At 39.6% G+C, this 71,635-nt stretch overlaps 1 protein-coding gene across 2 annotated transcripts; it reads left to right on the top strand.

The window, feature by feature from the left end:
• Positions 1-11,251: 11,251 nt before the first annotated feature.
• Positions 11,252-41,336, top strand: LOC126412864 (E3 ubiquitin-protein ligase UBR2). Of its 2 annotated transcripts, none has more exons than XM_050082735.1 (2): positions 11,252-11,414; positions 31,323-41,336. In XM_050082735.1, exon 2 carries the CDS (start codon positions 31,325-31,327, stop codon positions 36,689-36,691), a length of 5,367 nt encoding a protein of 1,788 aa, XP_049938692.1. In that variant the 5' UTR covers positions 11,252-11,414; positions 31,323-31,324; the 3' UTR covers positions 36,692-41,336. The 2 variants fall into 2 exon arrangements, with proteins under 2 accessions (XP_049938692.1, XP_049938693.1); XM_050082736.1 differs by lacking the exon at positions 11,252-11,414 and adding an exon at positions 11,838-11,919.
• Positions 41,337-71,635: the final 30,299 nt, after the last annotated feature.

The following is a 71,635-nucleotide window of genomic DNA, read 5'->3' as shown; positions in this document are numbered from 1 at the left end:
CTAGTAGAAGCCAACCTCGGGGAAGATCAGTTTGGATTCCGTAGAAACACTGGAACACGTGAGGCAATACTGACCTTACGACTTATCTTAGAAGAAAGATTAAGGAAAGGCAAACCTACGTTTCTAGCATTTGTAGACTTAGACAAAGCTTTTGACAATGTTGACTGGAATACTCTCTTTCAAATTCTAAAGGTGGCAGGGGTAAAATACAGGGAGCGAAAGGCTATTTACAATTTGTACAGAAACCAGATGGCAGTTATAAGAGTCGAGGGACATGAAAGGGAAGCAGTGGTTGGGAAAGGAGTGAGACAGGGTTGTAGCCTCTCCCCGATGTTGTTCAATCTGTATATTGAGCAAGCAGTAAAGGAAACAAAAGAAAAATTCGGAGTAGGTATTAAAATTCATGGAGAAGAAATAAAAACTTTGAGGTTCGCCGATGACATTGTAATTCTGTCAGAGACAGCAAAGGACTTGGAAGAGCAGTTGAATGGAATGGACAGTGTCTTGAAAGGAGGATATAAGATGAACATCAACAAAAGCAAAACAAGGATAATGGAATGTAGTCTAATTAAGTCGGGTGATGCTGAGGGAATTAGATTAGGAAATGAGGCACTTAAAGTAGTAAAGGAGTTTTGCTATTTGGGGAGCAAAATAACTGATGATGGTCGAAGTAGAGAGGATATAAAATGTAGGCTGGCAATGGCAAGGAAAGCGTTTCTGAAGAAGAGGAATTTGTTAACATCCAGTATTGATTTAAGTGTCAGGAAGTCATTTCTGAAAGTATTCGTATGGAGTGTAGCCATGTATGGAAGTGAAACATGGACGATAAATAGTTTGGACAAGAAGAGAATAGGAGCTTTCGAAATGTGGTGCTACAGAAGAATGCTGAAGATTAGATGGGTAGATCACATAACTAATGAGGAAGTATTGAATAGGATTGGGGAGAAGAGAAGTTTGTGGCACAACTTGACCAGAAGAAGGGATCGGTTGGTAGGACATGTTCTGAGGCATCAAGGGATCACCAATTTAGTATTGGAGGGCAGCGTGGAGGGTAAAAATCGTAGAGGGAGACCAAGAGATGAATACACTAAGCAGATTCAGAAGGATGTAGGTTGCAGTAGGTACTGGGAGATGAAAAAGCTTGCACAGGATAGAGTAGCATGGAGAGCTGCATCAAACCAGTCTCAGGACTGAAGACCACAACGACAACAACAACATACCTAAAAATTAATCAAAATATTATGCAACAAAAAGTGGAACGAATAACTTTCTGTAGAAAAGAAAACCACGTGTTTTAACACAAATATCTGAATAGCACAATATATTCTAGAGAAAACGTTTATAACCCTGCCTTTACTCATTGAAAACAATCTGCTGCATTGCGACACGTCACACAGGTGTATTCAGCATTGCCTCAACATGGTCCACAAACATGTGTGCCACACTTTATACATAAATGCTTGCTTCTATTCTTACCTCTGCACCCTCCAATTTGATAAGTCTTGTGAATGTTGCAATATCATGATACTGTGAAGGAGGAGTATTCTTACCCTTACGGCCTTGTCTGCTGAAGCCAACTCTTCTGCCTATTTGTATATAAAGTGATGTCTGCTTAATTTTGCTCCTGTTACTTCCTTACAGAGTACCCAAGCATTTATAGCTGCGAAGTCCAGGACATTGAAAAAAAATGTGCATGGGCCATCTGTGGCATTCACACTTCACAGTCTAAAGCCAAACCATTTGATCGATTATGTGAATGCCATACTTGGTGTTATTGTAGTAGGCCACTCACTCTGGTAGCTTTTTAGGATGTCAGTCACCGATAGTTACTGTGTCATGCACTGAACTCAAAATAAGCCATTTTTGTTCTTTTTCGCCTGATAGCATGTTACAGTCATGTCACCTGATTTACAAAGAATAGTTGTGTGCAAAGGTGCTATAGCAGATTTTGCTGATCGAGGTATTTCCCTTCTAGATTTCTTCCCTGTGCCTACAGTGCTTGTACTCTTACATTTCAAATTTTCTGCAAGGCATTTCAGTGTGCAAAAACTGTCACAGGTTATGTTTCTTCCTGTGGAAACAAAAGGCTGAATAAGACACATTACAAAATGCTTTGCAAGGGGAACACTTGTGGGACACTGCTCATCTTTGCCTACGTAAGGAGACCTATTCACCAGATACTTAGAATTCATATCAACTGCAAACCAAAACTTTATTCCAAATTTGTCTGGTTTATTGCTCATGTATTGAATGAAAGAGCATCTAGCCTTGCATGGAAACAGTTGCTCATCCATAGTGATATTTTCTCCTGTAATATAACACAGCAAGGAATTGACAATGAAAGGATTCCACACAGGGGTAGCAGGTGCAAAATGATCTGTCTTCAGTCTACAAACCTGAATATACAGTATATAATAGAATAATTCAGTTACAACAAAAACAATGAATTTCAAATTATAATACAGCAAAATAGAAAACAATTATAAAGCTTGCTGAAATATCAGTTGCGATAAAATATAAAATAATAATACAATGGCTATACAAACGTGCCTGCTACAGGTAAAGCAACATTGGTTTGCAACTTCTCGGCTTGCTCTTGTCCAGTAGTTGCAACATTGCTGTCTGAAGAGTCACTGATTTCATTGATGCAAGGGATAAAATTCCTCAATATCAATAGCGCTTGCAGCAGCATCATCATCTTGTAATTCATCAGCTTCACAAATATCAAGAGGATCTTCTCCTTTGGATTCACCATCTGACACTGACATAAAATATTTTAAAATTTCTTCATCAGACAAACCGCGTCTTTGAATTAAGAACACACACCGCGCCACTTGAGCAACAAAGCTTTGTTGCTCGTCGATAGTGGGTCTGCAGAAGACAATAAGCAAATCAGGGTTGTAAACAACAATAGCTTTGGACACGTCTGAAAGCTATTGTTCACATTTGGGTACCCATCAAAATGACAGATTTTGGTCCTTGTAGCAGGAGTTGTTTGGGACAATATTCAGAACGGTCCTACTGGGTAAATTCTTTGCAGATGTCTACCTAACAAATATTTATGAAATGTCATAGAAAATAGGACCAGTAGAAGTATCCACTTAGGAGAAATAAGTCTACAGAAGTAGAATACCTGTCAAAATGACGGGTGCGGTCCTTCCAGTGTTAACATGGTAACTACTGGGTTCCAGCTGCTAGTGCACAGTTGAATAATATAAGTGCTGAACTGTCATTAAACTGAGTAACAGCATAAGTTCTGAACCGGCATTAAACTGAGTAACAGCAAACATTTATCAGAACACACTTAAAAATGATTTTATCCACAAGCAACAAAATTTTTCTTGTATCTGCCAAAGATTTTCTGGATAAAATTAAACTTTTGAAAACCACTGGAAAATTATGATAAAATCACTTGTAGCAACAGAATTTACACGAGTCAAAAACATTCGTAGGAATTTCTGAAGCACTAGTAATGCAAGTACTTTGGCACTTGTTACAAGAATAGAATTTTATTACCAGTAAATTTGTTCACGTGCCATCTACATACATACTCCACAAGCCACCACACTACACTGCGGAGAGTACCTTGTACCACTACTAATTATTCCTTCTCCTGTCCACTCTCAAACTGAGTGAGGGGGAAAAATGACTATCTATTGTATATACTTACATTTGAGCCTTAATTTGTCTTACCCAATTTTCATGGTTCTTGTGCAAAATGTACATTGTCGGTAATATAATCATTCTGTGGTCAGCTGCAAATGCAATTTCGCTAAATTTTCTCAATAGTGTTTTACAAAAAATACATCTTCCCTGCTGGGATTCCCATTTAAGTTCATCAAGCATTTGCAACATACTTACTTGTTGATTGAACCTTCTGTAAAGAATCTAGCAGCACCCACTGGAACCGCTTTGACGTCTTCCTTTAATATGACTTAGTGGGTAGTACTCAAGAATGAGTCGTATCAGTGTTCTGTATGTGATTTGCTCTCTAGATATTTAATTGACATGGCTCTGTCAAGCAGTATTGTATTTAAACATTTTCCTACTTCTCTGCATTGATTTCCATTTTCCCACACTTAGAGCAGCTGCCATGCATCACACCAAACAGAAATTCTAAGTTGTCATGTGTTGTCCTACATTCTCTTAACAACGACACTTTCTGGTACACATCAGTGTCATCAGCAAACAGTCACAGAATGCTGCTTGCTCTATTTGTCAGATTGTTCGTTTATATAGAGAACAAAAGTGGTCCTATCATACTTTCCCCGTGGCACCTAATGATATTCTTGTCTCTGATGAACACTTGCCTTCCAGTACAAGATACAGGGTTCTATTGCTTAAGAAGTCTTCAAGCCATTCATATAACTGAGAAACTATTACATATGCTCCGATCTTCAGTAATAGTTTGCTGTGGGGCCCCGTACCAAACACTTTCCACAAATCTAGGAATGTGGAGTCTGTTGTCCTTCATCTCCAGTTCACAGGATATTGTGTGAGAAAAGGGTGAGCTTAGTTTTACACAGATGAAGCTTTCTAAATCTGAGCTGATTTGTGGGCAGAAGTTTCACTGTCTCAAGAAAATTTATTATATTCAAACTAAGAATGTTCTCAGGAATTCTGCAACAGTCTGATGTTAAGGATATTGATAGTAATTTTGTGGGCCTTTTCATTTGCTCTACTTATATGCAGGAATCAACTGCATTCTTTTACAGTCACTTGGGACTTCACGCCGGGCAAGAGATTTGTGATAAATGTGAGCTAAGTGCAAGGCCAATGCCGTGGAGTATTCTTTGTAAAACTAAATTGTGGGTCACATCCGTACCTGGAAAATTACTTGTTTTCGACTCTTTCAGTTGCTTCTCAGTGTCAGGGATGCCTTTTTCTATGTCCTCCATAGGGGAGTCTGTGTGACGGTCAATCCTAAAGTGTAGATGATTTTTGAAACTTGAAATTTAAACTTCATCTTACCTGTAGCTGCCTTCTAAGGGGACACAAGACTGGTCAAAGAGTGACTCAATAGAAGTCTTTGACCCACTTAGTAGGACCTGAATTTTCTCATCAAGATCTTTCACTGACTTTTATGACAGTGGAAACTGTATGCTTTGGGCATCGATATTTTTATGCGTTTGTGAATTTTTACTAACATTTGCTCATCAACATTTCCATGTTCTTTTTGAACCAAGAGTACAACAACCTCTGTTTCCTCAGCATTTTCTGAACTTTATTATTAAACTATGGGGTCATGACTGTCATGTTGTAAAGGATTCATCCTAACTGATAACTTGGTGGTAGTCATGCCAATGTAAAACACCGTACAGTTTTACATAACAGTTGGTACATGACATGTCATTTTGCAAGTGGCTCTCCCTTTGATAGTATATGTTTTTCCAGTTACAGAGCTGGTATAGGTGGTGGTACGAGAATGCATAGGGCAAATCTTGCAGTAGAGACAGTCATAGAGTAGGGGGATGAGTATGGAATGAGGATAGGGTCTGACAAGGACATTATGGTGATTTGGAGAGAGGTGAAAAGCTATTCTAGGTGTGTTGGGAAAAATCTCAGAAAGAATGGATCTCAGTTCCCAAAATGCAGCTATTTACTGTAACTTAAGAGACAGTAGAATTTTAGAAAGTGACAGCTTTTTTCTAATTTACTTGATTAAATTTAAGTGATGCAAGCATGAATAACATTAAGCAATATAGTGGTGGCTTATTGTTAATATAGTAGACAGATTAAGCTTATATGATTTGCTTGTCTCTCATTAATGTCTACCTTGACTTGGTTCACATCCCTGAAGATTCCCTTCGTGATAAGGCCTAGGGAACATGCTGAATGAATGAATGAAATGCTGGACAAATTGGATTTATCTGGGGATTATGTATTTAAAACACTCAGGGTACCAGGTCAAGAGAGATATGGTATTACAAGATAAGAGGAATACTAGCAATACTAGATGTTTCAAATCAGATGTGACGAATGATGTTAACAGCTGTGAGACAAAAAAATTCAACTACCGATAAATCTTAATACATATAAAATAATTTAATTGGATAGATAAAAAATCTACTCACCAGCGGCAGCAGAACACACACATAAAAGAAGGTTATAATTAGGCAAGCTGTTGGAGCCAGTGGCTCCTTCTTCAGGCAGAAGGGCTGATGGGGAAAGCTGTGGGGAAAAGGCTAGTGAAAAACTAAATGCAATAAAGAAAATACGAGAAGTTTCAAATGATACAGGAAAGTTAGATGAAAATCTTGAATACAGACACTGGAAGAACACTACACAGTAAAAAATGGACAAAACAGAAATGAATGTGAAGCAGTGGGAACATAATGTTAGGAGAGATCTGAATAAGTCAAAGCCAAGAGGGTGCCAGCAGGAAAAATACAAATTACAACTTCAGTGAAGCACACAACAAGGTCCCAGCTATTATGAGTAGACCATGTTGTATGATAGTGTCTGGGTATTGCTAATGTAGCCACTACCTTTGACCTAAATTTTTATTTTTAGCTTTTCAATGGCCACAGTCTCTGGCAGCTGAAACCAGAGTCTGGCTTCAGCTACCAGAGACTATGGTCATGTGTGCTTGAGTTCCAGTTCTGTTTGTGTTTGCATTTTGTCTATTTTCAACAAAGGCATGTTGGTTGAAAGCTCACTTTCTGACAGTCTTTTGTTGTGCCTATCGGCGACTCAGTATCTCCTCTTTTCAGTATATTTCATGTCTACCTTTAACAGTCTCCAATTGAGTTTCTTCAGCATCTCTGTGACACTCTCCCATGGGTCAAACAAACCTGTTACCATTCATGCCACCCTTCTCTGTATACAATCAATATGCCCTGCTAGTCCTATTTGGTATGGGTCCCACACACTTGAGCAATATTCTAGGACTGGTCACACAAGTGATTTGTAAGTAACGGTCATCTTTGGCTGCACTACTACTTTCTTTAAGCATAATCTTTGAACCCACATTTTATTCCATGTAGAAGTAAATATAGGCCTAAGAGGTGCAATCACAAGACAACAATGCGCCTTTCTTGGTGCTCCCTAGGTAAGGTAGGGCCAAGGAATATCTGGGTTTAACATCTCAGTGATGACTAAGCCATTAAAGACAGAGTGCAAGTGTGGAATGGACAAGTATGGGAAGGGAACTGATCATTCTTTTTGCAAGGGAACCACACCAGTATTTACCTTAAGCAATTTAAGATAATTTCATTCACCATATTCAATGTTTCAGGAAGCCTGCAACTGTGTCATTCACAATTTAAATAAAGAAAACTGCACCAATTTTTTTTTTTTTTTTTTTTTTTTTTTTTTTTTTTTTTTTTTTTTTTTTTTTTGCATGCTTAACACAACACATTTTGAGAATTTATTCTCATTTTCATGTATATTTGTTTACATGAATATTTTTGGTGATTTTGTATATGTGACTTTCTGCCTCTATTGCATCTTTTTTAGGTTATATTACAATCAGAAAATTGGACAAAATGAATCTTTGAGTGCTTTTACATGGTAATGTTAGAAATCATTCTGTATAACGAAGGAGGCACAATACCTGTAAGTAGACAAGCAAAAATACCATTTCTAAAATTATCATTTAAAAACACTTGAAGATGCATTTTGCAGGATAATCTCAAAAAGATTCAAGAGAGGCAGAAAATCACACATGCAAGCATTACCAAAAATATTTATATGCACAAATGCACTTGAAAATGATAATAAATTCTTAAAACGTGTTGTGCTAACCCTGAAAACAATAAGAAACAAGTGCAGTTTTCATTATTTAAATCACATTAAGATAACCAAGGTAAACCTATATTTGGATGGCTAGGCAGGAATTTTAATCCTGCTCCTCCTGAATGCGAATCCAGTGTCTTAACCATTACGCCCCCTTGTTTCGTGTAGTATATTCCAAGTCCTGGAGCAAATGATCCTGGAAGCCAGATTGATGTAAAACAATAATCATTACATCCAAAGAAAATGCAATTCTATTAGGTACCAAGGTACTCTAGAGTAGGTGGAAATGTTTACAGTGAAGAAGCATTAAAGGGGGCTCCCAGAAGACATTGTTGCACAAAATTCCTCTTTGCAAATGATGCTACATCACTGTCAAATAGGCAGAAATATGTCACTGGTAGAATGACTGCATGACAAGTAAAGAAAACCACAATACTTGACTGAATTCATCTACATAGTCAGATAGTATAAGTTGAATTTTATTTCCACTGTCCACATAGTTTGGCTACTTGTTTTCATAACACGCCACATATTTTTATTTGAAATAAAACACTATAGTAATCCTTATATTTGTTTTATCATACATTTTAGGTAGCAGCAAAGAAATGTGGTTTGTTTTAAAGTTATGTGAAAATGGCAGGAAGGGAAGTATAGGGTCTTGTGTCCCATCAGTGATGAGAATGTGAGAGATAAAGTACAAGCTCACATTAGAATTGGATGAGGAAGGAAATCTCCTACATCCTTTTCAAAGGACTCACCATTTTACTGCCTAAATTATTTAAGGTAACCATCAAAATCTAAATCTATCCACCTGGATAGCTACATGTGTTAGCAGATCACTTCTGGGATTCAGGCAGGCCACCGGCCTCGAATTGAATCTGCCCGGCAGATTAACGATGAGGGCCGGGGTGCTGGCCAGCCTGAATGTGGTTTTTGACGGTTTTCTGCATCTGACTAGATGAATACTGATCTGATATCCTGCCAAGCTAAACAAGTTTGGACCCACTTGTCACAGCTGTGTTAAATGTAAGGCCCCACACATCTGTCAGTGACCATACGAACAGTGTAGCCCGTTCCTGAGTGTGCAAGGCTGTGTATTGAATTTAAAAAATGTCTCCAAAAAGCATGAGGCACAAACAGGTGAGGCTGATTTGTGGAGACATCACACTCCTATAAGTTCTTGAAGCCCTCTAAAGGAAGCTGTTTTAGTTCCGGTCCAGTACCTAGCCTGCTTATAAGTTCTCGTAAGTGGGCATCTGTGGCTTATCTCCCCACCAGTAGTTTATAGTTGAGGTCACTAGGTATTGCACTGACTCTAGAAAAATAACCTGCCACTAGACTGTCTGCACCTGTGATGTGGCAAAGCTCTATTGTGAACTGGATGATAAATTCCAGTAGCTAGAACTTCTTAGGTGAAAAGGATTTGTGTGGTGTGGTAAGTACAAATGAAATAGGTTTGTGGCCTGTAAACATGATGAAGTGTCTAAAGAGTTTAATAGCCTCATGAATGGGTAACAGTTTCCAGTCATACACACTCCAGTTTACCTGTGAGGATGTCAGCTTCCAAGAGAAAAATCAGAGTGGCTGGCACGAACCACGTATCTGTAGCCAGCTGGCTGATGTCCATTATGATAGTGATAGGGGCAGATTACTTTTATGCCACACTATGATTCTTTGGCGTTTAGATGGGGGTGTGAGGCCTTGAGCCACTGGAATCGGTGTCAGCCATTGTGGTATCCAGTGCAGCGATGCAGTGAGCATCACTAGGTTATACTGTGCTGAATGACAAAATATAATGGAAGGCATGAGTGATTCATTTTGCTCAGACATCCTTTAATAGTTTCAGAACAATACAGATGTGCGCCCAGTGCAAGGATACATAAGGATGCAAAAAATCATTGCCAAGGATAGGTTCCATGTCAGCTAGCAAGAAAGTCCCCTGCAAATATCTCTTGAAACATAGATCCACAATGACAATCCACTCCCCAAAAGTAGGAATTTTGGAACTATTAACACATGTAGGCCAAGTGGCCAAGTGTTGGCCAGAGATTGGTTGTCTTTTGTTTTCTGATTAATTGTGTTGCCACAAATCCCAACATGAAAAGGCTTCAGGGATGTGAATTAATCAGGCAAAAACAACCACTGCAAGCTACTTCTCTAAAGCATACCAAGAACAAATTACAGTCAGTGCTAATTTACTCAAACTGAAAATTATGGTAATTAATTCTAGATTACATTATATATATGTATATTAGGAGAAAAAAAGCTATTTTTAAAGAAGCCACTACTCGTTCTCCTATACTACTTGACTTCTGTTTTTATCTAATAATTCATATGAAACATTTACATAACTTTACACAGGCCATTATCAGCTGCCTCTAGCAAAGTAAGGATTATCTTTTTACTACATATAGCCTGCTTGGGCATTTTCAATTTTTTGCCTGATATTCACTGGCAACCATTCTGAACCCTAAAAAGGAACACACTGTCGGTATGGAAATTGTTTCTATATGTAATATTGTGGTTGTGAATTGCTGGATTCATCATAAATTTTCTCTTGTTATTTACTACAAATACTATTATGGAACATATGTATTGGTAGGGAAGTGTAAGAATCCCTTGGTTCCTGATGGGGCTACTTCAATATGTTTGGCTATAACCTTTATAAAATATTTTTATTGCACTCTTCTGTAGAATAAATATTTTTTTCGTCTTAGTTGCTCTTCCCCTGGAGATTATGTCAAAGGTCAAAACTAAGTGAAGTATGTCAGCAATCCTGCCTGCTGATCAAACAGAGTGTAAAGTAGGGAGAACTCAGTTGCTTGCTTCAGGTATTCACATGCTTGTGCCATCTCAGTTTATTATCCATATGCCCAGGAACTTAAAATATGGAGCGTCATCCAGTAAATTACCATTGCTATTTACTTAGCTACTCGGGAATCAATTTTATTTGCTTGGAATTGCAGAGCATTGTGTTCGCTTATTGTTTCTCTCTCCGCTGTCACAACATATGAAAGTATAATGTGATACCTTTATACCCTACATATCTATCACCTCATCTAAATTCACAACAGAGACTGCGTATTCTTCGCTGTTTTACTGTCGTTACTAGTTAGTTAGTATGTTCAGGCACACCAACATCAGCACTATTACGCGAATGCATCGTAATGTGAAACATTGAAGCAGCTAAATACGACTTATCATAACTACGACAAAAAATGCAAAAAGCGAAAACAACATCGTCGTTATACTTTTTAAATTTTAATCCTGCGATATAATTTCTTTTTTACGATTGTTAACTAGGAGTCCAATGTTTTGGTAAGCAATAATTCTTTGTTCTTAGCGAAAATAAATATTTAAATAGAGATTAGAGTGTAACTACTGATTGTTAAATGTAACATGTGTAAATTCGCCGTCATTAAACACGAATATGTCAAGGTTCAAGGGACGACCATGAGAAATTTATATTTAGTCACACTGACATCGCTTGTTTTTTAACCGCAGATTGCTTCCATGTCAGCTGAAGAGTTAGCAAATGTCAACTCATACTCTTTTGTGCGTCGTTCATAAGAAAACATGTACTATCATAATTTTTGACGGAGTAAATAAATAAGTGGCAGTCAGTATCAAGAATATTTATTACAGTTTGATGTTGATGATTTAACTAGACAGACTGGGTAAGTAAAAAACGAATACAGCGTAGCTGAAACTTATTCGTCAGTTGAGTGTTTATTTATAATTTGATTCTAATAACGACATTAATTGCTATTGAAATTGCGTATTGATTTAATGTCAACACTTTGTCACAGTGGATGTATTTGTGAATTTCGGATAACGCGCTAGTTAATTATGGCATATGTTGAACTGACTGCCGTTGATTGCAAAGAAAGTAAAAGTCGCGTTGACAATTATTTAATGTGTAATCTGTGTTCTGATAGTTATTAAGATTCCTCTGTTTACAAAATAAAGAGCAATGCAGATGAGAGGTCACTCACTCGCGTTGGCAGAGTGACATATCAAAAACTTAATACGTATGGGAGGAATGGGGCATATTTTGTGATAAAAAATGTACATCTTTTTACTGTCATCTCGTGTACGTTAAGTAGTTATAAACGTCGCTGTTAGTAAACACAATTAAATCGTTTGCCCTGCTTGATTTTTCATGCAGACTGCTTTTATCAGGTAAACAGCCTTATGAGGAAAAATATCTTAATTTGCAGTACGTTTCTCACTCGTTGCAAAATAGTTTGGCATGACCAATTACATATAATTTGTACCTGCTGAAGATCAGAAATACTCAAGTTGGTTCATTCAGACATATATATTTAAGGTTTTTGTTACGTCTGATATGCTGCTTTGACTGTATTTAAATCCGCTGAAAACCAGTGTCATGCTCAAAGATAAAACACTTAAAGAGATGTGTATCATTTGTATCTAAGATTTGATTGCTGTAATTATTGTGTGGTTCCATTTGACCACCTCAAGTATGGTGTACTTGTTTTGTAATATATGGAAAGTCGGCTTACTCTAATGTAACAATTAGCTTGTATTTATTTGTATGTTTATATTATAGTGACTAAGGCACATATAGGAAGAAAGCACACACACACACAGTGGTTTTAATCTTATATTATTTGATGCACTGTTTCCACTTCCTTGTATTCCATGCTGTAAGCATGGATCAAAAAGGCCGTTTTGTTTGTGTGCTCTCCCTTTTCTAGAAAGTGTTGAACCAGGCAATACCACACATCTGCTTTGATCCATATTGCCAAAATGGTGCACATAAACTACTCACAAAAATTCAGTATCAATAAAATAAGTGCTATAATAAGAATTATAGTTATTCTCATGATATCACATTTGTCACCATATTATCTAACCTAGACACTGGTCGGTGCTACAGATCAGTGTGTCACCACAACCTACATTCCAAAAAAAATTAATATAAAAGACAAAATAGCATTGTCATTTTTTGTTTCTCTCTCTGAATGTATATTACGTGACGCACCACACCATCATTAAGACATGGGTCAAAGCCGACATCTGACATCAGTAGGTGTAATTTAGCTCTACATACTACTGTATGCACGGCAGAGGGTACCTCCATTGCACCGTTCATTAGGGCTTCTTCCTGTTCCATTCACATATAGAATGTAGGGAGAATTACTATCGCAACACCTCTGTGCGTGCTGTAATTAGTCTACTTTAGTATTTGCAACCTCTATGAGCGCAATATGTAGTGGGTTGTCGTATATTCCTAGATTGCTCATTTTAAGCTTCTTCCGTACACATAAGTAGACTTTCATGTAATAGCTTGCGTGTGTTGTTAAGTATCTATCAATTCAGGTTTTTCAGCATTTACGTCAGGCTCCCTCATATGTCAATGAAACCTGTGATCATTGGTGCTGCCTTTTTCCTCCTTTATGTTTATTATCCACGGTTAGTCTCATTTGGTATTCATTACAGACCCAAGAGCAATAATGTAGGATGGCTCGCACATTTGTTTTGTTAGTAACCCTCTTGGTAGAATGCTTGCATTTTCTTACTATCCAACCCATGAAGTGAAGTCTTTCACCTACTTTAAATATGATTGAGCTTAAATGATCATTGCATTTCATGTCTGTACAAATTATTACTCACAGATATTTATATGACTTGGCCGAATTCCAGTTGTTGTTGTTGTTGTTGTGGTTTTCAGTCTGAAGAATGGCTTGATGCAGCTCTTCATGCTGCTATATCCTATGCAAGCCTCTTCATCTCTGAGTAACTACTGTAATCTACAACCTTCTGAATCTGCTAACTGAATTTCTCTTGGTCTGCCTCTAAGTCCCCCTCCCCCACACGCTTCCCTACAGTACTAAATTGCTCATCCCTTGATGTCTCAGAATGTGTCATACCAACCGATCCCTTCTTCTAGTAAGGCTGTGCCACAAATTTCTTTTTTCCCCAATTTTGTTCACTACCTCCTCATTTGTTACATGATCTACCCATCTAATCTTCACCATTCTTTTGTAGCACCACATTCCAAAGCTTCTATTCTCTTCTTCTCTTAACTGTTTATCATTTGTGTTTCACTTCCATACATGACTATACTCAATACAAATACTTTCAAGAAAGACTTCCTGACACTTAAATCTGTACTCAATGTTGACAAATTTCTCTTCTTCAGAAACACCCTTCTTGCCAGTTGTAACTCATAGATGTTTTAGTCATTTTACTGGATGTAATTATACATAAAGTGTGGTGCATAGAAACACTCAACATTTACATTAGCTTTCGAGCTCTTGCTCTTCCTTAAGCAAAAGTACACACATTCACACATCCCTGCAACCACAGCAAGACTGACTTGATTGTCAATTATTGAAGGCAGTTACCTGGGTAGATGGAGGTGGAAGGAAAGGGGTGGGGAAGGAAGCACAAGGTGAGGAGGGGGTAGTGGGATGGTGAGAGACAGGTATTTTGACTGGTGAAACAGTGGCTGACAACAAGAAGAAAAGAATTCAGAAAGTAGACCATGTAAGACGTAGAAGGAGTGGGGGGTGGAAGGAGACTTGCTGGGAGGTGAAGAGGGAGAATGGAAGAATAGAAGGGTGGAAAGGTGGTGGTGGGGATCTTACCAGGCAGGCTTAAAATTTTATTGAAGTTCTAATGGGTGAGCTCAGAACAGAGTAAGTTAGTGCTGGCCTGCTGTGTCAGTCGTTACGTCAACACAGCATACCACTGATGCAACAGACCTTGGAACAGCGCAGACAGAAACGCAAACACTGCTGTGTAACTTAACAAGGCACTGTGTGGTAAGACCGTGTAACTTCGCTAACTGAACACCACTATAAAAACAGAACGAACTGAGCTCAGTGACCCAGAAGCATTATTGAAATTACCAGTGATGCATGGAATACTGACAGGTCCGATAAATGGGGACAAATGTGGGGACTAGTGTAGCAGGGGATACAACCCGTCGGCTTTGGACAATGACGTCACAAGTCGCCAAACGAGAAGCGATTCTTCTTAGTGTTGTAGCTTCCTTCAGTAGCTGATAAGTGTCTTTTGGCTTTTTTAAAAAAAAAAAATCTCACGAGATAGAATAAACAGATCCACTTTATTAAGCAATCAGTAAAAAAAACGAAACTGAAACATAACAGCAAACGCGAAAATGGTAGACTGCTCTCTGGCGACTTGTGACGTCATTGTCCAAAGCCGACGGGTTGTATCCCCTGCTACACTAGACCCCAAATGTGTTCATACAACCAGAGCCACTAAGTCACAGACACATGCTTAACTTGTTAAATAGAGAAGCTTTTGGAGCTCATGAACACATTATGTCATACTGTCATTCTGTCTGTGTTGCTAAAACCAGAGAGCATGACAGTCTTTTTGAGTTTTAGTAAAACCACTAAATGCTGATCGATGGCAATCCTGATACTTGCATGCTGACTTCAAACACCGAGGGGCAGCCAACTGATGTGTACCAGCTGTTGTGTGCCGCTGCTGTCTAATAGGACATCACGGATGGGAAGACCGGTGAGCAGCCACTGCTCCTCCACCATTGGATCTTAGCGGATGATGTGCAAGAGCAGACATCTTTGCACCATCCATGTGAGATGTGTCAACACAGTTTCCTGACCAACTTGGGAGCATCTGCTGCAGTCTTGATCAAATCTCTGTGGTGGATAACTGGGGTCTAGTCCTCATAACAATGGGCATCCTGGATCACAATTGGCAATCTCCACCTGAGCACACGACAGGCTGTCTTCGAGGGCGTTAAGGTGATAGCTGCCCTGGGTCATTGCAGTACATCTGGGTGGGACACACCTTCCATGTTCTGCTACCATCGCCAGCACAGCATGTGATCATGGCACTGAACTGTGGTGGCAACACCACAACTTGTTGACAAGGCATTAGCATTCCAGCATGGCATGTGTACCTGCCACTCTGAAGACATTTATATCTTTATAAACTCTGCTCCATGAAAAATTGCTATTTGAGGTAACAATGTATCACTGATGCCTCCAGACATGCATTGGACCATTCACCCTCACTCGTCATCTGACTTCGTGATCACGACATACCATTGCCGTGTGTCGCAACAACTAGTATCTAAAATGGTCCTCTCGTGTACTGATATTCTGGAACTGGTGTCAGAATTGGCTGTCACCTCAGCACTTCAGTGGTAGTGGAGCTGCATCTACAGCACCATTTAGCAGTACCAGTGCAGTGTGTTATGATGAGTGGTATTTTTCTTCGTTTGAAGGCCTTTGGAGTTTGTTTCTGTGTTTTTGCTTTTGTCCATATCAGTTCGCAGAAACATCAGTAGCACACTGTTAAATCAGAAAAGCCTGTTGATCTGCCAGTGTTTAAAGGAAGTGTTGGGAAACTTATTTAAGTTCTGTAACCTTTGTGGGCAGATGCTACCATGTACAATGACTGTGTTGTTTACGTGTGATGCTTGTAAGGGATTTGGACATATGCTTAAAAGGTTGTTTTGAATCTCATTGGGTGGTGATATGTTGGAAAGATTTGTGAGTTGTTATTGTTCGTGTTGGTGGTACAGTTTTTCTGTTTTGTTGTTTTTGCTGTAATCATCAGAAGAAAATTACACAAGTGCCAGACACAATTCTGTTACCAACGATGAGACTATTGCAGCTTTGATGGAGCAGGTAAGGTATTTTCAGGGTTGAATATCCAGCAACAGCAGGGAAAGGCATAATCATGTTGGCAGGTAGAAGCTTTACGAGCTGCAGTTCAGCAGTTAGTCAGGGTCTGAGGAAGCAAAAACAATAGATCCCTTCTTTTGATCCTTCGGCAGCTTCATTAACAACACCGTTCAGTGAGTGGTTGGTCAAATGAGATTACTCTACATGTAGTAATTTATGATTGGCAGCCAAAGAAAAGACATACATATTATAACGCAAAGTTCTCAGTAAGGCAGAGACATTCCAGCATTAGCTGGTGGTTACAGGGATGTTATCAAAAGCAGAAAAGCACAATGTTTATCCAGGAAAAATTAAGTACATTAGCACAGAAACATAAGGTGGTGTAGAAACAGTTTAGGATAGGATCCTGAGCATTAGTGTGCAAACATAACACCTGACACAAAATTTTGGAGGCAGTCGTGCTGTGGGAAGCCGAAAATAGAGCATTGGACATTTCTCTAAATGGTATCCCAGCAGAGATGTCATGTAGAGTGATAATGGAAAATCCTGGGTATCTAATTGTGGCTCTTAGTGCTGCAATGCAACTAGAGGGAGTTCACATTGCGACTAGAACACATATTGACCATGACGTTTTTTCTGTAGAAGTGAAATATTATAAGTGGACATAAAGGTCGCATGTTGAAGCAGTCTCGGCCACCTGAATACTTTAAGTGCACAGGATTATGGGAAGAATAGGAAGGAAAAGCAGCGGCAACAGAAGCAGCTGTTAAATACTTCTACCATCGGAAAGGATTCCCAATAGGCCAGGACATTGCACAAATAGGTGTGCAGATGGAATGCTGCTTGTCAGGCTGTGTAAAAGGCAAGGGACATAAATTTTTGGTGGACACAGACATGCACATGTTAGTTGTCGGTCAGGATCTTGTAAGCAAGGGGAGACAAGATCCTCCACACAACAAATTGCATGGAGTGGCTCATAACACTGTAGAGTCATAGGGTATGATGCAGCTCAGGGTTAGTATTGGAACTAGGGACTTCCAGGAATATATGGTTACCATACATAGGTGAAGGGTAATTTAGCAATTCTTGGGCTAGATTGTCTCAGCAGACATCATGCCAAAACTGATCTTTTGCAGTATATAGTGGAACTCGGTGTGACTTTGTTTTTGTTGGGGGATACAGCTGCAAATGAGGCAATGTTACTAGGTGCACCCCCTTGTGAAGGTGTTGCTGACTAAACTGTGAACACGTGTCTAACTTTGGTTCTCATGGTTAAAGTACCAGCAGGCATGGTGAAGTTAACGTGGGTTTCTGTTGATACTGATTTGCCACGGGAAGCATTACTTGTGGTAGAGCCACTAAAGGAAAATCAAAAGTCAGATAAAATATATTGCTTGGTATGAGTTTATGGTTCCTGTAAGCCTGGATAACTTCGATGTGGGGACTTGGTTAATCTGTTGAAGGGCCTAATGATGGCTACAGTGGAGGTATTAGATGAGAAGGATGTTATTAGGTCAAGTGATGGACCAGAGCTGCAAGCAAGCCATCAATGCAGCAGCATTATGAGAAAAATTAAGTCACTTTCATGGCAATGATGAGCAGGTAATGGAAGTTTTGTTACTATGGTTTGTGGATTTATTTAACGCAAAGGATCCTTCACTAACAACACCAGTTATCCAATATCATATACCTACAGGCAACAATGCGCCAGTTTATAGGAAGCCGTACTGCATAGTGAGACATATTCCAACCCATAATTAACATTTAGCGAAACATGCTATAGAGTACAGTGATAGTCCATGGGGTGGGGCGTAGATGGTTTCATCGTGCCAAAAGTCAACAGATGATGCCAGGAAATATAAATTCTGTTGCAATTATCACTACCCAAATGCAAAGACCGTGGTGGATACATATCTGATTCACAATTTTACAGAAACATTACACAACCTAGGCCAGTGCCAGTATTTTAAAACAGTGGATCTCAGAAACAGGAAACACATGCTGGAGGTAGTCCCACATGATAGACCAAAGACTGCTTTCATGATCCAATGGGGACATTACCAGTGTACACAAAAGTCTTTTGGGCTGAAAAATGTGCCAACTATATTCCAAAGATTATTGGATGAAGATCTACATGGGTTAAAGCCAAAATTTTGCATGGTATATTTGGATATTATCATCTTTTTCAAAGGGTATGCCAGAGCATGTGAAATGCTTGGAAAATGTATTCAGGAGGCTGCGATCTGCACATCTGATACGTAGCATAGACAAGTGCCATTTAGCATAAACAGAAGTAAACTAGTGAAAAGGTGTTCAAACCAATCCCACCTAACAGAGCTAATCAGGAACTTCGCAGCGCCACAAACAACAAAACTGCAACAGTCATTCCTGGGTTTATGCAGTTATTAATGCAAATTCATGAAGAATTTTCACAGATCTTGGAACCCTTGAATTGTTGTTGAGGAAGGGCGTGAAATTCCACTGGTTGGCAGAATGTCAAACAGTGTTTGAGGCATTGAAGGCAGCATTAGTTTGTGATCTGATACTAGTCTTTCCTGATTTTGGAAAGGGATTTATCCTCTCCTGTGATGCCAGCAATAGGCGGTTGGTTGTATTTTGAGCCATAACATTAGTGGGCAGGAACAACCAGGAGGGCTAATCGTAAAGGCAACTAAACAAAGTTGAGCCTATCTACTCCACCATGGAAAATATGATGTTAGCAGAGATGTATGGGATAGTGTACTTTCATTGCTATTTATACGGATGGAAGTTTAGGCTTGGCACAAATCACGCTTCATTAAAATGGTTGTTGGCTAAAAGACCTGTCAAGTTGATTAACAAGATAGACACTGAGTTTAATTAAAAGGTGGTCCACACACCAGGCAAGAAGCACAGAAATGCGGAAAAGCTAAGCAGTAAAGTTTCAGTTCTAAATGCCCTTGGCAAAAGTTAAGTGGTTGGACTCGATATTGTAGGACCTATTAATAGGATACCCACCAGAAATAAATATGTACAGAGAAGATAATTTCGTTTAGATTCTTAAAAAAGTGACAATTTCTGATCAACAGGCTAGTACAGTAGCCCAGGCTTTTGTAAAAACTGGGTACTTAAATTTGCGGTACCTGATACCTTAGTTACAGATCAGGATATAAATTTTACATCAGACTTGATGAAACGGTTATGTCATATTCATTCCATACACAAATCATGGCAGAACAGAAAAAGTGCACAAGACAATCTCAAAATGTTGAGTTTTTATGTTATCAGTAGTCATACAGACTGGGATAAATATCTGAATTACATAGTTTGTGTGTACTAAGTGCATACCGGTACAGTTTTCAACTTTTGAGGCATGTACAGTAGAAAAAAATGCTGTGCCCCTTTGATGTCATGATTCCTAAGTTACGACCAGACTGTGAATTGGTTAAGAACTCACGGACTTTGAATGTGGTCAGGTGATTGTTTGCCCTAAACATCCCTAGGTCCACTGTTTCTGATGTGATAGTGAAGTGGAAACGTGAAGGGACATGTCCAGCACAAAAGCGTACAGGCTGATGACCACCTCTGTTGACTGACAGAGATCGCCAACGGTTAAAGAGGGTCATAATGTGTAATAGGCAGACATCTATCTGGACCATCAAATAGGAATTCCAAACTGCATCAGGATCCACTGCTAGTACTATGACAGGCAGAAGGAGAGAGAACTTGGATTTCATGGTCGAGTGGCTGCTCATAAGCCACACATCACGCTGGTAAATGCCAAACGATACCTTGCTTGGTGTAAGGAGTGTAAACATTGGATGATTGAACAGTGGAAAAACATTGTGTGGAGTGACGAATCACAGTGCACAATGTGGCGATCCGATGGCAGGGTGTGGGTATGGCAAAAGTCCAGTGAACGTCAGCTGACGGTGTGTGTAGTGCAAACAGTAAAATTTGGAGGCGGTGGTGCTATGGTGAGGTCGTGTTTTTCATGGACAGGGTGTGAACCCCTTGTTGTTTTGTGTGGCACTATCACAGCACAGGCCTAAATTGATGTTTTAAGCACCTTCTTGCTTCCCACTGTTGAAGAGCAATACGGGGATGGCGATTGCATCTTTCAACACGATTGAGCACCTGTTCATAATGCACGGCCTGTGGTGGAGTGGTTACACGACAATAACATCCCTATAATGGACCGGCCTGCACAGAGTCCTGACCTAAATCCCATAGAACACCTTTGGGATGTTTTGGAACGCCGACTTCATGCCAGGCCTCACCAACTGACATTGGTACCTCACCTCAGTGCAGCACTCCGTGAATAATTGGTTGCCATTCCCAAAGAAACCTCCCAGCACGTGATTGAACATATGCCTGCAAGAATGGAAGCAGTCATCAAGGCTAAGGGTGGGTCAACACCATATTGAATTCCAGCATTACCGATGAAGGGCGCCACAAACTTGTAAGTCATTTTCAGCCAGATGTCTGGATACTTTTGATCACATAGTGTACATTAATTGGATGCACTGATAGCATCTTAGCAAAACAAAATTTCCGTGGGGTAAATGTTGCAACGTAGTCAACAGTACCATGAGAACCAACACCAAAATGTGGTACCTGTAAGCATTACGGCCAATAGTTTTGCCATGTTACTGTTAGAAATTTGTGTACTTTTGTCTCAAAAGTATTCATCCTCCAGACTTGCAACCCAACATGGACGATACTTGTTGAGTGGTTACCTAGCACAAATCGAGAATCATAGAGTAAGGGAATTGTAAATTAGTATAACTTGTAAGAAAAGGAAATAAGGATAAAGGAACATGATTATAAAAATGGGCTTAGCAAACAAAACTTTTAGAATGATAATACAGAATTAGGAAACAATTCCTGTGAGTCAGCTCCCACGAGCAACAAAGTTTTTCACGTTGTACATTTATGTAAGGAGATCTGTGAAGTAGTGTAGAGGATAAGCAGATGCAAAATTTTCTATGAATTTTTTGAAATACTGGAGGAATGTTGCACAGCAGAATAATTTTATTTGGCAAGCTTAAAATTTTATTAAATTTCTAATGGGCAAGCTCGGAACAGAGCTAAGTTAGCACTGGGCAGGTGCATCAATTGTTCTGTCAACATGACTTACCACTGACGTGCAACAGACCTCAGAACAGGGCATACAGAAACAAAAGCACCGTTGTGCTACTTAACAAGGCACTGTGAGGCAGTACCATGTAACTTCACCGATAAAGTGCCATCATGGAGCCAAACATAGACAGGAAGACCTTAGGTCAGTGATCCAGAAGTATTATTGAAATTACCATGGCGAGGCAGAGTGCTGATGAGTCCAATAAATGAGGACAAATGTGCTCATGCAACCAGAGCCCATTACGTCATGGACACAGGCCCGACCCATTAGAGAGGCTTTTGGACCTCAAGAACACATTCTGTCTACCATTCCGTCCTTCTTGCTAGAACCATGTAGAATAACAGGCTGTTGAGTTTCAGTCAAATGACATGCTGATTGATCATGGTCATTCTGGTACTTGCTTGTTGACTTTAACACCGAGGAGCAGCCAACTGATGCATACCACAGCTGTTGTCAGCCACTACTGCCTACTGGGATATCGTGGATGTGAAGATGGTGAGCAGCCAGCCCTCCTTCGCTGATAGGTCTTCAAGGATGATCTGCAAGCATCTAATTTTGCACTGACTAGGTTAGGTGTGTCTGCATAGCTTCCTGGTCAATTCTGAGCATCTGCTGCAGTCTTAGTTGATCTCTGGTGGGTGACCAGGGCCTAGGCCTCATGACAACAGCATGTGTCCGTGGCACTGACCAGCACTTAAGATGTCGCAACTCATTGACAGGCATCAGCAGTCCATTGTGGCATGTGTGCCTATAGTTCTGAAGACGTTTATACCATTGTAAGCTGTGCTTGAGCATTAAATTTTATTATGGATAACACTGCATGACTGACGCCTCGGGGTGTGCACTGAACCACGCACCCTCAATCTTCACTTGACTTGCTGATCACAATGTCACCCCCCTGCCCCATTTTGCTACAGTATGTCTGCCAGGGGGAAACAGGGAGTGAAGAGTGGTAGGAAAATGCAGTACATGATTGGGATGTGGAAAGAATGGTGGGGGCAGAAGAGGGAAGGAAAAAGTTACTATAGGAATGTGGGAAGCAGGTTAGCAGAGCTTTAGGCCAGGAGGAGTGAGAGAGTGCAGGATATACTGGAGAGACTATTCCCGTCTGTGTAGCTCAGAGAAAGTAGTGCTTCAAGGGAGTGTCCAAATGGCTCATATAGTGAAGTAACTATTGAAGTCATTTGTAGTGTGGTGTGCTGCACATTTGGCAACTGGATGGTCAAGTTTGCAGTTTGACACAGTTTGAAACTGGTCATTCATGCAAGTCCAGTTGTTTACTTGTCATACCCACCTAGAATGTTGCACAGTAATTGCAGAAGAGCTAATATATAACATGACTGCTTTCACCTATAGCATTGCCTTTTATCAGGTAGGAAATGATTATGACTGAACTGCCGTCGGAGGTGGTGGGTGGGGCAGAACTTGCACCTGGTCCACCTCAGAGAAATTGTCCGTAATGTGCAGGAGTGGGAGAAGGAGGGAGAAGGATTGGGATAGGGAAAAATCCCTCATCTCAGGGCAGGATGAGTGGTAATTGAAGCTCCGGTGAAGGAAATTGTTGAGCTTTTCTAGGTCAGGGTGATACGGGACAGTGTCTGTTAAACAGGTTTGCTGGTATCTGTGGAGGAGATGGCATAGATCTGCTTGTGGATGAGGTGGATAGCATACTGTCTGTCATTAAAAGCACTGGTAAGGTTATCGGTATATTGTGACAGTGCCTACTTTCCACTGCAGATACAGTGTTCACGCATGGCAAGGCTGTAAGTAAGAGACTTTTTGACATGCAATGAGTGTGAGCTGTGAAAGTGGAGGTACTGTTGGTAGTTGGTGTGCTTGATATGAGCAGATGTATTTATGGAACTGTCTGAGAGGTGGAGATTGACAGGAACATGGCTCGATGAGATGAGAAAGACCAGATCTGGGACTAGGTTGTGGAAGAAAGGGCAAAGATTGTCCCTGCCTCGAGTCCAGATCATGGAAATCTCATCAATGGGCAGAACCTGACTAAGGGTTTTTGGTGTTGACTGTATATGAAGGGTTCCTTCAGATGGCCAATAAATAAGTATCCATGACAGTACCACGAATTTGTTTACAGAGTTGGTCCTTGAATGTGAAATAACTTTGGGTCAGGATGTGTTTAGCTAAGAGTGGTGATGTGGGCCGGACAATTGCCAATTGGGCAGGACATTTGTAATTGGGAATGTGCCCAAAGCCAGTTTAAGTGCCCAAAAATCTGAGCATTTATAAAAAAAGTACTTTTTAATGTTTTTGCTGCTAGAATGTATAATTTACTAATTAAAATAAGGATGGGACAATAGTCTCTCTCTCTCTCTCTCTCTCTCTCTCTCTCTCTCTCTCTCTCTCTCTCTCTCACACACACACACACACACACACACACACACACACACACACACACACACACACACACACAGTATCAGAAGAAAAATGTCCTTTGTTCATTGTTTTGTAATGTTACACACTTTATAATCCGTGTCAAATCTCTGATTATTATTGAAAAAAATTACTGAATGTATTACACAGCTGGCATTTGTTTCTTGATGATAAATGTATTCTTCAATGTTAAACTGTTTTCAGTGAATATTTTTGTATTACTACCCTGCCGTGAAGATAAAATGAGAACACTAACATAAAAAAGATTTGATAACAAAGAATCAATGCTCAAGATGCTGCATTGAATCCAGTTAAGGACAAAATCCCCTAATATTGTTCCACTTGGGTGCGTAGGTCAACTATTAAACCTATTGTGCTCAGATATTTTAGGCTGTCAAACAATCAAAACTTCCATGGCAAATGCAGTAGAGGTTGTCAAAACAGAAAAACACAGCCACAGTGTTCAATGAAATCTCAGGTGCAAAAAAATTCAAAGATATGATTTCACTGAAGTTTCCAGGAAAGAGAGGGTGGGGGAGCCATACTTTTTGTTTGGAAAGTTTGCAATCAAATAAACTTGGCTTACAAACCTTAGTTGTAAACAAAAAGGTGCCATCCTACCTGCAACCTGAAATAAAGAGGAGAGTTCTGGATGATGGACGAGAGTTGAGAAAATGATACATCTTATGAACCCAATTGCTTATTTGATTACGGTTTTAGAGTTAAAGGAGTCTTAAGTTCTCAAAATAGCCACAAACATCAATAAGGTGGTAGAAGTTCTCGTTGAGAAACTGCCATCCTCTCTACTGCAATCTGCAGAAGAAAAGTCAGTCTTATCTAAATTCCAAGCTAGGAAAGAATTTGTCATCTTTTATCCATCTTTCAGCTAATCTTCATTATCCAGTGGTACAAGGTAGTAACCTGAAGACTATTGAGACATTTGATGCAACTAGGTCGGATTGTGGCACAACAAAGAACATTTTATTTAAATGTTATTCAAGTTAGAGAGATCTTGGCTAATTATAGGGAGAAACAATGAATTTGGTCCAGACAGTTTGTGTAAGGAGTGGGCCCTCACCCTCAGGAAGATAAAAATCATCATGTGTATCCTTTATTGCAGTGGTGAGGTTAAGATGAACTTGAGAATTGACAGAAGTTGCTGTAAAAATTCTGGGTGCATCAGTTACATCTACTGCTACAGTGTGTTCCTTCGGCACTTTTAGATGGATCCACAGAGAGAGAGAGAGAGAGAGAGAGAGAGAGAGAGAGAGAGAGAGAGAGAGAGAGAGCTGCAAAACTAACCCACCTCTCCTACAGCTGGAAGTTGATGAATGGAGCAAATGAAGCAGGAACATGCCCTAATCCTGCTGATGCTGAGGTAAAACCCATACTGAACGTCCAAGCAAAGACAAAATGGAAAGGAAGCCAATAATCAGTGAAGAATCAGATTCAGGAGAATCTGAGGCAGCATGAAACTGACTGAGAACAATTTTTTAATTTTTTTTTTTTGCAGAAGTATAGTGTAAGTAAAAATACTACCTACAGGCCAGCTAGTTAATATATACTGTTTTTAAACTTGAGTGTTGTTTTTGACGTCATTGAAGAAGTAGAAAGTTATTTTTTTACCCAACCACTAAAGATGCCGATTTGCAAAAGATATTTTCCAATACAAAATATCAGCTTAATTTTTTTTTTGTAAATGTCACTTATCGATTAATCTATAAAATGCATAAATACTTGGGCATTTATGAATTTTGGGCATTTGCCCTGGCATATATCCTGGGTGTTTTACACCACGAGCTAGCAGTATTAGGAAAGGTGGTGGATGTGGCATCAGGAGAACATTGGGAATGTTGGTGTATAAGGATGTTGCATCCACAGTGACCGTCAATGCATCTGGAGGTAACAGGACAGGAGCTGGGGAAAGACATGAGTGGTGTCTTGACTGTAGAATGGGAGCTCATGGATGGTAGTTTGATTCTGATCATTTGATCAACAAAGGCAGAGATTTGTACCATGGTAGCATTGCAGCCAGCCACAATGAGATGACCAGCAGGAAGATATGTGGGGATGTCCTGTTGCACTTCTGGGATGAGATCACCGCTATAAGGTTTGTATGCAGGGGTGTCAGAAATTTGATGGAGACACTTGGCCTTGTAGTCACTACAGTTCATGACCTCTGTGGTGGAGCTTTTGTCTGAAGGAAGGATGATAGTTTGGATCGATTATCAGATTATGGGTAGCTGTGTGTTCTATAGGCATGATGTGTTTGAATCACTGGGGAGGAATTTAGGAAAGGAAGGAGAGACCAGGTTCAGAGTGAGGAATTCCTGAGAGGTTATCAGGGGGCGATTGGGGAGGAGGATCACGGTTGGAGGAAGGCTGGAACTGTTTCAAAGAAGGTTATATGTGTAGCTTTGGTTGACTGTTGTCAGTGGGGCACATGGGAAAACATGTTTCCACTGGAGAGAACAAGTAAAGGAAAAGAGGACATTCACAAGTCAAGCATTGTTCAACTGAGGTTTTTGGGCTAAAGGCGAGGCCTTGAGAAAGTACTGAGACTTCTGCAGAGGTGAGAGTTTTGGCAAAAAGGTTGACAACATTGTTAGAGGATGGCTGTTCATTAGCAGTGTGTTTCATGAAGGGTGGAGCAGATTTTTGGGGGATATGGAGGGTGGAATTAGTGAGCAAGGCATGGTCCAGGAATTACAAAGGGTCGACAGGGGGAGTGGGGGTTGGAGGGTAGATTGAATGGGTGGAGGGAGGGGGGGGTTGGATCAGAGTGGTTGGCTCTTTCTTGGCCCTAGGTAATTCCATGTGGCTGCCCAACTTGATGGTTAGCCAGTCGCACATTTTTACTATCGCATTGTATCATCGTGTGTGTCTATTAATCATCACGCTTGTCAATTTGTGATCAAACTTATTTATTTATGACCCACTTACTCCTGTTTTTTTGAAATATTTCCTGATTTGTGCTGTAACCTTCCCATATTGTTTTCTACATATAGTTAGTAATGAATGATGGTAGTCAAATTTAACCTCGTTCTGCACTCCATCGTGCATTCTCCGATGGATGATGAGTGTTTAGTAGTGTTTTGAGCATGCTGCTGTGAATGTCATAGCCAGTGTGGACATTAAATTTGATCATAGCAAGTTTTTGTAATGATTTTTTATTCCATTTGTTGGGAATTGTCATCGCTGATAGTGATGGTAAGCAAGTGATGTAATCTGCAGGCTGCATGCTTTCTTCCTGCTTACCCAACTGTCTCTTGGAATTGGCAACACTGCAATCCCTGTCGGTGGCTTGACCTGTGTGGGCCACCATCATTCATGGGTCACACTACAGTACCTACCATTTATTTCTGTTATAACACATCAACCATAAATTTTTACCTTCTTACTTATCAACTTTTGTAACCATTTTTTTACCTTTTGTCTGTCACTCCTTTTGCTTCCCAACCATGAATCTCTGCTCATTCTGCATCTTCCAGTTCCAGAACCCGTCCTTTGCCCTAGCAGAACTACAAATACACGTCTTGTTTCTGAAATAATGTGTGACACATGTTAGCCCACCTAATTGGCTTAGCATTAAAACTGGCCTCTTGGGGTGTCATCTACCCTACTGCAAGAACCTTCCACCAGGGGATGCCGCACCTGCATTGGAATGTGGAAGCTGTCGAAAATACTGAAAACCTTACCAGAGCTTTTAATGACAGGCGGTATCTGACCCAACTTATTCAGAAACAGATCTCCCATGCCATCTCCTCCTGTGACACCAGTAAACCTGTTAACCAGCTGCTGACCACTATCACCCTGGCCTTTTGGCTCAGCCACTTCCTAGTGCAGGGCTTTGAGTACCCTCTTGCCCTGTCCTGAGATGAAGGATATCGTACCCACATCACCCAGTCTTCTGTTGCCCTTGCCCACCCAACCTACAGAATATCCTTTTCCATCCCTATCCCAACCCTGCAGTTTGTGGATCACTCCCTTATGGTCGACCCAATTGCAAGACCTGTCCCATACGCGCACCCACTACCCCCTACTGCAGTCCACTCACAGCCCTGCACTGTAAGAAGCAGAGCCAAATGTTAAAGCACCTGTGTTTTGTATCAGCTCTGCTTCAATTTCTGTGCAGCATTCTATGTGGGTGTGACAAGTGACCAACTGTGTACTCACAGAATGGCCCCCACAAAACTTGAAAAACTGCAGTCTTGACCATCCAACTGCAGAGCATTTGAAAACAGAGTTGAATACCTCTGCTTTTGCTTTGCTACCCTCAATTTCTGTTCCTGTCATCTATGAGTCTCTGGACATGAACTTTGGTGCCACAGACTGTCTTTACATATGATTAATATTTGTTTGGGTTTTTTGAGAAATTTTTTGATAAGGTCCTGTTACAGTTGTAATTGAAGGCTTTGTGCACAAAACTTTTGTCAATCGAACATGTTTCTTTTAGCATTTATCTGTCTATAGCCATGTGCTGTGTTTTAGACCTGTTGTACTACTACTTAATTTGAGGTTTCTTTACAGAAAGTCACTCCCACCATTATCTGTTCTACTAAGTACATACGCTGGTGAGCCAAAATGTTATGACCACTGCTCATTGTGAGATTGAATGCTGCGTAGTGGCTTTTTGGGCTTGTAAAGCAGTTTGGCAAATGTATAAGCAGAGCAAATAGGGAAACATTGTAGTGATGATAAGAGCCATGAATGAGGAAAACCACTAACATGACAAATGGCAAATTGTTTTGGCCCAGCACCTAGGAACAAATGACTTTGCAATGGTAAAGTGTGTCACAGCCAGAGAGAACGAGTCACTCCCTTTTTTTTTTTAAAAAAAAGCAATTTCAATTTTTTGTGTCCTAGTTGGCAAAAAATGACACCCTGTACTCTTTGGTGGGCTGTGTCTCAAAGAAATATTGTTCTAAATAGTGGAGAATGAGTTGTACACACAATGAAGCCCTTGTTGGTGTTCTTTCTACTATTCCTCCTTTTATCATTGGAATTACTGGTTGTTGAGTTTTCAGTCTTTAATATGTTTCGCATTCTTCTGTGTTACTATATAAAAGCGTGAAGGTTCAGATATATATATTTAATGTTGCACCAGGTGCTTCTGCTGTTGAATCAATATGATCTTCCTGGTTTTAAAGATTTTCTTTCAACTGTCACTATGGCTGTTTATTTTTAGAATTGCTGTGGTCTGCATTTTGACTCTATAGCATATTTTCTTTCTTCCTTTTAGTTTTATATCTAATTGTATCCTTCTAATTCTAAAAGCTAACTGTATCATTATGCATTAAAGTGTGAAACAAAGGAAGTGGCTTAAGTTACATGTTAACGAAAATCAGGTGCATGCATACTGCTAAAAGTGTGTGTATTTAACCTGATCTGATTATAACCTATCCTTCACTGGTCTCATGAAGGACATAATAACAAACCCTTGGGATGTGTGATACTACCTTTCTCAATTGTGACTTTGTGGTGCCTGACATGACGTTTTGCTGGCGAGACATTGGGTATGAGTGAAATCATTGCACTACATTTGGCAAGAAATGGAGGCTGCTAAGTTTGGCAAGTGAACTGTTGAAGTCGTCAATAATGCCAAAGGCTTGCCTGAAGTCTAAGAAGCACATGATAGTTGCCTCTTCTGCATCCATGGAAGCTTTAGGTCATGTATTACATTTATTAAGGCAGAAGATATGCTGTGATGTGTACAGAAACCTGATTGGTATTTGTCTAGTAGGTTGCTTGTGGTTAGTTGGTTTGTCAGCTGGTTGTGGATTTTATATTCTAAGGCTGTGTACAATGCAGGAAGAATGCAAATAGGTCAGTAATTAGAGGGTGCTGTGGTAACGTTCTTTTTAGGTAGTGGCTTAACTAGTCCCAGTTTCCAGGACTCGGGAGATACACTTGTGGTTAAGATATTCATTATAGTGGGTCAGTAATAAGATTCGTCATTTAGACATAATCCATGAGTCTCTGTTTTGTTTGTGGTTATAGATAATGAGAAATACTGGTTCAGTTCTCCATCTGGGACAATTAAGTCAGCTGCAGTGTTTACTTTGCCTATACCAAGACCATACAGATTTTTCTGTAGGGCAGCTAGTTTTTTCTGTTGACAGTTAATAATGGGCATTCTTGAGTTTTGCATTTCTCACAGCTTGACTGACTCTACCCCACTTCTGTTTTAAGCAGTATGATTTTCAGCCATGGGGCACTGTTTGTTATGCAGCATCCGAGATTCACGAGTTGTTTTAGCTCTTCAGTTAGCCAGGGTGTTTCCTTCTTACTTTTCCAGTCATTAAGGGAACATATTTGTCATAGTTGAGTAAGTTTGTTAGTAAATCCATGAAGTTTAGGATTTATGTCAGAAAGTGAATACAAGACAACTCCCAAACTATTGCTTGCTCCTCTGTTTTAAGTTCAGATAAATTAATGCATTTGAAGTCTCAGTATGTAGTCAGTTGTGATTTCTTTCTGGGACATTCAAGTGAGTACGTCATGAAAATTATGTCACGTGCAGATATTTGAGAGGTACAAATTAATCTGTAGGTTTTGTTGCTAATATATTTATGAGTCTGTGACTACTGATCGTATGATGGGTAGGAGCAAGATGAAGTAATGACACATTGGAAAGAAGCACTTGCATAAATTTTGCAGTGGAAGGACTTTTTATAGAAAATTTATGTTAGTGTCATCAGCTATAATTAATTATATGCTCATATGTCAAGACTTGAAAGAGCAGTTTCATAGAAAGCAAACCCATGTACTTTAGAAGGTTTGTAGAGGACACACATCAGGCACTTTCTGTTAAAGGAATTGACCTTTATGAACATGTGTTCCACTTGTTTACCTTCATTATTGTTGGATGTGTGTAGCACAGTGGGTGATAAATCAGAGTGTACGTATGCCCCTGCTCCGCTTTCTCATCTGTTACATCTGCCATGTCTCAGAAAGAGGTAGCTGTGTATATTTACTGTACTTGGAATAATACTTGGTTTGAGCCAGGTCTCAACAGAAGTACTACATGGATGTCTATGTCTTGAAATATACAATGGAACTCATTATGATGAGCAGCCAGAGATCGGACATTTGCATATGCAATGTGGAGGAAAATACTTGTTCTTTTTGGCTATTTGAGAAGGAAGTTAAGGTTAGATAACATGGTATTTAGAACCTTTTTTTTATGAGTGTCATTTCAGTCACAACACAAATCTGTACTGTGTAGGAATGTTAGTTTTTGTGATACATTGTTTTTATTTTTATCTCAAGATTTTCTCTTGTATTCATTCGACTTAAAATAGCTGTCATCATTTGTTGACAATGAGCTTTATTAATATTTTTGTTGTTGGCTATGTAATAGTTGTTAGTGTTAAAATGGTAAGTTAAAGAGTTGTTTTATTTTCATTTTACAGAAATGGACTGTGAGGAATTCTCTCTCCCAGATATTGACATGGAGCAACCAGTACTAGATGAGTTTCCTGATTCTGCCAGTAAATGTGTAGAAGTATGGACAGAAAAGCTTGAAAAGGGCATATTGTCCTGTGCTCACTTTAAAGAACACTGGCGTATATACGTGCCGAGGATATATAGTCCAGATCCTAAGGGAAATTGTTTGGACTTCAACTACGATGAAGCAAAGGCCCAAGAAATTTTATTTCAGCCTCTAGAAAGATTCATCTGCAATGGGGACCCTCAAGAAGTTTTTAGTGCACTAACACAGACAGCAAATCGATCAACTGTATGTGGTAGAGTCTTCAAAATAGGTGAGCCGACATACAGCTGCAGAGAGTGTGGTATGGACTCAACATGTGTTCTCTGTGTTGACTGCTTTAAACAGTCAGCTCATCGTAACCACAAATATAAGATGGGAACCTCTGGTGGTGGTGGATGCTGTGACTGTGGAGATACGGAAGCCTGGAAAAGTGAACCTTTCTGTGATATACATGCTGCCGGTTCTCAAGCAGGGCAAGAACCTGTCAAGTGCTTACAAGAGGATATGGCAGAAAGAGTACGTGCAACTTTCAGTGCTGTTCTCAAATATGCATATCAGATGTTGACTGTGGAACATCTGAGAGTGCCTTCAGATCTGAGCATTAAGGAATCGGAAGAAGGAACATTAGGTCTCTTTGATACTGACACTCACTGCACTGTTCTCTATAATGATGAGACTCACACCTTCGAACAAGTGATTACTACTTTGTCGAGAGTTATCAAATGTTCACAGAAAGATGCTATAGATTATGTGACGAATATAGACAGAGAAGGTCGTGCTGTTGTGAAGTGTTCCACTTTTCCACATTGCAAAGAACTGAAAGCAGAAATTGAGCGTTTTACTGCACGCCATGGAAACAGACCTTTGAAAGTACTTGTTGTGCATGCTCATGTAATTGCTCATCAGGTATTTGCAATGGAGCTTTTAGAGTGGTTACAAAAAATTCTTGGCTACGGGGAAGGCTTCCGTGTGGTTTTCAGTGAGGTAGCACTAGAGCTTGACCATCAGGAATCTTCAATAATAGAGGGCATTTTGGTCAGAGATTCCCATTTGTGGAAATCTGCACGCACCCACTGGCACCGTCTTATTATTTCTGGACTCCTGATGGAGTATGAGAGCAAAAAGGCATTTGCTAAACTCTTCACAAAGACATACAATGTTGTCCTCAAAGACTTCATGCGAGATGATCACGATCACGCATTTTCTATTGCCTCTATGTCAGTGCAGGTCTTTACAGTCCCTACATTGGCTCATTATCTCATAGCAGAGGAAGATGTTCTGTATATCCTGTTGAATGCTTTTATATCAGAATGCAACCGTAAATGCAATAAAGCAGGGAAACTAGAATTTGAAAGAAATTCATCAAATGGTACTTTCAAACGTGCCCAGTTCATACTTTATGACTTGCGTTATCTCCTGAGTGCAAAGCCGACTGTATGGACAGATGAGCTACGTAAGGGATTCCTTCACGGTGTTACGTACTTGCTTAATCTGTTATCAATGATGCAAGGAATGGACCAGATAACCAGGCAAGTTGGACAGCATATGGAGTATGAACCTGAATGGGAATCGGCTTTCAATCTCCACATTAAACTTGCACATGTAATAACATTGGCTCTGGAATGGTGTGGTACAGACAGAACAGTTCTGATAAAAGCATACAGAGCTACTCTAAAAAAATTGCACGATCCCTCTCAAGTTGGAGAGGTGCGGGAGTTGGCCGATCACAGTGCACCGTGTTTAATTTACGATGTATCTCAGCAGCCAGTCTCTATACATCTACCATTATCTCGTTTTTTAGCTGGCTTACATCTTCATTTGGAGAAATTTGGTTTAGAATTTAGAAGTAATGAGTTCAAGAATATACCTAAACCAACTCCAGAACTAATTATTGAACCAGTACTAAGAACACAGGTAATGATTTCTCAAGTGCATGCTGGAATGTGGCGTCGCAATGGTTACTCTCTTTTGAATCAGCTTTATTTTTACCACAATGTCAAGTGCCGATCGGAGATGTTAGACAGGGATATCATATTGTTACAGGTGGGAGCATCATTGATTGAAAGCAATGAATTCCTCATACATTTGCTCAATAAATTCAATCTCTTAAACTGGGCAAATCCTCAGTTTGAAACAAATATCCTCAGAAACCCAGAGGAGGATAGTATGAGGCAGACAATAAATTTAGTTGAAGAGTTCCTTGGTCTTCTTATAACAATTGTTAGTGAAAGGTACACACCTGGTGTTGGTAAAGTTACAGAAGATGACAAAATAAAAAAAGAAATAATCCAACAGCTGTGTATAAAACCACTGCCACATTCTGAGCTAAACAAAACTCTCCCTGAGGATGTCAACCATGAAACTGGGATGGAACGGGTAATTGATCAAGTTGCAGTGTTTAAAAAGCCTGCACAGGGAACAGGGAAAGGCGTGTATGAACTGAAACCTGAATATTATGATCAATATGATGTTTTCTTTTACCACTATACAAGAGAAGAATTGTCAAAGTCAGAAGAAGCCCAGAGGAAGAGGAGAAAAGCTCTTGGGGAGTTGGAATGCTGTCCTCCTCCTGTTCTTCCACCACTCAGTGAAGCTTTTATGATGATGGCAAATCTGTTGCAATGTGATGTAATGCTGCACATTATGAAAACTGTGTTGGAACGTAGCATTAATCTTAGAGCAAGAAGTTTTTCAGAAGCTCAGCTCCACAAGGTGCTTCACCTCATAGGTTACGCTTTGCACGAAGAAGAACAGAAGCATTACCAATATATGGTATTTGTTGAACGTGCAGAGAAGTGGGGACTTGAAAACCTAATTGAAGAGTTGTGTGGTAGTGCAAGAGTTGAGGCGCACAAAGATTTGCTGCAGTGGACACTAGGAAAGTATAGGCAAGTTGCTGCAGCTCGCAAACTTGGTCACGTACAACCTGCACCTCAACCTCAGCATCAAGAGGGGGTAGGTCAGGCAGAAGATTCTGCAAATGAGGAAAAGGAATGGAGAGCAAAAATGGCAGCTCAGAAGAGGGCAAAAATAATGGCCCAGATGACAGCAATGCAAAAGAACTTTATGAAGGAAAATGCCAAGTTATTTGAATCAGCTCTTGCAGAGAGCTCTTCACAAAAAGAAAATGTGGAAATGTTCATGGATGTTTCAGAACAGTCAGAATGTCAGCCCATTGCCCTAGGACCAAAACAGACAACACGGGCAACAACGGACCGCACACATACTTGCATTTTATGTCAGGAAGATCAGACAGTTTCTGCTGGTGGACAAGCACTTGTTGTTTCTGCTTTTGTTCAAAAATCAACAGTACTCTGTACTCACAGGGGACTGTCTGAAGAATATCTGGAAAAAATGTCTGAGCCTTTATTTCTCTCAGCTTCTATTGGGCCAGCTCCATTTACTGGCACTTGTGGTCACGTAATGCACAGTAATTGCTGGGAAAAATACTTTGAGAATGTCCTGGCCAAAGAGTCGCGACGACCGTATCGGCTCCGGCAGCCGGCAAGCTTTGACATTGAGAAACAGGAATTTCTGTGCCCGCTTTGTGAGTGTCTCAGTAATACACCGTGCCCACTTGTTCCTCCTGTTGGATCTCTAATATCAAATTCACAAGCTGCTTTGACAAATTTATCATTTGAAAAATGGATCTCAGGTTTGCACCTTGCTTTAAAATACAAGAAAAAGATTAGCAAGACATTAAGAAGTATGGAGAAAAAACAAACTGATTCAGCAAGTGACAGTGGAGGTGGAACTGGTGAAGGTGGAGAGGAAGAAGAGGAGGATGTACAAGTCATGGAGTCACTTTACTACACATGCCCAATCCACCAGGTTGTTGTTGAACTTGGGGAAGATGGAGAAGCATTTGCGTCACTGTTTTCACGCAATAACCTGAGGACCGAGTTTTCGGAAAATCTGTCTACATTCATATTACTGTTTGCACAAGCCACTTTCACTAAAAGTCTGGGTTCACACCCTAAGTATGGTGATTCAAGGATTGTTCTGATGGCATGGAAATCTTGTGCATACACAGTTCATGCTATGGAATGTCTTCTCAGAGATACTGGCAAGCCATTGCTTGGTGATCTATCATCAAGACAGCAAGACTGTCTGGAAGGTCTGATTCGTCTTGTAGCAGTGCTTGGAACGACGTGGAAGTTTCCAGATATGATAAGCAGCCATGCTTTGAGATTACTTACAATAATTTTAGAAAGCCCACATGATGAACCTTGTATCCTTGACTGGGATACATTTGGTGTGCTTTTACCTTTGACGTTGTCACTATCCAGTTTGTTTTTAACTGATGGTGCTGTTCCTATTCCTACTGGGGGTTTGCAGGAGCTATATATTTTTCGACTTATGTTGTTGTGTAACATTGTAAAAGTACTGTTAACCAATGATTTTGAAAGCACTGAAATGAGTATGGAAGTAGAGGGTGAACCAGACGAAACTGAAAAGCTCATTGGTTTTATTACGGATGTCAGAAGAGCTGCTGGAATTGCACCAGAAACTAATATTCAAGTAAAGGCAGTATGCAGACTTGTGCAGGAAGCATGTATACCATTTTTGCGTTGTTGTGTCCTGTTTTACCACTTCTTGACAGGCGTTCCAGCTCCACAGGTGTTGCTGGAGGTTGGTGGAGACACTTTTGATAATATGTGCACTTATCTTGGATTGAACATTACACTTTCAGAACTGGTATGTGGAGATGTGAACAGAGACTTGGTTGTGCGATGGTGTCAACATCCGAAGGTGCAGCAGTACCTGTCTGGAGCATCAAAGTATCCATTTGTTAAAGTTCCTCAGCCGGTAAACCAACTCATTTCTTTGCCTGTTGATTACAGTGAATTAATCAACACTGTTTCACTCTTCATTTGCCCGAACAGTGACCGTGAAGATTCTCGTAATCCGACTATGTGTCTAGTGTGTGGTGACATGTTGTGCTCACAGAGTTATTGCTGTCAAACTGAACTGAATAAGACATTAGTTGGTGCATGCACTTACCATGCACACGAATGTGGTGCAGGAGTCGGTATTTTTCTTCGTGTACGTGAATGTGAAATTTTGTTACTGGCCAGTCCCAATCGAGGATGTTTCATGTCCCCACCCTATTTAGACCAGTATGGTGAGACAGATCAGGGATTGCGAAGAGGTAACCCATTGACATTGTGCCCTGAGAGGTACAAAAAATTACAGTTGTTGTGGTTGAGTCATGGTATCTACGAAGAAATTACTCGACACTTGGAGTCTACAACTAATATTGTTACAACACAGTGGCAACATCTTTAGTCACTTAGATTATTATTGTTTATGGAGGTCATTGTTAAACTTCTGTCAAGTATTAATATCTCATTCACTATGAATTTTTCCAAACTTCATAAACTATATTGCCATGCAACCAAAATTAGCAGAATGTCATTTTAAAAAATACTGTTCTTCTGTTTCATGAAGTTCTTTTGATGTTATTCATTATATGACTGTTTAGAACTGTAATGTATTTCTAATTTGATTTCCAGGTGTATATAATTTTGTTCTTAAGGAACAAAAAAAATCTTTGGAGGCTGTAAGAAGGAATTGTACAGAATAGTAAATAGTAATTAATTTTTTACTTAGAAGTGTCTAGTTAATGAGTTCATTTTTTTGTTTGTTTTTCTGGATTGTTTCTTGTCTTAAATTGTTTGTAGTGTCTGCTGTGATACTCTCTCCGTCATTAGAAATGGGTTATAACTGTTTTACAGTATTTATTAATGCACCTCTTAACAATGAATGCTGCCACATGAAGATGTGTGAATAATGAGAGACTTGTCATGGCAGTGTTAAATGGTATAGTTTTCTAGGAGATTTTAAACCCTTTTTACATATTCTATTTATTGCAGAGATGTGAGCAGCTGCAAATAATTCTGAAATATCATTCACCAGATGCTCAGCATATCTTTTGAAGATATACCAAGTACCTCTATAGTATTTTCTAGTTACATGTACATATTGATAACGTGTACAGTACAATAATTGACAAAATGTAAATAAATATGAAACATGATCAAATATTATTGAGAAAACTATTTTGTTTGGTGGTGATGGTAAACTGAAAATTCAGTTGTATCGTCCCCAGCACATGGTGTGGATTAGTGTAACCTGAAAAGTCTTTCACATTATTTTTTAGTGGAGTTAATGTAATGGGCATTGGAAAATTGGTTACATAGCTTACAGGTGGTTTCAACTGTCTAGATTATATTGCTCATTTGTGGAATGTTTAGTTTGAAACCCAATTTCATGGTCAGCATTTGCCAGTGCAATACCCTGTTTGCTTGTTATAAACATGTACAGTGATTATTGATCTGATGGCTGCATTGAAACTAATAGTAAGTCAAACATAGGTTTTTGGTTGTACTTATTGTGCGAGTATGACTCGGTATATTTCGCTGGAAGTGTTGAACTAAAACAGATCTCAAACTGCGGTTAAAACCATTCATAGAGGGCTGAAACTCAGGATTTGTTATTTTGGAATTGTACTGAATAATTGCATAATATTTAACTTTGCTGTGTGTTCGTCGAAATTATGTTATTTGTTGACAGATTGTAATATAAACATGTATTCTTTTTTGTTATGGAGCTTACAATGAGATTTTTGCCTAGTTAATGAATTCTTGTAAAAACAAACATTTCTTGGACATAGTTCACGGAGATATGGCAGAAGTTTCTGAAAGCAAATATTTTATTCTATGTTTTAAGAACTTCAGAAGTTACAAAGATAGAATACAATGCAGAACACAGGGTCAGTGGACACAACCAACTGAAGAAATGAATAAAATATTGCTAGAGAGATGGCAGCTACTGTATTTGATTGAATAGCTACAGCAAATAAAAATATATAGGGATTTTGTGTGGGTGTGGAAAGGAAGTAGATAAATCAAAAATGAGTTTGAAAGTATGACAGCAAAAGAAAAAGGCAGAAAGGGGTGGGAACAACAGAATTGGTCATGGAAGTAATGTTTTGTTGAGTGTGCAGTGAGTTCCATTGTGTTGACACCATTGTAAAATGCCTCTGAGAACTTCCAAAGGAACTGCTGCACAGTGCATATTGTTTCTTAACTAACACGCAGCATTACAGTGGATGTGGCTGCATGACTGAAAGCAGAAGACATGAGGCATTTTTTGCATAATGAATTTGCATATGTATGTGAAGTAAATGGTTCTGGAGGTACAATAATTGCAAAGAAGGGTTGTTAGGTTGTGACATGCCCTAGAAACTATTGAGAGAATCTTAGTGACATTAAACTTCCATTTTGAAGAACTTTATGAGGGAGTCTGTCATATTGAAGAGACTGGCTTGCTTATTCCATCCAAAAGTTGTGAAAAATAATGCCCTGACATTTTGAAAGGCTGCTGAGATAAAACATCCAATTTCAGGGGGCTATTTGCATTCTATTGGTGTTTATTCCCAAAATAGTTTTAGATTAGGATCTGCCACTGACTTTTCAGTTTGGAAGGGGTTGGGAGTGTATACGAAGAAGGGTGTGCAACAAGAGCTGCTTACACCCACATAGATTATTATTTTCAGTTTCATTCTCCCAGCAGAAATATTTCTGCTGCATTGCCACTGGCTATTTTTTGATTATCTTTGAATTTGTTTTGACTGCTGCATCGTGTCTGACATTACAGATTAATGCTTTTTTTTAATCACTGACTCAGAATTAGTTTACAGCTTTCTCTGACAGAGGGCATATGTATTTTATTTTACAGATACATATACTGTTAATGAGTTATTAGTAATTATTCCAAACTATTTTTCAGTCTTGAATTAGTCGATAAAGGTCCAAATAAGTAAATTTCGTTCAGCGGTGAAAATCTTCAGTTCTGTGTAAAAGCATGTAGAAATCACAAACATCAGACAACTGCACCACAGCTATGCAATCACAATATTCACATAATCAAAATATGACTCATTCTGACTTAAAACTCGTGTAAAACAACAGTTCAATAAAACCCATGTTGTGACTGCCCAAGATTATGATAAGCAGTTATTTATATCAGTTACAGCTCTGAGAAGGTATAAATGATTACTAGTGATTTCAACCATCAGAAGCCATCTTCAGATTTATAAATCATAAGAGTGGAAGACGTATTAGCTCATTTTGTATATTTCTCCCTTTACATGGATATGGGAAGCCCTGGTGGAATTTCTAAGGAAACCTAACAACTCGACAGATAGTAGAGGTACGAAGTCACCGAAAGGCACATCAAAAAGACTGCTGGCTGAAACAGATTTGAAGATGGCCTGTAATGGCTGAAATTAGTTATGATCATCATCATACATCCTAGCCAAAATAAAAATTTTGTGTAGACACTCTATTATCCATTCAGTCTGTTTTTGTTGTTCCAATATCCATGAAGTTTGCCTAACACATCCTTCATACTTCTGTGGCAGTGCCCTTTACATAATGCAATTAGTTGTCTCAAGCAGTTGCCACTCAGAATAAGCAATGTTTCAAGAGAAAAAATATTCATAAAGCTGGGTATATTGTGCAACATTGTTTGAGCAAAGCTATAAGGAACACACTACTGTTGTGTGACCACCAAAAGACTCTGTAAGAATGAGTGTGGTAGTGTATACTTCCAACACAAACTACTTTGTTAATGAATGCAGTTTTTTTTTTGTAGAGCCGTAGAAATTGTAATGCATTTTTATAAGCATAGTTTTCATTTTCACATTGCTTTCTAAGTATTTGCTAAATGCTAGGAAGCTCACATTTATTTAAATACCTGGTGCTTAGGTAGTGCTCATATCTCTCTCTCTCTCTTTTTTTATGATTTCATTTATCAACTTTTGTATTCTTAGAATTCTCTATATATTGGCATTTGTTCTTTATCCTTTCCTCTTCTCTCTTCCTTTTCAATACATGTAATGCTATAGTGTGCATTACTCACGATTACTGGTCTTCTGCATTGAATCATTATCTCCTCTGACATGAAATGTATCACACTTAATTGATAATACTACTGTTCATCTTGATACTCAAGCACATTAAAAATATAAAACAATCTGTTTAAAAGGTCAGTTGATGGATACAAATATAATATGATGCAAAATACTAGCTTCCAGAACCATCCACTAGAAAAGTTTGGTATAGTGGGAGTACTTAAGAATAAAAGTTGTCCACAACTCCAAATCAAGAGACAGACGAAGACAAGGTGAGAGGAAACTCCATATCCCTCTTCTCTCTCCCTTTGTAGTATTTGATGACAATACTACTTATCATTGAATAATTTGATGTTCTGCAATCTTACCTATCTTTTGCTTGATGACAGAAACTGTCTGCTGCTGCCTAATAAGCAAATGCTATTTGTATCTTGTTTTTGATGTAATTTAACTTGAGGGATTCTTTTCCTTTACATTTTGTGTTCATGACATTTGAGTTTTGAGCAATCTATTTTTCAGTCTGTCATTTTTCCCTACCATTCTGCCTTCTAACAGCCCCTATAACTGTCCTTTTTTGCCCAATGCCCTCGTGACTGTCAAGTAGTTTTAAACTGATTAAGTATGAAATCAATGTGATCTTATCAGTTAAATGTTTATGGGTTTTAAGTTAAAGAAAATTTTGTTCCTGATTTATGCCATTCAACAGTAGTTTGTGTATAAAAATAGTTAACTGTGTCAGTACTGGTATTATTTGCAATTCATTATGTTTAAAAAGAAAGAAGCTATCCCTAGGAGACTTGCCATCCGAATTTTCATCTCTTTTTTTCTCATTCCAGCTGTGTCTGGTTCCACTCTAGTTACTTGTGTTCTCTTTGTGTTCCATTAATTTAACTTTTCTGTAATTTATTTAGTTGCCTGTATATAGTTGCCTGTTATTTGTTAATATAAAATATTTGTATTCTTCATTGTTGAAATTTTATTTACTGCGTGATAAATAAAAACTGTTGTAATTATTCTGAGCTATTATTTCTGTGCAACTTGACCTGCAAAAATATTTGATTTTGTTAAGAATTGCTGTACTTTAATTAACTATGGTTATTGCTCATAGCCAGTGCTTTCTACTTATTAACCATTTAATAATGTCTCATTCTTTTTATATACCTAGTACCAGAAGCTTCTTTCACAGTCTCTTGAACATACACTTATATTTCTCAATTGTCATGTAAATAATCTGGATCTTTTTTAATATTAAATAATAAGACAATTCAAGGACACACTGTTATAGTCAATGAAACTGTTATGTTACAATGAGGGAGCAGCTAAATATAATGGGTGTCCTTTTTACAAGGGAAAATGTCAGCAATTTTATTGCAATATTTTTTTTCATTGAGGACAACTGAATTGTAGCCCATCATTATATTCCGTAATACCTTTGTGAATGTTTGTAGGGATCTGGAAACTTATCTTTCTGTAAAGAACGTTAATGCCTAGATTTTCTCTCAATTCATGTGACTGTGATGTAAATGTTAAGAAAATTTGTTAATTTTTCTCCTGAATCTGTATGTCTGTTACATGAATATGTGTGACTTTAAAGATACAAAAACACATAAACAAGTTACACAGTTTCTGATGCTTTTCTTGATCTGATCAACAAACAGTGTGTTGTGGGTCTCTTCACAAGGAACATTTGCGTGCAAGGTTGCGAATTCCAACTTTAGTGAGGCTCATTTGAAAGTGTTGTGTTAACAATTATGACAGAAAAAAATACCAGCTGCTAATGAATCACTGTGCATCAGGGGAGTGACAAAAAATTTGTGTGCGGGAGGTGCAGAGATCAACCATCTATGGTATGTATGTATTACGCTTCACAAAATGGACAATGTTGAAAATAAACCATTAACTTGCACCATGAGCACCAAATAAAAAATGCCATGCCACAGTGATCACACAGGTTCGCACCATCAAAATTGAAGGTGAACTCCTTGGGAATTACAAATTGCACAGGATATTCGCCTACATATCCGCTCATAAAGAATGCATATAGTACCATATTGGTATAACAGGGTGACAAGAACTGATGGAATTTGACACCATGTAACTGAATGCGAAAGTCTGTGCTGGAAGCTCATCGTGAAACTGGCTAACCTTTCGATGTAGCTGCAGATAGTATTATGTTTTGTGGTGCAGAAAAAAACAAAAGTCCAGGTTGAATTGGTGCAGTGGCTCCATGTGGTATGGATTGACAATGTCTCACACTTTTCAGGAGGGATGGTTTGCTCTAAATGTCTTAGGTTCTTTTACACAGGCCAGGCCATTGATAGTTGATTTCGATAAAATTCTCTTGGTACCTTTCATATGTATTTCCTCTTGAAATTTTGATCAGTCAGAGTTAAACGCAAATTCCTTACTGAACAATGGGATAAGCTTGTTTCTCATCTACAAATTTTGGCACTGAGTCTGCAGTATGCTCTGCATTGTAAAGTTGACATTTTGTTTGAAATTTTATCGTCTTATGCCTACCACTTCTGCAGCACTGTTTGAAGTTATGCAATCGTCCACTGCTTCCCTTGAAATCACTGTGAGCTATTTCACTTGCAATTTGGTGTGCGTAACACAGTAGATCACTATCATGCACATCCTGTAAATTGTATGGAACATCTTTGAAACGCACAAACACCAGTTTTTCTACCACCACCACCTTATCCTCCCTTGAAAATCTGTAGTTTTCCTTATGCAATACATGAATCATACTGCTGTGGACTTACTCAAGACAATGAGGTCACTCAAAAATGGTGTGAAAGACTGGAATTGCCACTTTGGGTGGACTCCTGAAAATATACTCTCTGTACGTGCTGAAAATATACTCTCTGTACATGAAGTAGTTGAATCCCAGCTTGGTAATTTACACATGTAGTGAGGGAGGGAGGAAAGGACGGAATAACAGAAACAGGATTACAGGAATTGTACACATTACATTTCACCCATTTAGGGTAAAAGAGACATAATTACAAAAACATTGTTTTGAAATAAAATGATTTAAAGGTTTCATACTGAAAACTGGGTACTTTCTATCACAACAAAAAGTATATTTCATTTGTTGTTTTTCTACTATGAGTTACACAGTCTACTCACTTTGTAGACACTACTGAAATATTTTATGAAATTATGCATGTAGTTACGTTTGTCCAATTTTCACCTTAATGGCTGCAGCTGTATAACATATGGTCGTCAAACAAATATGCAGCTTTGGGTAACATTATAAGAGATTACTGCAGCTAAGTTTATAATGTCTTTATCAATACAGATTACTTGAACAAACAATGGGAATGTGTGCCATTCAGTGACTACAATAAACAAGATAACTGTTTCTCAGTATGTTTATTGTCAATTTATGAAGGAGAGTATATAAAGGCAGGTATTATTTTCACAACACACTATTGGTCCACATTAACACTGAATTGAGAGCTATTAGAAACAAGATTCTTGTAGTTTTATCTTCACAGACAAACATAGGAACATTCACAAAGCCTGACGTTATCATGAAAGGAGATAGCTGTCCTACCACAGTTTTTATATATAACATTATGCAAAAAACTTTTGATTGCTTGGATTGAATTTTACACAGTTAGAAAATAATATCCAGTTTTGGTTCTGTATAACAACCATCTCCAGATCATTCATATCGTAAATGCAAGTGAATATGCATTGAACAGTATCAATAGCTGGTATCATGCATCAGTTATTCTTAGAATGGGAACTTCTTGCTTTTAACATCAGTATTTCCTTAGTCGGGTTGTTTTCTAATATAAATGCATGTTTTTGCATGATACTGTTCAATGCATGTTCACCTGCATTTATAATTTAAACAGTGTGAAGACACGTGTTACACACAATCGAAACACTTGTTTACTGTTTGTGAATTATGGTAATGTAATCTAAAAGTGGTTTACATGAAATAGCTAAGGCGACGAACTAGCAACAAATACAGAAGAAAAAACATGAATATTACTGTGACTCTGCCAAGTTTTCCTTAGTTCCTAACTCATTAACAGTACAGAGTTTTTGATGTAGTGTGTGATGCCTATAGTCTGATTGAAATTACTTCATAGTTGGCACTTCATGCACTGGAGCTGGTTTCCTCCAACCAGAGCGCTCAACATTATGGCCGAACTCTTTGCCATTGCCAAACTGCCATAAAATTTGGTCAGTTAATTTCCAATTCCTTGTCCAGCATTCTTCCTAGACTTGTTTGGATCCTGAATCATCATGGGACTGGCACTTTTATTTCATATTTCATCACATGTGATAACACCTCTCTCTCTCTCTCTCTCTCTCTCTCTCTCTCTCTCTCTCTCTCTCTCTCTCTTTCCCCCCCCCCCCCCCTCCCCATCGTACACATCACTAAACAAACGCCTTTGGATAGGATACTTCTGCACAAGTTGTGATTCAGCGTCGCATATACACTTCTCACAATCACAGATATCGGCTTACATTAGATAAGCTTTGCATGACATTGTGTGAAGCTGAATTTCTGAAGGCTGCAATTCGTTGTTTTGACTAGACATGACACTCATAAATATGAGGGTTGAACTACGCGTTATAGTGTGGAAGCCTACCGCATACAAGATTGTAGGTTTGAATCTCGTCAGATCTAAAAAAAAAATTTCTAATCTAATCAAAAGAGTTTGATTGTTACTTTTATTCAATTAACTAGTTTAAATTTAATTTTTTATTTCCAATGCTTTGCTACATCATCGTATTCACTCTCTTACTTGCTCTTATCTTTCTGCCTATCCCTCTTTTTATGTCTGGTATCTGCCTGTGCCAGCTATAATCTGCAACCAAGTGCCAATGGGGACTGCTCCTTGGTTGGTGACATGGCAGCTTGTGTAGCCAGTGTGAGGATAGTTTCAGGTAATCAGTGATAGTGAGAAATTATAGTTTGTTTTTAGCCCTGAAACCGAATTTTTCTATCTTGAGATTGCTCATAAAGGTTAGCTTTAATTGGTGCGAACAAAGCGATCGTGATTTTACTTCTGCTGCAGATTGTTGATTGCTGTTTTCTCGGACACATTGGTTAACTTGGGACACGAGTTTAAATTCAGGGCTACAAAACACGTTGTCTGCCACAGTTTAGCGATTGGTTGTCTAAAATCAAATGTCGATAGAGCATCATGCATTCCAGACACCATCGCAGTGGCCACTACCAACATCTCTTTGCATTACACATTAACAGCATTTGTAAAGTGAGCCGCTGTGTTTGTGGGTCTCCTATAATCGAGTGGCAGCTGATGTGACAACACTGCAGCTGCAAGTAATTTTAATCGGACTATAGGAAGTCAGAGCAAGAAGACAAGAGCAGGTAGAATTTCTTGAGATAGATGGCAACAGGTTCAAGAGAGAAGACCAGTTCAAATACTTGGGATCTTGGTTTACCACGAACAACAACATAAAAATGGACATCAAGGAAAGAATAGCAGTGGGAATGAAATGCATGCATTCCCTCAGAGAGACACTTGGCTCTAAACCTATCTCAGTGAACACTAAGGTGAAAATCTACAACACAGTGATATGCCCAGCAGTAATGTACGGTTTCAGAAACATGGAGCATGACTAAATGAGAAAGGGAAAAACTATTAATATTTGAAAGAGGAGTAATGAGGAAGATATGGGGACCAGTTTTAGACAATGGAGAATGGAGGAAGAGGAGGAGGAAAAGCAAGGAAATCTACCTTCTGATGCGACAACCAACTATCCTACAGAAGATAAAGAGCAAAAGAATACAATGGGTGGGCCATGTAGCCCTTATGCGAGATGGAAGACAGGCAAAGAAGGCACTAGCGAGGAAACCAAACACCAAACGTTCCATTGTTCCATTGGATGACCAAGGCAGTGCTGGATGGACGACCTGGCGAAGAACCTAGCAGCCCTGGGAATTGCAGACACCTGGAGGAACCGGGCACAAAACAGGAAGAAATGGAGGCAGTTTGTGGAAGCAGCGTGTGGCCTGCAGGGCCTGTGATCGCTGAATATCTACACTCCTGGAAATTGAAATAAGAACACCGTGAATTCATTGTCCCAGGAAGGGGAAACTTTATTGACACATTCCTGGGGTCAGATACATCACATGATCACACTGACAGAACCACAGGCGCACAGACACAGGCAACAGAGCATGCACAATGTCGGCACTAGTACAGCGTATATCCACCTTTCGCAGCAATGCAGGCTGCTATTCTCCCATGGAGACGATCGTAGAGATGCTGGATGTAGTCCTGTGGAACGGCTTGCCATGCCATTTCCACCTGGCGCCTCAGTTGGACCAGCGTTCGTGCTGGACGTGCAGACAGCGTGAGACGACGCTTCATCCAGTCCCAAACATGCTCAATGGGGGACAGATCCGGAGATCTTGCTGGCCAGGGTAGTTGACTTACACCTTCTAGAGCACGTTGGGTGGCACGGGATACATGCGGACGTGCATTGTCCTGTTGGAACAGCAAGTTCCCTTGGCGGTCTAGGAATGGTAGAACGATGGGTTCGATGACGGTTTGGATGTACCGTGCACTATTCAGTGTCCCCTCGACGATCACCAGTGGTGTACGGCCAGTGTAGGAGATCGCTCCCCACACCATGATGCCGGGTGTTGGCCCTGTGTGCCTCGGTCGTATGCAGTCCTGATTGTGGCGCTCACCTGCACGGCGCCAAACACGCATACGACCATCATTGGCACCAAGGCAGAAGCGACTCTCATCGCTGAAGACGACACGTCTCCATTCGTCCCTCCATTCACGCCTGTCGCGACACCACTGGAGGCGGGCTGCACGATGTTGGGGCGTGAGCGGAAGACGGCCTAACGGTGTGCGGGACCGTAGCCCAGCTTCATGGAGACGGTTGCGAATGGTCCTCGCCGATACCCCAGGAGCAACAGTTTCCCTAATTTGCTGGGAAGTGGCGGTGCGGTCCCCTACGGCACTGCGTAGGATCCTACGGTCTTGGCGTGCATCTGTGCGTCGCTGCGGTCCGGTCCCAGGTCGACGGGCACGTGCACCTTCCGCCGACCACTGGCGACAACATCGATGTACTGTGGAGACCTCACGCCCCACGTGTTGAGCAATTCGACGGTACGTCCACCCGGCCTCCCGCATGCCCACTATACACCCTCGCTCAAAGTCCGTCAACTGCACATACGGTTCATGTCCACGCTGTCGCGGCATGCTACCAGTGTTAAAGACTGCGATGGAGCTCCGTATGCCACGGCAAACTGGCTGACACTGACGGCGGCGGTGCACAAATGCTGCGCAGCTAGCGCCATTCGACGGCCAACACCGCGGTTCCTGGTGTGTCCGCTGTGCCGTGCGTGTGATCATTGCTTGTACACCCCTCTCGCAGTGTCCGGAGCAAGTATGGTGGGTCTGACACACCGGTGTCAATGTGTTCTTTTTTCCATTTCCAGGAGTGTATCTATCATAGGAAGTTAGTACTCGTATTATATAAATCTATAAGATTTTTTTCTTTTCTTTATTTATGCAAGGAGGACCATCATATGCTGGCCATGGAATTTTGTCTTCAAGTTCCAAATTCAATGAATATTGTAGGTCAGGTCTTTCCTTGGTGTGCGAAATTTGGAATTCACAGTCACCATATGAAGGAATACTTGGAAAATAACATGTTGGGTTGATCTTTCCAATATTACATCCAAACAATCTTAAGGCATTTTACAGTTTCTCCACTTCTTATTTCAAATTATTTTCTTACAAAGCTAGTTGCAATCTAAAATTTTGAGTATTATCCATTTCTGTCACTCTTCACTTGTTAGAGGCCTTTCTTACAATAGTATACCCAGCCAGTGGGATCAAAAGCATCCACATGTGTGAGTCTACCACCATTTGTGACTGTCCAGGCTAAAAAAAAGGGGGGGGGGGGGCGAGGGGGCATTGGTTGATAGTTGGAATGTCCAGTATATTTACTGCATGCAAATACATAGTATTAATGTGGCCATTTCTGTTCTGGCCCACACACGTATCAGAAAACATGGTTACTGGTTTTTGGTTGATAGTTGGAATAGCCAATATATCTGCTGCACGTAAATACATGGTATTCATGTTCACATTCCTGTTCTTGCACTCACATGTATCAGAAAATGAGGTTACCAGTTTTCTTTGTGCACAATTTCTCAAAAATTTCCACACAAATGAAGCCACCTCTATGGAACCCGTTTACCCCTTTTCACTGTTGCCTCATGCCATATGTTGGAATCAGTTTTGTTTCCACCTACATTAAGAACTGTGATATTGTAAATAGATAGCATTCTCTTGTAGTATACCGCCTTTGCATTCACCGTAGAGCAGTAAAGCACAGCTTGCAAGTCAAATTCAGCCAGCAGAGGTTCACCTTCTGTTGCACTATCTTGCCATTTCTTTCCTCATCGTATACTCTTCCTGTTCCCTGTCAAAAACTTCATTCTACTTTCCTCAGCTGGAAGATGTGAAAATTTTAAACCAGTGGCAGATCATGGGCCAAAGTTCTGGGTAGGACAGGAAATGTATTTAAAAATTTCTTTTCCTTCCCTTTTAATGTACACATTCCTAGCATTCTTGATGACGATGACCACCACCACCACCACCACCACCACTGCCCCGACTACTGCTTCTACTACTACTAGTACTAATAATAATAATAATAATAATAATAATGACATGTGGCATCAGGATAAAGTTGACATTATACCAATTATACCCAATTATACTATCAACTACAGGAGTCATACCACACAATATCCACCAGTACATCAATGCAATACAGCTACATCCAAACTTATATATACAACTACAGAAATCTGTAATTATTGACACTTGTTCAATTACCCGAAAGTTCCTAAATGCAATGTAACATATACCATACAGTTAAAAGGAAGTCACGCTTGATCAAGGTCCGCGTCACCTTCCATTTTTAACCAGACATAACGTCTGAGACAAGAAAGAAATAATAATAAAAATAATAATGACGACGACATTAATTTTATTTTAAATGAGCTGGTAGACTGGGCATTTGAGCATTGCTACAAATTAGCTCAGTGATCCTTCTTCATCCCAAATCTTTAAATGACAATCTCTGGTTAAATATGTAACCATGATCGATTGCAGGATGCATTATAATGAATGCAAAGTGTCTACAGGGAAGTGCTGAGCATATTTGGTGAACTGAGTAGCAATGCTTAATTTAAGGAAGTGGAGTTTGTCATAATGTGAAAATTTTGTTTCCAGCTATTTTACAATATTATCCAATACCTTGAAGTACCTGTGTTAGTATTTAGACATCAATGGACTGCCAATGCATTCATCCATCATTCAGTTCTATTCACAGAAGTTTCACATTGTGAATTACTTGAGCATTTTGTGGAATTGGAAAAGTTGATAAATTTATCTTCATTGCATAACTTTTTCATGTAAGTTATGCATTCTGAAACAGCTTTGTTACAAAACTGTGCACCGTTGGTTTTTTCCTGAGGAATGTTGAAATGCTGTTCAGTCTTTAAAAACCTGCTTTGAAAAACAGAAGAAGAAAAAGTAAAAGTCAAAGTCTAGGAGACTATTTTTGAAACCACGGACTTCTCTTGTAGTCATTGCAGTAGAGTCAGGGCTCACAATTATTTTATTTAAAGTGCTGATAAGCCCTGGACGGTTTTCATGAATGGTAGATATTATTTTGGCGTTACAGCTCCATCTCATTCACTGTCTGAAGGAATGTGTTACCAACAATACTGTTGAGAACTGCTGTGGAGGACATGAAAGGAAGAAACAATACCTTCAAGTGTGGAGAAAAAAATCCTTACTATTATTTTAGAAGAACAGCTCTGTTGCAAAATTAAACAATGTTCAAAACAATGCGCAAAAAGAGCTTCAGAGGAGGGCAATTTTATATTATGGCAACCGAGCATTTGCTGGTGCCCTGGGATGCTCTGGCCTCCTTGCCTTATGTTATGTGCCTCTGGCTGCCCTAGGTTAGGTTCATGCTGCTGCACTTTGACTTGCTCTCTAGTGCTGATGGTTTAGAAGAAATAACACCAGCCAAAGTCTTACACTCCCACTGACAAAGTGCATAAAGTGATACAAGAATGTAGGATTCCGCGGCCGGTGTCATAGTGATTAAAATCCTTCTGGGTATTATGCTACATCATTGGAGAGCTGCCTACATAGGAGAAACAGGGAGACCTGTCAGCTTACGAGTAGCAGAACACGAACGCTATGTACGATTACAACAACATAATAAATCGGCGATAGCGGAACACCACAGTGACTGTGGACAACCTATCAGGTTCCAGGAAGCCCGAGTACTGGCGAAAGAATCGTGGATGCGAGAACGCAAAATACGGGAGGCGATCGAAATTATTAAGCAGCCTGACAACATCAACAGAGAAGATGGCTACAAACTTCTGGCGTCCTGGCTGCCGGCCATCCCAGTCCAACGGGCTGCGAACGGTCGTGGGGCAGAAGCTACACAGGACACGGACGTATCTGCACAAACAGCTGTAGAGCAACTGTCAGTCCACTTCCGCAACACCAGGAGGAAAACTTGCCGACCAGAAGCTGAACGCTGATTGGCAGACAGCTACCAATCGTTGATGACATGCACATCCACGAATAGCCTCTTTCCTTCCATCTTCCCTTACGTCATGACTAGCCAATTATATTAGAGGGCCAATTGAAAGTTTTACTACAGTTACGTCAGGCATCAATAGTCTGTAATAAATAGAAGTACCTAACCCCACGCAAAACCAGTCATGCCCTGAGGAAGGCCATTGCAATTCGGCCGAAACGTCAGTTTTAGTTTATTATTGTTGCTAGATTTTAGCAATGATGCGGCATAATACCCAGAAGTATTTTAATCACCAAGAGCATAAAGGTTTAGTGTAAAAACAATTATTGCTTCTTCTTCTACTACTACTACTGCTGCTGCTGGTGCTGCTGCTGCTGAAGCCTGGCATCCCTTCCTTCCTCTGATCAACTACCACTGCTTTAAACATTTATCAAACATGTCTTTTTGGCTCTTATGAAATTTCAGATTAAACTCTGTTGTAAATATCTACCGATACAACCATAATGTTTCAGCTGTCTTTCCTTCTTCATGGCATTGTTCCCGATGTAACTCATACAATATCTTAATACTCATAGCGACTGATAAAATAATCGTCTTCTAATGAGAAGGAAGGGTAGGAAAACTCTTAATGTGTTTCCTTACAGTTCTTTACTATTTTCTGGTCTCTTTATATTTGGTCCATGACATCCTATTCTCTCTATCTCTCTATTACATGATGTTCATCTCTTTTTTTTTTTCAATAGTATTTCATGCAAAGGTTTCACAAACATCAAATGTCTTGAGAAAAAATGGCATATGTACTTGTATCTTATTTCTCGTTACTAGATACAATGTCATGCTCTTCTTCCTTTGTGAGTTATTAGATTTTGTTTTCATACTTTGTTTTTCTTCTTCCTCCACTAACTTATTTAGGTACTCCCTTCGTAGCTCAACTGATCCAAGATCACACAGTAGCCTCAATGGGTATTTTGTCTGTCTCACTCAGTGAAGTTATGGTTGCAATGTTGTCAACATTTAGAGCAATGTTTCGGCTTCACATTTCTTGTAGGGTATTTGTAATTCTTTGCAGAAACATATGACCTAATCAGCATTATCATCTACAGTTTCTGTGTCCTGATTGTGATGATTTTCTTGTGTACTGTTTACATCCTCAGCAATTTTTCTGACTCTCTTTACAACAGAGGTTACATGTTCAATGCTGCTGTCTGAAACAAGGCAAGTATTCAGAGGAAGGGAAAAGAAGATTAACTGCCGACTGCAATATTCTCCTTCACCCCTTTCATGTTGCAGTTTTTCCTTAGCTATGGAGAGAAAAAATAACAACAATTAAAATGAGAGCAAGTATAATAATAATAATAATAATAATAATAATACCTACTACTGAAAAGTTTGCACTAAGAAACAAACGCTAACACTTTCAATATTGGACTCCAAGACAATCCTAGTTGCTTGTAAACACATTCACAACTGAAAAAAATGTTAATTTTCCTTACTGGAAAATCACATTTCATTGTCGTCATGGAGCAATTGGCAATGCTTCTAAAAAGAAGTACCGGGAAAAGTGTCTTCTAACAGTTCTGTTGGGATCAGGAAGTTCAAAAAAAGATCTGTTCAGAAATTAGCACGACCTCCTATGGATCTTCTGGATCATCTCTTCCACCTGTTTGATCCTTATTATTTTTTTTGTAATAATGTATATACATTTGCAGCTAAAACGGAAACCAGTTAAGATGAGAGTTATGCTTATTTGGTCATAAGATAGATCTTGATACCGTGTAGTAACAACTCAAAAGTGGCAAAAGTATAACCAAGTCATTCTGATTTTAAATGGGCACTATACATGTGCAGGTATGCATTTAAATTCTTTTAACCCTTTAATGCTGAATAAATTTTTATACGAATGAAAAAAATTAAAACTAATGTTGCTGTATAAATACCCAAAACACTCAGCAGATGGCTGTGCTAGCCATAAGCATTGGTAGCCTCATCTAGAATCTGCATCTTCTGACACTGGTGCTCAAAAAGAGTTAAACTTCTACTTATGAGGAACACAATGGTATGATGTGAATTTGTGAAACTCGATATTAAAGTCATTTTAATTGAACCATCTGTGGGTTCTTGGTGAACCATTGTAAAGTAACTAAACAAACATTGCTTTTGGCCTTGTTTCTCAATATTATTATTAATGTTATTGCACGACCTAGGTTTCGTGTTATAAGCCCATTTTCAAGTACATTACTGATTCTCAAAGATGATAATGCATAGATAAACATGATGACTAGGCAAAGATAATCATATCAACTTCTTAAAATATCGATCCATAGCTTAATGAACATTTACGTCAATGATTATTTTTAACAAATTTCATACATTATTACACATTCAGCAATTACACTACAATGACCGGACTAAAGTTATGCATCAGCCAAGAGATTTTTTAACTACGAAGGACTGGGACCCAAAGTTTTGCTTGTATCCTGGGGTTGTGATCTCATCAAAAAGAGGCGAATAACTGAATTGGGTTTGCTCATTTAATAATAGGTGTGGGGATACACACATCTGTCTTTTAATTTCTAAAATTTCTAATTGGTTGAGTTTGGCCCCATTTCCTTTGTGCATATACATCTATTGTGTATTTGTGGTTATTGTTCAGGCAATGTTCTGCAAAGGCTGAATCAGGCTTCTTCAATCTCCAGCTTCTGTGGTGTTCTTTAAGCCTCGTACAGATTGACCTCCCAGTCTGTCCAGTGTAGCAAGACTGACACTCACGGCATGTGATTTTATAAACCCCACTTTTTGTGATAACTGGTTGTTTGTCTTTTGCATTGAGCAAGAAACTACCTATTGTCTGAGGGACATAGAAAAATACAGAGAATCCCCTTGCCTTCAAGATGTTACTTATGCTAGTTGATGTTTTCCCTATAAAAGATAACCTGCACCTTTTCTTTTCCAGTTTATCTGCATTTTTCATTGGAGACAGTAGGGACCTGACTTGCTTCTTCATCTTCTTACCTAAAATTTCATCAGTGGTGTTGGGGTCAAATTCATTATTTATGGCTATTGTTTTTATTGTGTTAAGTTCCAGATCAAAGTCTTCTTGGGACACAGGGATAGAAAGGAGACAGTGGATCTTGTGATGGAATGCTGCATGTTTGTAGGTTGTAGGATGTTAGGAGGAAGCCGGGATGAAAGTGTCAATGAAGGAATCTTTTAGGTAAATTTTTAATCTATGGTTACCTGTCTTCTATCTTTAAGGTAATGTCCAGGAAATTTATGCTGCTCCTCCCCCTCTCCCCTTACTCCATGCTGTCCTTTATGTTAGTGTGTCACTGGTTCATATTTTCCACAAATTTATGGAGTTTTCTATTAGAACCTTTCCACATACAAAGAATATCATCTACATATCTCTACCAATACACAAGAAGTGGGAGACTGATTTTCCTAAAGAGAGAACCACTGGCAAAACATGTTGTGTATTGGTACAGATATGTAGATAATATTCTTTGAATGTGGAAAGGTTCCAACAGACAACTCCATAAATTTGTGGAAAATATGAACCAGTGGCACAATTTTTTAAGTTTTTAACAGTAGCATAATGCTTTTTCTTGTAATGACCCTGACTCAAGTCTGTCAAGTGCCTTAACATGAATTATGCAGATCATTTTTGTAACACTTCCATTTTTTAACTCCTTTAGGATCCTGCGCACCTTAATAAAATAATCAAAATTGTACTGAATCAGAATGTGTTATGTAGAACTGAGCTATGTGGTGCCATACTTAATAGAAACTTAGAAAATCGTGGTTCATGTCACAATCTTGCCATTGTGCTTTAAGGTTTTTCGGTTTTCCTGATACTTAGATGATTTCTTCAACAAATTCAGTGCTAATTTTGTTCCCATCTGTAATGAACTGAGCTAGTACTATCTATTAAGATCTCATTTTTAATGAGACGTCAAACTCTGTCCTTTGTGACATACAGTCCTCTTAAGATTTTCCCAGTAAATCACATTCTACTATTAGCATGTCCTGCATTAGGTTCTGCAGATCTTTGTAGCTCTTCCTCTTTTTGCTTTGTCATGAATTGTTACTTAATATACATTTCAAGTAAAAAGCAGATACGGCTGATTGGTAAGACATGTTTTTACCTTTTTTGCTGTGGAGTGGAGTTGGGCACGTGTTTTAGTTCCCTGAAGAAATCTGCTGGTCTAAAGTAAATGAATGACCATTCTTATTATCAAAGAATTTTCTCTGATGGAAGGAAGGACAGAAATTGTAGAGTAGAACTTGAGAAGAATTGGATGTAAGGGAACTGCCCAACCTCTCGATAACTCTTTAAATTAACCCTGTGTGACAGCATGTTATGGTGTTATGTGAACACTTGATGTGGTGTTGTGGTAAAAGTATAAAATTCATGCAGGCAACTGTTTAAGATTCTGCCATTCACTCTTAGACACTCTCTTTTCTTGTTATAAAACATAATTCTCTCTTTTCTTGTTATAAAACATAATTCTCTCTTTTCTTGTTATAAAACATAAAGCTAGCCCCAACCCAAAAGTTGATTTGCATACTACAGTCCTTTACTACATTCTGATTAAACTTACTTTGTGACTGACAATTGTAATGGCTGCGGGCAGTGTTTTGGCATGCAGCCAGCCACGCTTCACAAGGCACTGCGCGTACCCACAAAACAGGCATCACAGTGAGCACATAACCGCAATTAGGTGGTGGTTGGCCCCTACCACTCTACTTGCTGAAATGACAATCACAAAGTAATTTTAATTGGAATATAGGAAGGGTCATATTGGAAGTGGTTTGCCCTTGCCCTACTCTGACCTTTGTGCGAACTTACCGCTCCTTGGCACTACAGCCCTTGTAGGTCCTTGGCCTCCTGGACAATCTCCGCCCACTCTTCTCTGCTGGCTGCCCTGGCTCTCCATCTTCTAACTCCCATTCTTCTCGGGGAAGTCCTCCTCCATGTTGTCAAGCCATCTGGTTCTCGGTCTGCCCCTTATATGGCATCCACCTGGTTTTCCTTTAAAAACTTTCTTGACTGTGCTGCTCTCCACCATTCTTTCTACATGTCCCAACCAATGTAGTCTATCATCCTTTATTTCTGTCACGATATCTGGTTTGTTGTACAACTCACTGATCTTATTATTTCTGATTCACCAAAGCCCCTATCATTTAATGGCCCGAAGATTTTCCTAAGTATCTTCCTTCACCATCTCTGCAACAACTCCTCATCATTTTGTGCCACTGTCCATGTCTCCAAACCATAAATCATGTCTGGTCTCACTACTGTATGATACACTGTCAGCTTGAGATTCCTACTAAGGCTTCTTGCTTTAAAAACTTTAATCAGTGCAATGTAGTTCCTGTTACTAGCTGTAATCATTGCATGTATTTCTTCCCATATATCATTATGCCTTTTCCTAGATGTTAACATATATTTTGTCTTGGACTGATTAATTTTCAGACCCATCTCCACTCCACATATTTCTAATTTTTCATACTTTTCTTCCAGGTCCTGTTTCCTCCTGGATAACAAATCAGTATCATCTTCATCCCTCCCATGAACCATGGACCTTGCCGTTGGTGGGGAGGGTTGCATGCCTCAACGATACAGATAGCCGAACTGTAGGTGCAACCACAATGGAGGGGTATCTATTGAGAGGCCAGACAAACGTGTGGTTCCTGAAGAGGGGCAGCAGCCTTTTCAGTAGTTACAGGGGCAACAGTCTGGATGATTGACTGACCTGGCCTTGTAGCACTAACCAAATCGGCCTTGCTGTGCTGGTACTGCAAATGGCTGAAAGCAAGGGGAAACTACAGCCGTAATTTTTCCCGAGGGCATGCAGCTTTACTGTATGATTAAATGATGATGGCGTCCTCTTGGGTAAAATATTCCGGAGGTAAAATAGTCCCCCATTCAGATCTCTGGGCAGGGACTACTCAAGAGGACATCGCTATCAGGAGAAAGAAAACTGGCATTCTACGGATCGGAGCGTGGAATGTCAGATCCCTTAATCGGGCAGCTAGGTTAGAAAATTTAAAAAGGGAAATGGATAGGTTAAAGTTAGATATAGTGGGAATTAGTGAAGTTCGGTGGCAGGAGGAACAAGACTTTTGGTCAGGAGGAATACAAAATCAAATAGGGGTAATGCAGGAGTAGGTTTGATAATGAATAAAAAAATAAAAGTGCAGGTAAGCTACTACAAACAGCATAGTGAACGCATTATTGTGGCCAAGATAGACACGAAGCTCATGCCTACTACAGTAGTACAAGTTTATATGCCAACTGGCTCTGCAGATGATGATGAAATTGATGACATGTATGATGAGATAAAATAAATTATTCAGGTAGTGAAGGGAGACAAAAATTTAATAGACATGGGTGACTGGAATTCAATAGTAGGAAAAGGGAGAGAAGGAAACGTAGTAGGTGAATATGGATTGGGGCTAAGAAATGCAAGAGGAAGCCGCCTGATAGAATTTTGCACAGAGCATAACTTAATCATAGCTAACACTTGGTTTAAGAATCATGATAGAAGGTTGTATACATGGAAGAACCCTGGAGATACTAGAAGGTTTCAGATAGATTATATAATGGTAAGACAGAGATTTAGGTACAAGATTTGAAATTGTATGACATTTCCAGGGGCAGATGTGGACTCTGACCACAATCTATTGGTTATGAACTGCAGATTAAAACTGAAGAAACGGCAAAAAAGGTGGGAATTTAAGGAGATGGGACCTGGATAAACTGAAAGAACCAGAGGTTGTACAGAGTTTCAGGGAGAGCATAAGGGAACAATTGACAGGAATGGGGGAAAGAAATACAGTAGAAGAAGAATGGGTAGCTTTGAGGAATGAAATAGTGAAGGCAGCAGAGGATCAATTAGGTAAAAAGACGAGGGCTAGTAGAAATCCTTGGGTAACAGAAGAGATACTGAATTTAATTGATGAAAGGAGAAAATACAAAAATGCAGTTAATGAAGCAGGCAAAAACGAATACAAACGTCTCAAAAATGAGATCGACAGGAAGTGCAAAATGGCTAAGCAGGGATGGTTAGGGACAAATGTAAGGATGTAGAGCAAGACCGGCCAAACGCTGCACAGTGTGCAGATGTGCGGAAGTGCTGCACATGTGCGACAGTGACATCTGTTATTAGACATGTGTCCCAAATGAACGGCGGCGGCTCCTCTTCCCTGTTTATGTGGTACAAGCAAGAGCGCAACATACCCAGTCTCGTTTACCCCTGGTGACCGTAACCTTAACAGAAAAGTACTGAGAAATGGCAGATACTGTGAAAAAGCAAAGGACGACAGATCTATGTTCTCAGTCGTTTAAAAATGACTGGGAACTGCAATTCTTTTTTGTAGCCGTTGGTGAAAACTCACAGTGTTTGCTATGCCGCTGAATAATAGGTGGCCAGCGTAAGTTTTCAATTGAAAGACACCACAATACATATCACAAAGACGAGTGTAGTGTACTCAAGAGTGAAGAACGGCAAGCAAAATTGAATGTCCTTAACAAAATGGATGAGACACATCAGCTCGATTATCATTTCTCATGACCAGTGATAAACGTGTTTGGATTTATTCCTTTCATAAATTAAAATTACTGTTTACTAACTGTGCATTAGTGCCTCATTCGTCTCCATGTTACATTATTATCAGGAAAGTTGGTCATTAAACCGATTGTTCCAATGTATACTTACATTTAGGTTTTTTTTTAATGTGTGAAGGGCTACGCTCAGTTGAAGTCGATAAAACGTGGCACTCATCTAATTGTCAGTTATTATGCAGATTTCAGACGGAGTTGATGAAAGATGTAGCAATAATGGTATTGAAATAACAGGTGATCATCCAGAGGTCTGCGGTTATCATTCTGTTCAGAGGTCAGTGAGACAGAATTTATGTGGGTGTAACTGAGGGCACCGCGAATTAGTAATAGCAAACCTTGCATTAGTTTAATGTTATTTGAAATCATGAATAAGGTTCGTTGGAAGTCGCTAAGTGGTCTCTTACTTAAACACTAGATCAAAAACATTACTCGTATTTACGTGCCGTCAGTCAAGCTGCCTTAATAAAAATCCACGGTTGTTAACTGTATTACTTGTCTTACTGGGTTAAACTGTTAACATAAAAGTAGACATCTCAATGAGTAGACTGTGACAGTATTTTAAATGTTTAATGTGCAAAATACTGTCCCATGGTTAGCTTGCAAGTTGTGGAAAGAGCACTAGAATGCGCCGGTACAGAGTATCCCAGCGAGTGGATAAAGCGATATCTGTGGGTAGAAACATGCACTATATGAACGCTGACGGCTGCGGCGTCCACGCTATGACCCGGAAGTTGCACATGTGCAGGAGCACCACATGCATGCAGAATTTCTGGCCGGCCCTGATGTAGAGGCTGATCTCACGAGGGGTAAGATAGATACTGTCTACAGGAAAATTAAAGAGACCGTTGGAGAAAAGAGAACACTTGCATGAATACCAAGAGCTCAGATGGAAACCCAGTTCTAAGCAAAGAAGGGAAAGCAGAAAGGTGGAAGGGGAATATAGAGGGTCTATACAGGGGCGATGTTCTTGAGGACAATATTATGGAAATGGAAGAAGACTTAGATGAAGATGAAATGTGAGATATGATACTGCGTGAAGAGTTTGACAGAGCACTAAAAGACCTAAGTCGAAACAAGGCCCCAGGAGTAGACAACATTCCATTAGAACTACTGACAGCCTTGGGAGAGCCAGTTCTGACAAAACTCTACCATCTGGAGAGCAAGATGTATGAGACAGGCGAAAATCCCTCAGAATCCAAGAGGAATACAATAATCACAAAGAAAGCAGGTGTTGACAGATGTGAAAATTACCGAACTATCAGTTTAATAAGTCACAGCTGCAAAATACTAATGCGAATTCTTGACAGACAAATGGAAAAACTGGTAGAAGCTGACCTCGGGGAAGATCAGTTTGGATTCCGTAGAAATGTTGGAACACGTGAGGCAATACTGACCCTACGACTTATCTTAGAAGAAAGATTAAGGAAAGGCAAACCTACGTTTCTAGCATTTGTAAACTTAGAGAAAGCTTTTGACAATGTTGACTGGAATACTCTCTTTCAAATTCTGAAAGTGGCAAGAGTAAAATACAGGGAGCGAAAGGCTATTTACAATTTGTACAGAAAGCAGATGGCAGTTATAAGAGTCGGGGGACATGAAAGGGAAGCAGTGGTTGGGAAGGGAGTGAGACAGGGTTGTCGCCTCTCCTGATGCTATTCAATCTGTATATTGAGCAAGCATTAAAGGAAACAAAAGACAAGTTCGGCGTAGGTATTAAAATCCATGGAGAAGAAATAAAAACTTTGAGGTTCACCGATGACATTGTAATTCTGTCAAAGACAGCAAAGGTCTTGGAAGAGCAGTTTAACAGAATGGACAGTGTCTTGAAAGGAGGGTATAAGATGAACATCAACAAAATCAAAACAAGGATAATGGAATGTAGTCGAATTAAGTTGGGTGATGCTGAGGGAATTAGATTAGGAAATGAGACACTTAAAGTAGTAAAGGAGTTTTGCTATTTGGGGAGCAAAATAACTGATGATGGTCGAAGTAGAGAGGATATAAAATGTACACCGGCAATGGCAAGGAAAGCGTTTCTGAAGGAGAGAAATTTTTTAACATCGAGTATTGATTTAAGTATCAAGAAGTCGTTTCTGAAAGTATTTGTATGGAGTGTAGCCATGTACGGAAGTGAAACATGGACGAAAAATAGTTTAGACAATAAGAGAATAGAAGATTTTGAAATGTGGTGCTACAGAAGAATGCTGAAGATTAGATGGATAGATCACATAACTAATGAGGTATTGAATAGAATTGGGGAGAAGAGGAGTTTGTGGCACAACTTGACTAGAAGAAGGGATCGGTTGGTAGGACATGTTCTGAGGCATCAAGGGATCACCAATTTAGTACTGGAGGGCAGCGTGGAGGGTAAAAATCATAGAGGGAGACCACGAGATGAATACACTAAGCAGATTCAGAAGGATGTAGGCTGCAGTAGGTACTGGGAGATGAAGAAGCTTGCACAGGATAGAGCAGCATGGAGAGCTGAATCAAACCAGTCTCAGGACTGAAGACCACAACAACAACAACAAATCCAACAACATCTTCATATGCAAGAGCCTGCATCACTCTATTTAACAGTGTTCCCCCAGGGTTGCCACTCTGTGTCTTTTGAATTACCCTCCCTGAGGTGACGTTAAACAGAATAGTGAAGAGCACATCACCCTGTCGCAATCCTTGGTTAACTTCAAATGCCTTTTATAAAGTGCCCCCAACCTTAACTTTACGTACTGTTCTTCTCAAAGTCATTTGGATGAGCCCAATTAGTTTTTTGGGTACTCCTTTATCTTACATTGCTTTCAAGAGTTGGTCCCATTTGGTACTATCATAAGCTCATTTGAAATCAATGAACAGTTGGTGGACATCGATGTTATACTCATAACACTTTTAAGGATCTGTCTGATGGTAAAAATCTGATCTTTAGTGGATCTATTAGTTCTGAAATCACACTGGTAGTCTCCTAGATACTCTTCTACATATGTACTGGATCACTTGGCCATGATTTTCTCTCAATACTTTATATACTATACATAGCAGTGCAATTTCTCTATAATTTGCACAGTCAGCTTTGTCAGGTTTCTTCTGTATAGGGTAGAGTATAGCTGTATTCCACTGTTCAGGCAGATTTTCTTTCCGCCATATTTTCACTATAATCTCATACAAAACCCTTACTAGTTTTTCTCCACCATATTTTATCATTTCTGCTGTAATATTGTCTTCTCCCAGAGCTTTATTGTTTTTTAGAGTCTTGATACTAGCTTTAACTTCCTCCTGCGTAGGTTCCTCAACAGTTCCTGGTACTCTTCTTCTCTGTTTACTTCTGCTCCATCTCATCTACCATAGCAGCATCTACTTCATTTTCTGATTCTGTATTCAGTAGTTCTCTAAAATACTTGACCCATCTATCTAGAAGCTGATCTTTTCCTTTAATCAGAGAATCTGATCTTTTCCTCCAATAAGATTTCCCTCCTTATCTTTACAGAAAACTGCTCTGGATTGGAATCCTCATATATATATATATATATATATATATATATATATATATATATATATATATATATATATATATATATATATATATATATAATAGAGGGAAACATTCCACGTGGGAAAAATATATCTAAAAAGAAAGATGATGAAACTTACCAAACAAAAGCGCTGGCAGGTCGATAGACACACAAACAAACACAAACATACACACAAAATTCTAGCTTTCGCAACCAATGGTTGCCTCGTCAGGAAAGAGGGAAGGAGAAGGAAAGACAAAAGGATATGGGTTTTAAGGGAGAGGGTAAGGAGTCATTCCAATCCCGGGAGCGGAAAGACTTACCTTAGGGGGAAAAAAGGACTTTCTTTTTATATATATATATATATATAAAACAAAGATGAGGTGACTTACCGAACGAAGGCGCTGGCAGGTCGATAGACACACAAACAAACACAAACATACACACAAAATTCAAGCTTTCGCAACAAACTGTTGCCTCATCAGGAAAGAGGGAAGGAGAGGGAAAGACGAAAGGAAGTGGGTTTTAAGGGAGAGGGTAAGGAGTCATTCCAATCCCGGGAGCGGAAAGACTTACCTTAGGGGGAAAAAAGGACAGGTATACACTCGCACACACACACATATCCATCCACACATACAGACACAAGCAGACATATATAAAGACAAAGAGTTTGGGCAGAGATGTCAGTCGAGGCGGAGGTGTAGAGGCAAAGAAGTTGTTGAAAGACAGGTGAGGTATGAGTAGCGGCAACTTGAAATTAGTGGAGATTGAGGCCTGGCGGATAACGAGAAGAGAGGATATACTGAAGGGCAAGTTCCCATCTCCGGAGTTCGGATAGGTTGGTGTTGGTGGGAAGTATCCAGATAACCCGGACGGTGTAACACTGTGCCAAGATGTGCTGGCTGTGCACCAAGGCATGTTTAGCCACAGGGTGATCCTCATTACCAACAAACACTGTCTGCCTGTGTCCATTCATGCGAATGGACAGTTTGTTGCTGGTCATTCCCACTTAGAATGCATCACAGTGTAGGCAGGTCAGTTGGTAAATCACGTGGGTGCTTTCACACATGGCTCTGCCTTTGATCGTGTACACCTTCCGGGTTACAGGACTGGAGTAGGTGGTGATGGGAGGGTGCATGGGACAGGTTTTGCACCTGGGGCGGTTACAAGGATAGAAGCCAGAGGGTAGGGAAGGTGGTTTGGGGATTTCCTAGGGATGAACTAACAGGTTACGAAGGTTAGGTGGACGGCGGAAAGACACTCTTGGCGGAGTGGGGAGGATTTCATGAAGGATGGATCTCATTTCAGGGCAGGATTTGAGGAAGTCGTATCCCTGCTGGAGAGCCACATTCAGAGTCTGGTCCAGTCCCGGAAAGTATCCTGTCACAAGTAGGGCACTTTTGTGGTTCTTCCTCATCCCCTCAAACCCAGAATCCCCCACAGTGTTACACCGTCCGGGTTATCTGGATACTTCCCACCAACACCAACCTATCCGAACTCTGGAGATGGGAACTTGCTCTTCAATATATCCTCTCTTCCCGTTACCCACCAGGCCTTAATCTCCGCTAATTTCAAGTTGCCGCCACTCATACCTCACCTGTCATTCAACATCATCTTTGCCTCTTCACTTCCGCCTCGACTGACATCTCTGCCCAAACTCTTTGTCTTTAAATATGTCTGCTTGTGTCTGTATATGTGTGGATGGATATGTGTGTGTGTGTGAGTGTATACCTGTCCTCTTTTCCCCCTAAGGTAAGTCTTTCCGCTCCCGGGATTGGAATGACTCCTTACCCTCTCCCTTAAAACCCACATCCTTTCGTCTTTCCCTCTCCTTCCCCTCTTTCCTGATGAGGCAACAGTTTGTTGCGAAAGCTTGAATTTTGTGTGTATGTTTGTGTTTGTTTGTGTGTCTATCGACCTGCCGGCGCTTTCATTTGGTAAGTCACATCATCTTTGTTTTTAGATATGGGTTTTAAGGGAGAGGGTAAGGGGTCATTCCAATCCCGGGAGCGGAAAGACTTACCTTAGGGGGAAAAAAGGACAGGTATATACTCGCGCACACACACACACACACACACACACACACACACACACACACACATCCATCCGCACATACACAGACACAAGCAGACATTTGTAAAGGCAAAGAGTTTGGGCAGAGATGTCAGTCGAGGCGGAAGTACAGAGGCAAAGAAGTTATTGAAAGACAGGTGAGGTATGAGCGGCGGCAACTTGAAATTAGCGGAGGTTAATTGAGTTAAATCCATTTATCCTCATATGATAAAGTTGACTTCTGTTCATACCAAAATATGAACTGGCAATCAACTTTATAATGGATGTAGAGTGACATTAAAATTTCATAATAAATAGCAATAAAAACTCTGTTGAAGGTAAAGTTGCAAAAAGCAAGATTCAAGCTGAACATGATATTGTACCTGATTTCCATTACACTGGCATCAACTCAATCCAGAAATGCAGAGTAGTGCAAGAATGAGATTGGAGCCTTTAGCTGCTGGTGGGCTACTCGCAGCGTCACACAAGGTTCTGCTGCATCTGCCGGCAGCCTCATGGCAGTCAGTTTGCCAACAGGCAGACTCAACCACAACTGGTTATTTCTGCAGACTGTAAAACAATAATTATAACTTGTTACTCACTATGATAATTGCTGTTGTTGTGGTCTTCAGTCTGACGACTGGTCTGATGCAGCTCTCCATGCTACTCCATCCTGTGCCAGTCTCATCATCTCTGAATAACTACTGCAACTTACACCCTTCTCAGTCTGTTTGCTATATTCATCTCTTGGTCTTCCTGTACAATTTTTACCTCCCACACTTCCATCCAATACTAAACTGATAATCCCTTGATGGTCTCAGAATGTGTCCTATCAACCGATCCCTTCTTTTGGTCACAAATTTTTTGCCTTCCCAATTCTATTCAGTACCTTCTCATTAGTTACGTGACACAATTTTTTTTCTCCCAATTCTATTCAGTACCTCCTCGTTACTTATGTGGCTTACCCACCTGATCTTCAGTATTCTTCTCTAGCACCACATTTTGAAAGCTTCTACTTTCTTTTTGTCTAAATTATTTACCATCCATGTTTCACTTCCATACATGGCTACACTCCAGACAAATACCTTCAGAAAAGACTCCCAAACACTTAAATCTATATTTTCTGTTAATAAATTTTTCTTCTTCAGACATTCTGTTCTTGTCATTGCCAGCCCACACTTTATATCCTCTCTACTTCAGCCATCATCAATTATTTTGCTGCCCAAATAGCAAAACTCATCTACTATAAGTGTCTCATTTCCTAATATAATTCCCTTAGCATCTTCCATTTTAATTCGACTACATTCCATTATCCTTCTGCTTTTGTCAATGTTTATGTTATATCCTCCTTTCAAGACACAGCTTCTCCTCCCATGTCCTTAGAGAATTACAGTGTCTTCAGCAAACCTCAAAGTTTTTATTTCTTTCCCCTGAAATTTAATTTCTACTCCAAGTTTTACATTGGTTTCCTTTACTGCTTGCCCAATGTACAGATTGAATAATATCAGGACTAGGCTACAACGCCGTCTCACTCCCTTCTCAACCAATGCTTCCCTTTCGTGCCCCTCAACTCTTGTAACTGCCATCTGGTTTCTGTAAAAGTTGTAAATAGCCTTTCGCTCCCTGTATTTTACCCCTGCTACCTTCATGGTTTCAAAGACAGTATCCCACTCAAGATTGCCAAAAGCTTCCTCTAAGCCTACAAATGCTATAAACATAGGTTTGTCCTTCTATAACCGATCTTTTAAGATAAGTCGTAGGGTCAATACTGCCTTGCACGTTCCTATACTTTTCTGGAATCCAAACTGATCTGCCCTGAGACCATCTTCTACCAGTTTTCCATTTCTTCTATAAAGAATTTGTGTTAGCATGTTGCAACCATGACTTATCAAACTGATAGTTCAGCAATCTTCACCCGTCAGCAACTGCTTTCTTTGGGATTAGAATCATTACATTCTTCTCGAAGTTTGAGGGTATTTCACTCATATCATACATCTTGCACACCAGATGGAAGAGTTTTGCCATAGCTATCTCTGTGATAATTATGCAAATTAATTTTAGATTGTATTTGTTAGTGTAGATGTGGCTTGTGGGCTCAATGGTAGTGTGCTAGACTACGGATCTAAATGTCCTGCATTTGATCCCCTGTCGGTCATAGGATTTTTATGTGTCACTTATCACTTCTTCCGCCTCTGGCAATGTTTCTTAATGCGAAAAATACTGAGTTGCACTGTAATTCAGAATCCACATTAACTTACCGGTCCCATTATAACTGGCTGGGTAGGTCAGTTCAAAGGTTGGAGGAACACATTGGCATATCATGTCCAATAGAACCATGCCTTGTAAGCACTATGGTGTTCAACCCAGCCTTCCACTTGATGACAGCTTTATCTTTTTATTAGGATACACACTGCTACTTTGAAAAAAGCCACAGCTATTTCTCTTAAAAGCACTCAGCTGGTATTTTTTCTAATAATGCAAACACAATACTTACTTTCCACAGATCACTATCACCTGTCTGTATACTGACAACATCAAGTTCCATTTAATACAAACATTAAAATTAATAATTTAAGGTTTACAAATAGTAACTCATCATACACACCATTAATACTCCAACCAACCCCAGGAACCAGCTGCAAAGCATCCCTTTTATCATTTAATATGTCCTTCACCTGGGCTTTGACTGCTTATTATCATGCCTGGAAATGAGGAATGTCAACACACGATTCTTACTTCCCCTCCCAGGGTGATATTCCACTGCCTACTAAATTTGGAAAATATCCTAGTAATCTGTATCCCATACAGATTTGTAAGTCAACCAACCTGATTTTTGTAGTCTCTTCTCTATTGCTTCTTTGGTAAAATGTCAGTGTATAGTTGCGAAGCAGAAAACCTCCCTGAGTACTGGATGGTGTTTGCTCAAAACTGTACACAACAGCACAATTCTGGTTTCACTTTTCCACTCATTTATTATCCTCAATATTCTACTGTTCTGACTATGACCAGTTTCTTAATTTTATAGGAAAAATAGCACATAAACCAGGTTGTCATTCATGAACAAATATGTTCTTGAAGCACAGTTTTTATAAACACTGTCCACGAACCAATAATAGCCCTAACAAGTCATTAAAACAAAATGATTGTTTGTGGCACAGAACACTGTTCATATTTACACCATACGTCACGGGGGCAGCAGCAAATAAGGTGTCCACAATTAAAGTTCCAGTTTCACAATGATGTAGAAAGAGAACCACTGCTCAGAATAGCATCAAATTTGAACACTGAATCATTGACACAGGGGGAAACATCACGGAAAAAATTGAAAATTTTACCAAACGTGTCTTAATGTAAATGGGATCAGCTACAAATGACAGATGAATTGCAATATGATAGCTATGGTTTGAGCTGCACATTACACAATCTGTGTCATCTGATGTGCATGACTGCACAAGTTCGGCAATCAACATGTATGGCACTGTTAATTAGGTAAGTCCGTCCACTATGACAATGCTGTGAAGTACTGGATGGGAATAATCAGTTTTAATTGTCCTGGGGCCAACAACTGCATAAATAGCAAAATAACATTGGTTTGTAATTGTCGTGAGACTGGCACAGTGTGTGTGCACCATATGCTATCCAACATTTTCTAACACAAGTTGAAATTGAGAAATAGCATGTTCCACAACAGAATGGAGTGTCTCAGCAGTCACATTCAGAATGCGTTGTGCAATGTACGCCTGCCTTCAATTCAACTACATTTGTAATTGGAGCACTGAACATAACATCTTTCAGATACGCCCACAATCATAAGTCACACTATTAAGACTAGGTGATTCAGATGGCCAAGTTGTAGAGAGATGACGGTTGATAACTCTAGAATTTCCAAAATTCCTGTGCAGCAGCCTCTTCACTGACCGTGCAATGTATGGAGGAGCACCATCTTGCATAAAAATGATCCTATCCATGTTTACTGCTGTTGAAGGGTTGGAATGATGGGTGTGGAAAGACTCTCATAGTGTTTATCAGTGATGGTACAGGTAACACGACCTGCAGGACTCATCTCTTCATAAAACTGCAGCTCTACGATAAACAATGCTCTCAACCAGCACCACACACACACATTTGTAGAATGAAGTGGTACCGGTTGATGTGCATGTGGATTTTCTGTTGCCCATATTCCACAATTCTGCTTACTCACATGTCCTTGGAGATAGAAATGGACTTTGTTTGTTCATATAATTCTCCATGGCTGTTCACGGTCCACTTCCATGCGAGCAAGAGATTCCAGAAAAAACTTCTGTCTTACTGGCAGGTCAACAGGAAGCACCTCATGAACATGGGTGATTCTGTACGAATAGGAATGCTGGATGTTTCATAGGATTTTATACATCATAATCGCTGGCATGACAAATGTTTGGGTAATTCCCCATGCACTGCATGTTTGCACACCACCATTCAACTCCTGCAATGCTGTGGCCACATCTTCAACCGACATCAGATCAACCACTTTCCTCCCTCTGCAACATTGCACTTCAAAAGATCTCTCTTTTGGAAATGTGTAATCACTTTCTCCAGACCCTTAGCAGACATTTGACCAATGCCTTTTTTTTTCATACCCTTGAGCATCCAGGCGCACAGTACCCACTGTTGTAAATCAGGGTGTGATCCTCCACGGAGACAGTCATGCTGGGCACCATGGACGCAAACCGAGGCACAGCCATGTGCACTGCATCTGTCAGTGTGCATATCCTGACGCTTTTAGCACCATCTGTTGGTCTTTTTTTTTTTTTTTTTTTTTTTTTTTTTTTTTTTTTTTTCCACACATGATTCTGAGCAGTGGTTCTCTTTTTTCTACAGCGTACTGAAACTGGAAGTTTAATTATGTGCGCGCGCGCGCGCGCACACACACACACCCACACACACACACACACACACACGAATTTCCTCTTTGTCTTGCAGAAATTCCTTCAGTAATACATTATCATATAATCACTTAATCATAAAAATCCCTGATTTGTTTCTTTTTCACAAAATGGCTCTAGGGAAATAACACTTTATAGTAACAAATCAGTCATTTAACAATTCTCTATTAGTGATCAGACAAAATCTTGTTCTTTTCACTTCACTTCAGTTCATTATGTGAGGATATTACTTTACTTTAAAAATACTGATTTTGTTCTTATCTGGCCTTAAAGGGCTTGCTTGTGCCAAATGCTTCTCTTTTATAATCACTACTTTAGACAACACTGTAAAATTATTTACTTTAGTTTCAAGGGCATGATGTTGACATATATCTATAATTATGGGCACATTATGATGACAAACTGATCCTATTTCTATTTTTAAATAACCAAAATGATGGTAAATCTACACCTACTGCTGTGCCATTAATGGCTGATTACATTCTTAGATTTATACATTAAGCTGGAAAAGAATTTGGAATTAATTACATTTATTTTTCAACATTACTACTATTACACAAGTTTCTTTACCAAATGTTGCTAACATATTCTTTGACAATGGAAAATCCAGGATGGAATGTAACAGTATTGTTAGAAGGAAAGTTGCTGCTCACCATATAGTGGAGATGCTGAGTCGCAGATAGGCACAACAACTATCACAAATAAAGCTTTTGGCCATTAAGGCCTTTGTCAACACACACACACACACACACACACACACACACACACACACACACACACACACACACACACACATGTACAAATGCAACTCACACACACGACTGCAGTCTCAAGCAATTGAAACCACGCTTGCCGAAAGCATTATTTGTGACAGTCTTTTCGTTGTGGCTATCTGCGACCCTGCATCTCTGCTGTATGATGAGTAGCAACTTTCCTTTTCGTAATATTGTAACATATTATTTGAGTAGCATGTATAAGGGACAGACAAATGAAAACAAGTTAGATGGAAAAACTAAGTAAACTGTTTATTATTTCAAATGTATTCATCATAACAGCCGCTAACAAATTTATCCCACTTGGAGACAAGACAGTCAATGGCTTCAAGGAAAAATGTTTGCGGTTGAATACAAAATCTTGATTGTACCTTAGATGTGCACCTCTTCATCCAAAGCAAGTCAAGAGTTCAAATGTCTTCCTTCAGGACTTCAAAAATATGGAAATCACGCGGGGAGAGATTGGGACTGTATGGAGGATATGTAAGGACCTCCCAGCAAAATTTCACAGTGTAGTAAAAACAAGCATGGTTGTTTGGAATACACTGCAGAAGTTTCTTGCTGGGAAGCCTTTACACATCCTCGATGTGGTCTCAATCTCTACCCATGAGATTTCCATACTTGTGGAGCCCTGGAGAAAGACATTCATGGCTGTTGATTTGCATCACAGTGGGATAAATGTATTAACAGTTACGGTGATTACTTATGAAATAATAAACAAGTTACTTTTTTCCCCATATGGCTCATTTATGTTTGACTGCCCCTTATACTTCCACCATTTGACATACTGTTAGCATTTGCTGATGTGCAAGAAGCCAATCACTGAAATACTAAACTATTATATACATAAGGATTGAGCGAAGTAGATGATAAACTATGTTTCTTATAATCTGTTGATAGGATAGTTACAGAAGAATAGTAATTTATGAAATGAAGAATAGAAATCACGTACCTGGAGAGGCATTACTCATCACATAGTGTATTGACTGCAGAGCAGTGAACTCCCTACATACTCACAGGGTCACAGTTAAAATGACTCCCTGCCCTTCCATCTAGTTTTGCAACGCTGAAATTCCACATTTACTTTTCAAAACATTCACAATTCCATTGTAAAACACAACAAATTATTTGAACCTTTCAGCACCAACAAAAACAAATGCACTGAACACTACATCTACATAGAAAATTACCTTCTGCATATTTACACGGAAAATTTCTTTCTTCAGATTGCTTACATCACTGTCAAGTGTACTTGTACAGAGCTACTGCTGGTGACTTCACAACTTCATTTAAACATTACTTACAATAACTTTTACTAACTGCACTCCATTTACGTAGTACAGGTCCCACACTTTCCTTCAACAAGATCATCAACTTTGTCCACAATTCCATTTAATGCCAGCAGACATTTTGTTCGAATTTTGTTACTTATAGCAGCCTTAATTAATTGCATCTCCTACAGCAGCACTGCTAATTATTAATGACTTACTTCCCTTTCAGACTGAAACTCATCTACATGGTCATCTACTCTGACAAAAAGTACATTCACTAATTGCACTCATTCTGTTTCAACATCATCACATGTATCAGTATTTACATCAACAATTTTCTGTCTACCCCACATTCCAAATATCAAAAGTATTTGCTTGTTTTGTGTTGGTAACAATTTTGTTACTAACACTGCCAAAGCAGGTCTACACTACTTCTAATAATTCAGCCTGACAGGAATCAACAACCTCAACTTCCATCTCCTTGTTACATACTTTCTCAACTGCATCTCCACTATTCTGTAGATTTTGACTCCAAGTATCTAAGGATTATCTCAAATGTTCTC

This window comes from Schistocerca serialis, chromosome 7 (assembly GCF_023864345.2).
Source record: "Schistocerca serialis cubense isolate TAMUIC-IGC-003099 chromosome 7, iqSchSeri2.2, whole genome shotgun sequence".
Taxonomy (NCBI): Eukaryota; Metazoa; Arthropoda; class Insecta; order Orthoptera; family Acrididae; genus Schistocerca; species Schistocerca serialis.
The sequence above is the reverse complement of the archived record's forward strand: the minus strand, read 5'-3'. Positions and strand labels throughout refer to the sequence as shown.

Excerpts from the sequence above, each read along its gene's own strand:
- LOC126412864 (XM_050082735.1), top strand. The coding sequence starts at position 31,325 with ATGGACTGTGAGGAATTCTCTCTCCCAGATATTGACATGGAGCAACCA.